Raw genomic sequence first — 72,089 nt, forward strand, 5'->3', positions numbered from 1 at the left:
TATGGGTTGAAAGTAGGAAGGGTGGTGACATCTTACACAGCCGCGACAGGGAGGCATGTCAGTGAATAGCTTGTCAGCTATGCCGGCAACAATGTCGGTACCAAGGACGGGGAACGAAGAGAGTCATTATTCTACTTGTTGAACGAGGCGAAACAATTGGCAAAGTTCCCGTCCATCGGTGGTTACCGGAATGTCATCAACAATAGTAACAAGGTCTTACCGACAGAGTTGTACATCGAGGTGTTTGCCCAAGCAGTGGATTATTACTGCTTATATCATATAGATCATAGAAAAGGTTTAAACAAACCAATGGAAGGAAAATATGATCATCAGATTAGACAGAACAATGGAAAGGAAAATGTGTTAAAACACATATTTCAGGAGTATTTCCTTCCCAAGGACAAACAGAGCATGATATCCATGACAGGATATAACGTAGAAAACCATTTAGGTTAGGAGAGAGGAAGTTCATGACATTACCCAAACAACGGTGTTTTGGATATTGATAAAGAAAAGGTAGCATTGGCTTCAACTGTTCTTATTGAAGATCGGAGTACCATAGACATGCTTCGAGATAGCATTGACATGGTCTTCAAGCAAAGGTCAGACTTTGGAAACACGAAGGATCCATCAGGAATGACTTGTAGAATAAGTCTTACAATTTCCTCATGGATGAACGGATAACCTTGCTGAAAAGGAATCTATAATGATAGGTCCTCCAGCCGGGGGGGGGGGGTGCTAGGCATGACATCATGTTACCGGGTCATCAAAGGATCAACAACATAACTCTTGGAAAGTTGTCCCAACCATCATATCTGACCGAGATTCATATCCAATTGGTGTCATGAAACCTCAGACTCAGGGGGTCCGAGAGGAAAAAGGTGCAACACAAATCATCGAAATGACATTGCAAGATCCTCGAGAAATGAACTATGGAAGCGGGTTTCTGAAGCAATAGTTCATCATTAAACCAAGGAGAGGACAAGGAGGTGTCTGGTGAACTCAACGACAATTCACCGAGATTCCCAAAAGATGGATTTCCACAATTAAGTGAACAAGGAGATAACATTTGTCAGATCAAATGATATAAGGAAGTATGCTCGAGGTAAACATACACAATTAACATTGGTAGAAAGGTGCGCCCGAAATATGGGTTGGGTTGCACGACCAATGTCAGAATGGTGATTCAATAAGCCATAGTCGTAGAATGAAACTATAGACCAATAACTTCAAAGCAAGAGGGTTGCTCGAAGTTTAGAATTTACACATCACAGACCATTTGTCGGTATTCCGGTTAGAAACATCACGGGACCAAGAAAAGAATGGTGATGTTAATAAGTATCACTGGTATCAAGAATTCTTAAGGGTGGTGAATTTCTCACAACATTGAGGACATAAGAGATGTTAATGTTCCAAGGTAAAGAAGAACAATTACTGGATAGCAAGGAACTCAAGGTATAACACCAAACACGAACAAGCTTGTGTTCGTGGGAAGGCAATAAAGGTCGATGATAACGCAGATCATCAAGGGCAAGGATGGTATTTCTTATCATGAACTCATTTGATGTCCTGGAAGGGCTCATAAGATTGATGATGATCTCGACACACTTTGTCGAGAGATTCCAAGATGTAATCGATCGGCGATGACATTAAGTCAAATGAATGGTGAAGCGAAAGGTTATTGAAACCATAGTTACGACACAAACTCGAACTCAAGCCAGTTATTTAAGGTGAAAGGGTATGACGAGGAAAATCGACGTAAGCTTAGCTATCATCGCAAATTGGTGCTCCGAGAATAAGGACCAGGTAGCACAGTTAGAATCGTCACGACTATGTTATAGCCAAACAGGCTAGGAATGGCGTGATCGGGTACAAACTCGTAGTTATAGAAGCTTACTGAAAAGTTGTTGAACCGTAGTGCGGACTCGGTTCAGTTATTGGTGCCTTTGAGTGTTTAATAACTCAGAGCCCGTGAAAAATTGGAATCAGTGGGAAGGTAGTACTTGATGAACTCATAAGAAGTTATGCAGTTCCATGATAATCTCGAGATACCAGGGGGGTAATACTCGACACAAGATCAAAGTAAAGGTTGGACTGGTGCATTGATCCATATAAGACAATTGTTTTAACTTGTCCGAGAAATGAAATCAAAGAAGAACAATCATGGTCGGAACCACGGTTGCAAGGGATCAATTCACAGATACCATATGTTAGCTATCAAGGAAATAGTTATTATTACAAGAAGCTTCCATGATAGGATATACATCGCGTCCATGGGCATGAACACAAAGTTCAAGGTCGACTCCCACTTCCTCAATGCATAACCTTTCATTCACCTCTCGCGCTCGATGAAGTTGCAGTGCTGAAATTTTATCTGGCGAAGCACCAGAAGAGTATGAATCGTGAAAACCTTCGGGTTCACACGGTTTAGAGAAGGCATATGTTCATCCCACAGGGGCTTCTTAGAAACATATACCACAATCTTTAGGAGTAATTAACTCAAACTCGATGGCAGAGCATGGTTGAGAAAAGCAGAGGATACAATTTACCAAAGGCATTATGTATCCGAGGAAAGGCTCACAAGGTTATTGATTATGAAGGGCGTTGTCAGATACATCCAACAAAGGATCTGGTGGTCCATAAGGGATCTAGTGTGAGCATCGGTACTCAACTAGAGGAAGCAGATATAGAAACAACTGACTAACTCAATTGTCAAATGCAAAGGAATTATGATTTCCAAATCAAGGGATCAGAAGCAATGCTCTGATTAGGGGTGGACAAGTTGAATAGCCTTAGGGTACAATCAAAGACAATTGGATTGGTCGAGAACCAATTCCAGTTAAAAGAATGGCAGGTTAGCCGGAAAAGTAATTTATAAGGATCAATGATGATTGCGTGTATTCGCAAACATATTGAGTCAACAGACTCAAAATGATAATGACAAGGAATGTCATTAAGACTACGAGACTTATGGGATTAACCATAATGCAAGCAAGCAAGAATTTCAAGAGCCAAAGGCTCCAGAGGATTTTAGGAAGATCGAATATTATTTTGAAGACTTTTGTGAAACACATGAACAACTGGGGATGAGCGGATACTCGGCAAGCGCGAGTAATTATCCGTAGGGGTATTCATGCAGCAAGGAACTGCAGGGCAGTAAGCGTAAAGAATTCTCGGAATAACGAAGAGTATTTCAGGACATCTTGTAATAACAAGAGCAACTGGGGATGACAATATGAACGATAGGTGTAAGTAGTTATCCAGAGGGATTTATCGATGGAAGTGAATTGCAAAAGCGATGGCACATAGTCTCGAGAGCACATCGTAGAGTATCTTCGGAATCTTCTGGTTAGCAGACGGTCATCTGAAGTGAGGGGCTCTCCGGGAGAAAGTACTTGCGAGAACCTAAAGTTAGTTTTGTTTTTAGCAAAATCGTTTAACCCGAATAGAAGAGAGTTCAGAATCCCAGAGTAAAGATCGAGGAGTAAAAGATCCTAATACCACCCAATGGCGACGTGGGCCCATGGGCCGCACAGCCATGTTAGTAAAAGTTTTGTAAAGTCTAGACCCGACTTCGGCCAAGGAGTTGGAAGGGGGATTCCTACAGGCAGTCGGCTCTGATACCAACTTGTGACGCCCCCGATTCAATCGTACACTAATCATGCACGCAAATGTGTACGATCAAGATCAGGGACTCACGGGAAGATATCACAACACAACTCTAAAACATAAATAAGTCATACAAGCATCATAATACAAGCCAGGGGCCTCGAGGGCTCGAATACAAGTGCTCGATCATAGACGAGTCAGCGGAAGCAACAATATCTGAGTACAGACATAAGTTAAACAAGTTTGCCTTAAGAAGGCTAGCACAAACTGGGATACAGATCGAAAGAGGCGCAGGCCTCCTGCCTGGGATCCTCCTAACTACTCCTGGTCGTCGTCAGCGGGCTGCACGTAGTAGTAGGCACCTCCGGTGTAGTAGGGGTCGTCGTCGACGGTGGCGTCTGGCTCCTGGACTCCAGCATCTGGTTGCGACAACCAGAAAGAAAGGAAAGGGGAAAAAGGGGGAGAAAGCAACCGTGAGTACTCATCCAAAGTACTCGCAAGCAAGGAACTACACTACATATGCATGGGTATATGTGTAAGGAGGCCATATCGGTGGACTGAACTGCAGAATGCCAGAATAAGAGGGGGATAGCTAATCCTGTCGAAGGCTACGCTTCTGGCAGCCTCCGTCTTGCAGCATGTAGAAGAGAGTAGATTGAAGTCCTCCAAGTAGCATCTCCAAGTAGCATCTCCAAGTAGCATCTCATAGCATAATCCTACCCGGCGATCCTCTCCTCGTCGCCCTGTAGAAAAGCGATCACCGGGTTGTCTGTGGAACTTGGAAGGGTGTGTTTTATTAAGTATCCAGTTCTAGTTGTCATAAGGTCAAGGTACAACTCCAACTTGTCCTGTTACCAAAGATCACGGCTATTTGAATAGATTAACTTCCCTGCAGGGGTGCACCAACTTACCCAGCACGCTTGATCCCATTTGGCCGGGCACACTTTCCTTGGTCATGCCCGGCCGCGGAAGATCAACACGTCGCAGCCCCACCTAGGCTCAACAGAGAGGCCAGCACGCCAGTCTAAACCTAAGCGCACAGGGGTCTGGGCCCATCGCCCATAGCACACCTGCACGTTGCGTACGCGGCCGAAAGCAGACCTAGCCTAGTGGCGTTCCAGTCCAATTCGGCGCGCGCCGCTCCGTCGCTGACGTCTGAAGTGCTTCGGCTGATACCACGACGTCGGGATACCCATAACTACTCCCGCGTAGATGGTTAGTGTGTATAGGCTCGTAGCCAACTCAGATCAAATACCAAGATCTCGTTAAGTGTGTTAAGTATCCGCGAACGCCGAACAGGGCCAGGCCCACCTCTCTCCTAGGCGGTCTCAACCTGCCCTGTCGCTCCGCCACAAAGATCCACACAGAGGGCCGTCGGGACAAAGGTCCTTTCAGCCCCCAATCCGTGAATCACTCGCGGGTACTCTTCGAGCTGACCCGACTTTAGTCACCATCTGTATAGTATGTATGTATGTATAATATATACCCGTGATCAACTCCCGGGTGATCACGGCCCAATAGTATAGCAAGGCAGACTGACAAGAATGTAGGGCCAATGATGATAAACTAGCATCCTATACTAAGCATTTAGGATTGCAGGTAAGGTATCAACAGATGTAGCAACAATGTCAGGCTATGCATCAGAATAGGATCAACGGAAAGCAGTAACAGGCTACACTACTCTAATGCAAGCAGTATAGAAGAGAATAGGCGATATCTGGTGATCAAGGGGGGGGGGGGCTTGCCTGGTTGCTCTGGCAAGAAGAAGGGGTCGTCAACACCATAGTCGAACGAGGCAGCAGCAGCGTCGGTCTCGTAGTCCATCGGAGAGAAAAGGGGGAAGAAACAATAAATATAATGCAAACATCAGCATGACAAAGCAAGACATGACAACGAGCGGTGTTAGGTGTGCCCTAACGCGGTAGTCGGTGATACCGACGAAAGGGGGAAACATTCGGGAAAGTATCCCTGGTGTTTCGCGTTTTCGGACAGATGGACCGGAGGTGAAATGTTGCAGGTTCACTATGTTAGGGACGCATGACGGACGAACGGGCTGCGTATCCGGAATCATCTCATCGTTCAGAGCAACTTTCATGTTGAAAATATTTTAATCCAAGTTACGGATTAAAAGATATGATTTTCTAAAGATTTTATTAATTTCTGGAATTTAATTAATTAATTATTTAATTCGAAAAATGAATTTATGACGTCAGCATGATGTCATGCTGACGTCAGCAGTCAACAGGGTTGACTTGGTCAACCTGACAGGTGGGTCCCGTTCGTCATACTCTGTTAGTTAATTAACAATAGTTAATTAGGTTAATTAGCCATTAGGTTAATTAATCAGGATTAATTAAATTAAGTATTTAATTAATTAATTAATTAATATTTTAATTATCATTTATTTTTATTTTTAACGTTCTGGGGGGGGGCTGCGGTCAGTGGCATGGCCGGTCCAGTCAGCAAGGCTGACCGGGTCAACAGGCCGGCCGGGCCCCTAGGGCCCACGGGTCAGTGACCCAGGGGTGGCCCCAGGTCGGCCACGTCGGCGGCCGGCGTTGGGGAGCTCCGGGGAGCGTTCCCGCGGCGGAGGGGCGCCGGACCTCGCCGGGATTCGCCGTCCGGCGGCCAAAATGGCCGCGGGTGGGTGCGTTCGAACGTGGAGAGGATGCCGCGTCCAACGGTGGCAGAGGCACGGCCGGACTTGGCCGGAAACGACGCCGGCGAGCGGCGGAGGCGGCGGTGGGATTCGGGACCGCGTCGGGATCGCGCTACGGGGCTAACGGGAAGGCCAGGGGGGCTGCGCGACGCGCTGAGCACAAGGGGCTCGGCCCCGTGACCATTTGGTCACCGGAGGGGCGCCGGCGACGAGATCCGCGACGGGGGCGCTCGGGTACGGAGGGGAACGAGGGGGAAGAGGAGGGGGGCCTCGACCGAGCGGAGGAGGCGCGAGGGGAGGGGGTACGTGGGGCGCGGTGAGCCGGCGCGAGCCGGAGCGCGACGTGCGCGGCGCCGGAGCGAGCTCCGGCCATGGCGACCGAGCGCGGGGGTCGACCCCTACGGCTACAGAGCGAAGCAGGGGAGGGAAGAGCTCACGGGGGGGACGCGTGGGGTCTCGGAAGCGGGCTCGGGGGCGGTCGGGGGCGTCCGGCGGGGAGGAGGTCGAGGCGGCGGCCGTCCGGTGATGCGGATCCGGCGAGGTGGGAGTCGGGGACGGTCCCGAGGCGACGAGGGGGGGTTCGGGCGTCCTGCGCGGCTGGTCGGGGAGGAGGGGAGGAGGACGAGCGCCGGTGGGGTGGGGCGACGGGATCGGGCGGATCCCGATCCAGATCGGCGGGGGAGGGAGGAGAAGGGGATCGGGGGGGGAATGGGGTGTCGGCTAGGGTTTCCGCCGACCGGGGGGGGGGGGGTTATGGGAGTGAGGGGGGTGGGCCGGGCCAGGGGCTGGCCGGCTGGGCCAGGTGGGCTTGGCCCAGTTTGGCCAGGGGGGGGGTTCCTCTCCTTTTATTTATTTTTCTTTTTTTAATTTATTTTCTCTTCTGTTTTATTTCATTTTAAAATATTCAGGCACTTTATAAAAATGTGTGCACCCCACCATAATTAACCTTGTAATTTTTGACAACCCCCGAACATTTTAGTTTAATTTTTTTGAAAAACTTTTATTGCCATCATAATTTTGAATTGAATTTCGAAACCGTTTTGATTTAACCTGAGATTAACTACAGTGACATAGGTGACGTGGCATCATTAGTGGGGATTACTGTAGCTTAATTACCCGAGCGTTACACATACTGGCAGGACAATCTTTAAACCATGAAGCCTTCTCACGGGTCAGACATTGAACAAATAATTCTTCTTTGAGACAGTGAAGAAGACACAAATCAATCTAGTGTCGGGTCTGAATTGGACTTGGCTGCTATAAGAAGGAAGGGTCCTTGGCCGGAATCTCCATCAGGATGCATACTTGGACCAGAAAATCCACCAAATCTCGTCGAAATTTCAATTTTCAACGAAACATCCAATGTCACCTTCGAGTTCGCCGGAGGTAGAAGAATACCCGTCGAGCTATCTAATGTCGGCTCATCACGCTTTGAAGGAAAACAAGATGGCATCCTACAATGCTCCACAGTTCGCCGGAACTTTGTCGGACAGTTTTACACTCGAGGTATGTGGACAAGCATGCTTGAAATCGTGTTTTTTGGTTCTCTGGCAACCTACAGTCCATTGCTTCAAATATGTCTGTAAGCTCTCTTCCTTCCCAACTCGCTTTGGCTGCTTGACTGCATCTCAATTTGATCTTATGTATTATTATTTTAGTATATACTTGGCCCATACTAATCTCTCTCTAGACTTATTTATTGAGACTAATTTACATTGATGAGATAACAATGTTTCTTACTGGAGAGATCCATGCCAAGCAACATATCCTCCGTGACAAAGATTAAAGGTTCTGAATTATAGTGGTATATGCATTAGAGATACATTCGTGTATATGACTGATAGTAACATTAGCAACTATTATAAATTGTTTTTTCTAGGGAATCGAGAATTCTGCAAGAGTTGCTTCCTACAATTTATCCATTTGGATTTGATATATAACTGAATTTTTTTTCCTATAAGGGGAGAAATGAGTTCCGATATAACTCTACTCATGACAGGCGTGTTACCTCCGTAGATGCATTTTTCGCATACATTCATGGTGATCTACAGGCCTAATAGTATATTGTACATTGCTGGACAGAACATGCAATACCTGAAAGGGATGTAGATTGGTGACCAGAACACGATATTGCAGCATATCATCTTAATTTTGTATTTGGTTAGCACACACTACACTACCAAGTAGCCCATAGTTCCAAACTCATATCTGTATAGTTGGTGATCATGTAGATGCTTGTCGGTATGCTAGGTGAGTACTCATGAGTGCTTGCAAGAGTGGATGAATTAGTGCAGATCTTTGATACATGCAGTTTTGGGAGGCACAACTTTTACATGTCACTCACATCCTAATTTAAAAGTAGTTTGTACTATTAATTTATTTGTCATGTGCTTCATGAAGTTTTTGGTAGTTCACTGTATCATTGGCACATACTATTTGACATGCGTTGTGGATCATCTCACCCGTAAGTAGTGAATGAGTCCGAGGTATTTGAGGAAATGATCTCGAATTGTTGTTTGATAATTTAGTTCCTGATTCTCATTTTTTCCATCTAAATCCTAAGGCCTACACTCTTGAGAACTCAACAGTACTATTTCATCGGAAGTACTCTGCAGACGACAATTACATGAATGATTCCAGAATGATTCAATATCCAGTGGACTCCCTTGACTTGGCCTGATGCATGCAAGGCTCAGATGCAACGTCGGGCAAACATCGTGCAAAATATGTCGTATGCATAGTAGCGCCCTATTTCATTGGTGACAACTCAGCAGTACTGTTGACTTGAGAGAGTATTGCTCCTTTGTGAATCTAGCTGCAGCAAGTAGCAATTTCAATTGATGCAAGCAAGTAGCAACCATGAAAAAGATGCTCCTGATTCTGTAGTATGTGTCGTATAGTACACTTTTTTTTTGCTGCAGTATCACAATACTACCTTCTTCATATTTTTATGTCAGTGTGACATAGACAGTTTGATCAGACTAAGCTTCCTGGTTACTTGTATACATAGTTCTCTGCCCGTATCTTGCTGGAAATCAAAAAATCAAGTACTCCCTCTGATCCAGTGCTAGATACATCCATTTGAGCGACAAGTGATATGGATCGGAGGGAGTAGTTTTTTTATTGAGAGCTGAGTGGAAACAGGGACTACAGGGACTAACCAGTCAAAAATACCTTAAAAACATGTTATTCTGAACAATGACCATGGATTGATCTACTCAGCCGGTCAGCATTACCGTAGATTTTAAGGAAACAGAAAACATGTATTTGAAGATCAAAAGAGCTAATGTCCCGTGCAAATTCAAGATTGAATGGTTTATTCAAGTTAATATATGACCAAAACACTGAGTTGGTGTGGAGCTGATATATATGGAGTTTGCTCGGAAACTGCTTCAGCTATCAAACATGGAAATTTCTCTGAGCAAGCTTTGTTTGATGTTGTTATCGATGAAGCTGCATAGGTGGGGTCTTAGACTCTCTATAATAAATGTTCTCTTTCAAATAATGCGAGCTTTATATTTTACCTGAGCTTCTTTTGGTTTACTCCTATTTAGGCTCTTGAGTGCAAGGTGGCGGAGGAGGATCTCATGGTAAAGCTTGGCAGCACGGAGGCGTCATGAGTAAAACATAGATTTATGTTGATCCCATGTAACCAAGTTCTGGTGTGATCATGTAGTTGTATTTTTTTCTTCCTAATTTGTGCAGATTGATGGAAGAGCTTTGTATAGAACTGAAGATTAGAATGAAAGGAAACATAAGAGATAATTCAGTAAGTTTCCCTAGGGAGGCAAAAATAGTTTGCTGGTTCATTCAGGAAATTAGCTGGCTGCTGTAATTATCATGCGATATGTTTTAGTAAGCATTTGTATCAAATGTTCTACTACACTTTTAGTCTGTCAAAAAGTATTGGCTCTTCCATCTTCAGTTTATGTCTCTTGAAAGCGTTTGGTCAATTGACGTAGTAGCTAACAACTTTGTTTGGCTGCCAATTGCTTTGCCATCCTTATGATGCCAGGAAAATGTTGTTGTGTACACTATGTTTGTCTGGTTTGAACCAATGTTTTAGTACTTGTTATTTGACTACATAGCATGGGAGGTTGTTTACCATGATATGGTCGAAGATCACAAGCAAACCTTGCTAAAACAAGCACATTGTGTGTGTGAGAGAGAAGGGGGGAGGGGGGTTGAGAACCGGATGTGAAGGAAGAAGAGTGATTTAATGGTAAATATATCGACAATACCGTATGATGTGCATGAGGATCTTAACAATATATGAAAGATATGATTGGTGTTGCATGATTAGAATATGTATGCCCCGTTGCAACACACGGGCATTGTCCTAGTAGTAGTAGATGCAGAATCGTTTCGGTCTACTTGACATGGAGGTGATGCCTATATTCATGATCATTGCCTTAGATATCATCATAACTTTGCGCTTTTCTATCAATTGCTCAGCAGTAATTTATTCACCCACCTTATTATTTGCTATCTTGAGAGAAGCCCCTAGTGAAACCTATGGCCCGCTGGTCTTTTTTCCATCATATATGTTTCCGATTTACTAATTTTGCAATCTTTTACTTTCCGATCTATAAACCAAAAGTATTTACTTTATCGTTTATCTATCTCTATCAGATTTCACTTTTGCAAGTAACCATGAAGGGATTGACAACACCTTTATCGCGTTGGGTGCAAGTTGTTTGATTGTTTGTGCAGGTATTCGGTGATTTGTGCGATGTCTCTGTAACATCCCAAATTTTCAATCTAGAATGTTATACATTAGATCATCTTTGCATATCATATTTTTATTGCATGTTGCTTGATCCTAGAAATTCTACGCAACTCAAGGACCCACGAAGAGAGTTGGGGATTTCGTTATTTTCATATTTGAGTTTTTCTCAAATTTTGAAAAGAGGATCTTTTGATTTTAATTACTTTATCTTCGTATATTTCTTTTATAAAAATAAAAGAGAGGGGATAAAATGACTTTCCCAAAATAAAGAAATATTGGAGATTTAATAATAAAATCAAATAATATTTTATTTCGGAGTTTTGTCGCTATTTTATTTGAATAAGAAAAATGTGTGTTTTTCAATATTGCATTTTAGGCCCAAATAAATGTTCATCTTGTCCGGATTATTTTTAGAGGACGGGCAAAATTTATTTTTGGATTTTTGGAGTCCGTTTAGTATTTCTTTTCTTTCTTTTTCTGCATGTCGATTTTTTTTTAAAAAGCCAACCGACCTAGCCGGGCCGTGCCCGACTAGGACTTCGCCCGGCCGGCCTTTTTAAGCGGAGGCCCGAACCGCCCCCAAACCCTAGCCCCGCCCGAGCCGACCTCGCCGCCGTCGCCTCCCCCCCCCCCCCGCCGCCGCCATCCACCGAAACCACCTCGCCGCCACTTCGCTGGACCCGACGGAGGTAGCCCCGCCGCCGCCGGCTGTTTTCCCTAGAAAATCGCCCGTTTTTTTAAACCGCGGGTTTTTTAGACCGGTTCGTCGGTTTGTTCCGGTTTAGTTTATTTAGCGGACGTTCGTTTTAACAAACGGTTTTACCCTTTAGCCGCGGAGAGCGATCGTTCGTTCGTGAGCCTGTTCGTCAGTTTTTCTTTTTCTCGGGTTTTTCGCGATTATTTTCGATCGTGATTTCTGCCCTGATTTTCGTTTTAGTATAACTTTTTGCTCGTTTATCGGAATCAGGCGATTCAAGCGCCTAGAGTTTCGTCTCGAAACCCTCTTTCTGTTTAACCAACTTAAATAAGTTTTTGCTATTGTAAAATTTGACTTAGGTCTAGATTAGTAAACGAAGCTTGTTTCTTTCGCCGTTTGAGTTTCGTTGCTTCATTTGATTTGATTCTTTTTGCAAACCGGAGTTCTTAAGTTGAACTTTCTGGTTAGATCTCTTATTTGAGTTTTACCCGTGCATTAGATGAGTGCTTATTGTATGCTCGTTTGTTTGCGATAAAGTACCCAGAGTGCGCAACGTGCTACTACGAGTCTCTAGGTTTCACGGATCATCAGCAAGGCAAGTAACACTTTGATCATATCTCTTTACTACCCAGTTTTATTGCATTAGATCAATCCTAAAACAATGGCATGGTTAGGATCTGATTAATATGTGGGTTTTGGGAAGTAGATGAGGTAGTACCAATTGTCCTGTTTATTATCAAACCTTTGGGAGTTACTTCTACATTTTCTTATATTGCTATGCTATGCTTGTAGACGTGGATTGGGTGAGTGTATCTATGACAGATGTGAGTTTTGTTAATTTAATGGTTAACTTAAGGTGGCAACTTTAATACACATCTGGGTGAATTGAGGCACCTGGGGAACCCAGGGTTGCCTGTATTGTTTGGAAATCCCGGGGTACCGTGTGATTCTCCTATGGACTGCCACCCAGGCTCAAAGGGATCATGAGATTTTTCATGCTAGGAACTTCCGTGTGCAGCCGCAAGCTACTATGGGCTCTAGCATAGTTGATTAAGTCGTGTGACCTCTTATAGTGGTAGACTAGCAGATGTAGGGGATGTAGGTGGTACTGTCTACCCATCGTAAGCTGCTAACGCTTCTGAAAGACTATGTATCGGTCATCCATCTCTCAAACAATATGTAGTGTGAGAATCCAACGGAGGAGATCGAGTCTTGCGGGGAAAAGTGCGCAGACCTCTGCAGAGTGTATAAACTAATCATGGTTAGCCGTGTCCCCGGTTATGGACGTTTTGACTATTTAGTACCTGGATTATCATGTGAATCTCATCATGTTACTTAATTTAATTTGTTGGGTTTAATGATGATGCTTAATTGGGATTTAGTTGGGTGAACCTTCTCAATGTTTAACAACCACCATGATAGTTAAATAAAATGTATTCCTTTGTTGTAGGGAAAAATTGGCTTTATGCAAAACTGTAACCATAGAGCTTTCCACCAGCCATATATGCATGTAGTGTTAGCCTTATTCTGTTCATTACTCTCTTTGTGTTACATTGCCAGCATATTCCATGTGCTGACCCATTTTCGGGCTGCAACGTTCATGTTGCAGACTTTTCAGACGACGAGTAAGGTGCCTTAGGTCGTGATCTTTCACTCAGTGATGCCGTTGGAGTTGATGGACTTGCTTTATCTTCCAAGCCTTCCGCTGTTATCGTATTTAGATGGCCTTAAGCCATATTTATTGTAATAAGTTCTCTTTTGAGACATTCGATGTAATAAGTGTGTGATTGCTACTTTGTTGTAAATCCTTCAAGTACTGTGCATGTCAGCATTACCGATCCAGCAATGACACTGATGCACAGAGATCAGACTGTTTGAGGTCTGGTCGCTACAAGATGGTATCAAAGCACACACTGGCTGTAGGACACGACCACTAAGCTAAAGCCCTAGATCACTACTCTCTTCCCATTTTTGACTCCTCTCCTTTTCTCCTCTTTAGGATGGCGGATGCAAGGAACAAGTTCGTGCAACCGGATGAAGATACGCCTTTTGGACGCCACTTGATGGAAGTCACTAGATACCTGAACATCGGAGTACCAAGCTTCACCGGGACCTACATCGCCACTTTGCCTGAAGAGGAGCATTGGATGATTCAAGTTCAAGTTCCAGGAAGGACTTTCATGCCAGTCACTCAGCCCATAGAGTTTTCCTTTGATGCACCAACCTGGAGTTTGGGAAAGAGCACGGCAGCCCACATCACCATGGGACGCATTGGAGAAGTTTAGCATAAGGATCTCAAGGATACTATTTACCAGATTTGTGGGTGCCGAGATGAGCAATGGAAGATGATTAGCACCAGGAAGGATAGATCTATTGCAGCTTTCATCCAGGAGTTAAACCAGCACATTTGTCGCTAGGAGAACCAGATGTGCGCAGGCATGATAGATCTGAAGAAGGCAATGACCAAGATCACCGAGCTGGAGGAAGAACTAAAGTCTACACGCGATGGATATGACGAGGAAATGAGGACACTCGTGGAGAAGAATGATGACCTGAAGAAGAAGCTAAAAGTATTCATGGGATACCCCGCATCAGGAGGAGAAGTCGACGATTCCATTTGCCCGGAGAACTACATCATCATCGACAACACTGATTCGGACCCTGACGATAGCGATGATGACTTTGTTGATGAAGCTGGAGAAGATATCATGGAGTCTTGGACCGATCAATTTTTCGAGCTGACCACCATAACAGTAGTAGTATTCCCCCATGTATATAGTATAGTCCAAGCACTTTTGTAACAATAGTTAGACCATTGTATGCCCTTGTTTGAATTGATTGAAGTGAAATTGATTGTGTTTGTCTCATGTGCATATGGGTAGTGTTTTCTATCTAGACCACATTCTATTCTACTTTCTCATCTTTTCTAAACCCTCAGATGCCTCCGAGACATGACAATGGATTTGCTTTCCCACCGGAGCTCACTCAGTTGATCCAGCAACAGAATGCATTGATGCAGATACTAATCTAGAATCAGAATCAGGGGAACAACAACAACAACAACAACAACAACCAACCAACCACCACCACCACCTGTTGATCACTTAGCCCGTTTCTTGAGGCTTAATCCGTCGGTGTTCTCTAGTAGCACCGAGACGATAGTTGCAAATGATTGGCTCCGCAAGATTGGAAGGGAGTTGACCACTGCAGGATGTACTGATGCAGAGAGAGGGCGTTTTGCCGCACATCAGCTTGATGGACCCGCAACATCATGATGGGAGAATTTCTCAGCCACTTACCCCATCGACACTGTCACCTAGGATCAGTTTCAGCAGGCTTTCCGTACTGCCCATGTTTCACCGGAGCTATGGCCGTGAAGAAGCGTGAGTTTCGCAACTTGCGCCAAGGAGGATGTATAGTTGGCCAGTATGTGGATGATTTTAGTAAGCTAGCACGTTATGCCCCAGATGACGTTGCTACAGATGCAGCTAAGAAGGAAAAGTTTCTGGAAGGACTGAATGATGAGTTGAGCATGCAGTTGATGGTGGCAACTTTCAACAACTACCAGGAGTTGGTAGATAGAGCTCTCATGATTGAAGTGAAGCAGCAGCATATTGATAGCCGCAAGAGGAAGTACGGACAAGGGAAGTACAATTCTGGAGCTCAGCAGAAGCCTCGTTTTACCCCAAACTCGGGAGGACATTTTCAGCATGCCCATGGAGGCCACAATCATAACGGAGGAAGTTCGCACAATCATAGTGGCACCAAGACTGGCAATCGGAATGTAGCAAGTGATACGTCTCCGTCGTATCTATAATTTTTTATTGTTCCATGCCAATATTCTTCAACTTTCATATATTTTTGGCAACTTTTTATATTATTTTTGGGACTAACATATTGATCCAGTGCCCAGTGCCAGTTCATGTCTGTTGCATGTTTTATGTTTCGCAGAAAACCAATATCAAACGGAATCCAAACGGGATAAAAACGGACGGAGAATTATTTTGGAATATTTGGGATTTTCCGGAGGAAGAATCAACGCGAAACAGTGCCCGAGGTGGCCACGAGACAGGGGGCGCGCCCACCCCCTAGGTGCGCCCTGGACTCTCGTGGGCCACCCGTAAGGCGGTTGATGCCCTTCTTTTGCCGCAAGAAAGCTAATTTTACGAGAAAAATCTGGGCGAAAGATTCACCCCAATCGGAGTTACGGATCTCCAGATATAAAGGAAATGGTGAAGGGGCAGAAACAGAGAACGCAGAAACAGAGAGATAGATCCAATCTTGGAGGGGCTCTCGCCCCTCCCAAGCCATGGGAGCCAAGGACCAGAGGGGAAACCCTTCTCCCATCTAGGGAGGAGGTCAAGGAAGAAGAAGAAGAAGGGGGCCTCTCTCCCCCTTTCTTCCGGTGGCGCCGGAGCGCTAACGGGGGCCATCATCATCACCGCGATCTTCACCAACACTGCCGTCATCTTCACCAACATCTCCATCACCGTCCCCCTTCTATATTCAGCGGTCCACTCTCCCGCATCCCGCTGTACCCTCTAATTGAACATGGTGCTTTATGCTTCATATTATTTTCCAATGATGTGTTGCCATCCTATGATGTCTGAGTAGATTTTCGTTGTCCTATCGGTGATTGATGAATTGCTATGATTGGTTTGAGTTGTGTTGACACCAGATTTTGGCACGGTCAAGAACTTATTTAAGATGGCTTCAAATGAAGAAGTGTTCTACATGAAAGAGTTCCGTATTGCTGATATGAACATCTTTGAAGTTTGGGCCATCGCCGCTTGGTTTCATCTCGAAGGTTGGAACTATGCTCGAAGTACTAAGATCTTATACTCAGAGTACAGTTTGGCCGATTAGGCCCCCAATAAGACCTCAAATGAAAAACTGATCTACACGAATTGTCTTCGTCTCATCGAAACGGTCGATTTTGAAATAAAAAATGTCTCAATCGGAGTTCGTATGCAAAAGTTACATCCGAAAACACGCGGCTGCGGTAGGATGGCCGGACACTCTAGGAATGACCATCCGGGTTTTGGATTTCTCCGAGGATGGCCGGACACTCCGGGGATGTTTGTCTGGGTTTTAGATTTTTCTGCCGCAGACTTCGGAAAACAGCCGAAAACTCCCTCAAGATGGCCTCTGACCAAAAAATGTTCAACATGAAAGTTGTTCGTCTCGTCAAAACCGTCAAGATTGCTTTTGGGGTCGTTACCATCCGTGGTTGTTTACTACCTCAAGGTTTAGCCAATTTAAACCGAACAGTTTTGGAAAGTTTGGACAAAACCAATCCGAATTTGACTAGGGTTTTCGACGTGAATCCAAGCCTTTCCTTGCATGGGAAGTCCAGCCGCCTCTTATATACGTAAGGGGTGACGGCCGATTGAACAACACACAATCGATCAATTCATCTACCACTTTTATCTTTTATCTTTTCTCCTTAACCCTAGTTCTTCTTCTTCCTCATTCTTCGTTTGTTCTTCTTCATTGTAGGGCAGCGAACCCCGAGGCCCTAGGGGCGATTAGGTCAACCTAGGGCAGCCCATAGCCTCCGTGCGCCTAGACGGGGTCCCTCCCGGGCGTGTGGGGTTTCGGGTCCTCAAAAGCACCCGCCGGATTACCTGCGTACCGCGCTTCCGGTCGGGTCTCCTTCGACGTGAGCTGCGGTGCATCACAATCGGTGTTGGAGGTACACGGTGACGTGTTCGTGTGCGAACACACTTTTTGGCGACTCTGCTGGCGACGAAGCCTTGAACGGTCTCCGGCCCATCCTTGCTATGAAGAGATCGTCATCTAGGGTTTGCAATCTGCAAAGGTAATATGAACACCCAATTCCCCTTTGTAGATGCAAATAATTCATATGTTGTTGCTAGATCATCTAATGAGCATAATGTATCGGCTAGCCCTAGCTTTATCAATCATGCATCTAATTATGTGCAAGGGCCGATGCAACAAAATCTCCATGATTCTACTTCATATAATTTTAGCAACATGCAACATATGTATCCCAACTCCCATGCATTGGCAACCCCACAAATTTATATGCCGATGAATAACATGACGAGTTCGGTTAATCAAGTTGAGACACCATATGTAGGAACTTTCAATGGTATGCAACAAAGTGTGTCAAGTTTTTATTCATCGGCAAATAACTTGTAGTGCCTTAATCCAAACGTGTCGGTGGATAGGGCAATTGGCCATGTTACTACTAGTTATTTGACCAATTACCCTCAAACATCATATGCTACATGTAATGCTACTAATTGTTTGGCACCATACGCAACTGTTGATGTCCATAATTCGGCTCTGCACCTTCATGGTCATGGCCGAATAAGTGAAACTTCTACAGGAGCACAAATGTCTTCACCTACTACCGTGGCATATCATGCCCCCCCTACACAATTACACAATTTCAGCAACATCTCAGTGCCTAAAGAGTCTAAAAGCATCGGGGGGCAACCATATCCAGACTGGGTGGTTGAGAACAAGCTTACATTTTCTTGGGATTTGTGCAACTCCATTCGACATGAACTAATAGAAGGCGGGAAGCCTCATGATTTTGCTGCAGTAAAAGCTAGAGTTGTGCAAATGACGCAGTCGCCTAGTGTTGTACCATCTAGTGTACCACCTAAACAATCGCAAAGTTTCTGCACCTCATTGCCGAAAGAGTCTCAAAGTATTGGGAGGTAATCTCATGACGAGTGGATGGAAATTGAGATGAAAAAGTTTAAAGCTCGCCAAGCTGAGATGTGGGCTAAAATTGACGAGAGCGAGAAGGCTTGCAAATTCAAAAAGATAAAGTTGTTGATTCAAGTAACAAAGAAAATTCGGTTATTAGAAAATACGAATCAAGTAGTATATATTTCAAATCCATCAAATCCAAAGAGGCAAGCATTATTGAGAAAGGGCATGGCAAGCATAGCAAAACAACAATGCTTGATTTTTCTGAAGTTAATGGAACCTACTTCCTGCCCTATGAGTTCCGTGCCATTGACAAGCCTCAAGGACAAGAACAAGTAGCCGAACAAAGTTCGGCTGACATGGATCTTCAAAACAATGATGCACGGAATCAAGAAGAAGATCATGACAAGGTGTTGGGGAGCCATCCAAAGACGGAGCAAGATGTTCTTCAAGTGGCACCACCATCATGCTCTCCCAACATATTTGAAGAGGTATGCATAGCGAGTAATTTACCTATTTTCAGATTTGGTTAGAACTTTATTATCGATGCATCTATTAGAAAAATCCTCATAAGTAATTTTGAAAGACCAATGAAGAAGGGTAATTTACTTGTTAGCAATAAAATTGTTACAGAACATATCGCTCAACCATTGCGCCATTTATAAAGACCGATAATGACTTATTGTTACAGCCAAAGCTTTCCGTGTTTCTTTGTCTAAAGTTCATATCTAGTTGGGTAGCTTTGCTTATTTTGTACTTGGCTTGCACTTGGTCTCAACTGAGACATGTATGTTCTAAATATCTTCGTGTCAGAAATTTAAAGCCAAGGTTAAAATCTTTTGGGAAAACTGATGCTAGTATAGTTTCCTATTTAAGGACATCGGAAAATGAATGCGAAAGAGAATTCATAGCCGAATGGGAAGATGCCAAATCTGAACCATTCGTTTTCTTAACTCCAAAGCCGTTCTCACAAAAAGATCAGCTAGAAAACAAAAGTTATACCTTCGATTCAAGCATGTGGGATCAAATATTTGATTTGTTGCTAAAAAATAATTACATAAGAATTCTTGATCACCATGTCAAGCCATCAATCCAAGGACGAATGTATTGTAAGTGGCATGATTCGTTCAAGCATAGTTTTGAGGATTGCAATATGTTTCGTCAAATAGTTAAATCGGACATTGATAAAGGACGATTGAAATTTGTTGAGACACCAAAAGATGACCAGTCTTTTCCGATTGGTCCCGATGGCAGAAAGTTTTTGCATCGGCTGCTTCAAGCCGATCCATTGAAAGAGAAGGTAAAAACTGCAGGTGATGGGATTAAGCTTTCAAATAAAGAAGTTGTTGAAGAGCATAATGAACATAATCTTGAGGGCGAGAATTCCATTGAAGCTACAATGGAGATGCTAAGGACTAGGGGCAGCAAGCAAATTCAATGATCGATGAAAGCAAACAAAAAGAAAACAAAGGCCGAAATAAGCGCAAGTGTAAGATATCAAAGATCACCTTTGCTGAACTATTGGATAAATATCAAAAGAAGAGTGAAGATAAGAATACTTATCGGCCGAATCATGCAAAGAAACCAAGATCACCCCCAAGGCGCGAATATAAGGATCGGTATTGGCAAAGTGAGAATTTGTATGCAACATATTCATATCCTTATTTTGGGCCGCCAATGCCAATGTCGTGGATGCCTCCCTATGCCCATGTAGATCCATATCTATCATGGGACAAGTATGATACAAGGGCACATTCTCCATCTTATTTTCGACCATCTCACCAATATTATGCAGCTCCGAGAAAAACAACATTTGAACAATCACATGTTAAAGACCGTTTCAATCATAAGGAATCGGTCCGAAGCTCAAGGAAGAAGAAAGAGGTAGTCAAACAAGTTTACCGCGTTAAAAGAGATAGTCGTAAGAGTGCTACTTCAGATTTGATCTCAAATAAAAAAGAGCCAATGAAAGTATTTACATTGGCTACTACAGGCAATGAGATGAAGCAATCAATTGTTAAGAGTCAAAGTGCCAAATCTAAAGAAAATAAGTTGAGAGTGCACAAGGTCAAAAAAGAATTGCCATTGGTCAAAATAGAATCACAGCCGAGATGCCCACTCAGCTTATCGTATTGGCAAAAGAAGGAATTACAAAATCTTAGTGCACAAGAGATGAGAAATAGGAACATGGCATGGGTTCCCAAGAGGATCAATCAAAAAAAAAACGATGTGCATGCTTCAATTGCAAGTACAATAAAAGTGAAGAAAGAGAAGGATGGAAGCAACAAACAATTAAGCCAAAGGTGTGCATCACAACATCAAAATCTTCCGTTAGCACATCATCCATTTTCTTCAACAATGCCATTGATGCCTTTGCCATGGAATTCATCCACATGTATGATCAGTTACCCTCCATGTACTTATTTTGATTCATGGATGCAACATAATTTTCTATATGATGAAAGAGTATTACCAAATCACTATACATTTGGTTAGTTACATTTTTGTTGCTAAGACAAAGGGGCCAAAATATTTTATTGCTATTTTATTTGTTTATTTCGGCTATACATGTTTTAATGGATGAATTCTACATGAACCTCATGGTAATGGCCGATACTTAACTATCATCCTAAGAAACTATCTGACCATGGCCGGTGTGGAATTCTAACATCGTCCTTAGTTCAATTGGAACTGAGACAAGGTACATGTTAAGTGATATTGGCCTTGTCTCTCTAGTACTATGGAGATTATATTTTGATGGTTCAATTTGTAGCAATGGCCAAAGTGTTGGTGTTGTTTATTTATCTCCATATGGAGCTAGTTTGTGAAGCCTCATGCTGTTTAAGATATTTTTGCACAATGATCAAAGACGAATATGCATTGTTATTTAGATTGGAGCTTTGCCTTGCTATAGGTGCTATATATATAGAGGCTTCTGGTGATTCGTTATTAGTAGTACAACAAATATCCAAGGGTTATCAATGTTTTGACGAATCACTTATAGTTTATATTGGGGTATGTCTAGATGCAAAATTTTACCTTGAGTTGCTTTAAAATTGTTCATATATTTAGACATGACAATTTGAAAGAGTTGGCACAACAAGCATTCGCCTACTATGTTAATAATGATGCATTGCATTTCTCTCAATAGCCGATGCTTCATCTTGTCAACATAGGTAAGGCCGAACCGTAGTCCACAGCTTCGGCCACTAATGAAATTTTTATGCAGGCGGAAGTAAGGATTGGAGAAAGTTTATTCTTGATTATCTACAAAATCCTAGCAAAAGGGTGAACAATATGGTTCGAAGGATGACATTGAGATATATGTTTATGTAACTTTATCATCAGATTGTTATATAAGTTGAGAAGTTTTCACCCAAGTTGAATCAAGAGGTTCTAACAAGCAATGGCTGATATATACTTATCATCCTAAGAACATACAAATGGCCTATGGAGTGTTGACATCGTCCTTAGAGCAAGATATGTGTAAATTATTTTTCGGCACACAAGCTTTGCCGAAAAACAGGGGGGCATGTGTTGACACCAGATTTTGGCACGGTCAAAAACTTATTTAAGATGGCTTCAAATGAAGAAGTGTTCTACGTGAAACAGTTCCGTATTGTTGATATGAACATCTTTGAAGTTTGGGCCATCGCTGCCCGGTTTCATCTCGAAGGCCGAAACTATGCTCGAAGTACTAAGATCTTATATTCAGAGTACAGTTTGGGCGATTAGGCCCCCAAGAAGACCTCAAATGAAAAACTGATCTACACGAATTGTCTTTGTCTCGTCGAAACGGTCGATTTTGATATAAAAAACGTCTCAATCGCAGTTTGTATGCAAAAGTTACAACCGCGCGGCTGCATCAGGATGGCCGGACACTCCGGGAATGACCGTTCGGGTTTTGGATTTCTCTGAGGATGGCCGGACACTCCGGCTATGTTTGTCTGGGTTTTGGATTTTTCTGCCACAGATTCGGAAAACAGCCGAAAACTCCCTCAAGATGGCCTCTGATCAAAAAATGTTCAACATGAAAGTTGTTCATCTCGTCAAAACCGTCAAGATTGCTTTTGGGGTCGTTTCCATCCGTGGTTATTTACTTCCTCAAACATGGCACACAAGGTTCAGTCAGTTTAAACCGAACAGTTTAGGTAAGTTCGGACAAACAATCTGAATTTGACTAGGGTTTTGGACGTGAATCCAAGCCTTTCCTTGCACGGGAAGTCCAGCCGCCTCTTATATACGTAAGGGGTGACGGCCGATTGAATAACACACAATCGATCAATTCATCTACCACTTTTATCTTTTATCTTTTCTCCTTAACCCTAGTTCTTCTTTTTCCTCGTTCTTCGTTCGTTCTTCTTCATTGCAGGGCAGCAAACCTCGAGGCCCTAGGGGTGATCAGGTCGACCTAGGGCAGCCCATAGCCGCCGCGCGCCCAGACGGGGTCCTCCCGGGCGTGTGGGGTTTCGGGTCCTCAAAAGCACCCACCGGATTGCCTGCATACCGCGCTTCCGGCCGGGTCTCCTTCGACGTGAGCTGCGGTGCATCACCCTCGGCGTTGGAGGTACACGGTGACGTGTTCGTGTGCGAACAAGTTGCATGTTTTATTATTGGTGCTGTCCTATTGTTCCCTCCGTGTCGCGCAAGCGTGAGGGATTCCCACTGTAGGGTTTGCAATATGTTTATGATTTTCTTATGGTGGGTGGCGTGAGTGACAGAAGCACATACCCGAGTAAGTAGGTTCTTGCGTATGGGATAAAGGGGACTTGATGCTTTGATGCTATGGTTGGGTTTTACCTTAATGAATCTTTAGTAGTTGCGGACGCTTGCTAGAGTTCCAGTCATAAGTGCATATGATCCAAGTAAAGAAAGTATGTTAGCTTATGCCTCTCCCACAAATAGAATTGCAATAGTGATTACGGTCTAGTAACATAGTCAATTGCTTAGGGACACTTTCATAACTCCTACCACCACTTTTCCACACTCGCTATATTTACTTTATTGCACCTTTATCTAAACAGCCCCTACTTTTTATTTATGTGTTCTTTATTATCTTGCAAACCTATCCTATCACACCTACAAAGTACCTCTAGTTTCATACTTGTTCTAGGTAAAGCGAACTTCAAGCGTGCGTAGAGTCGTATCAGTGGCCGATAGGACTTGAGAGAGTATTTGTTCTACCTTTAGCTCCTCGTTGGGTTCGACACTCTTACTTATCAAAAGAGCTACAACTATCCCGTATACTTGCGGGTTATCAAGACCTTTTTCTGGCGTCGTTGCCGGGGAGTCATAGCGTGGGGTGAATATTCTCGTGTGTGCTTGTTTGCTTTATCACTAAGTAATTTTTATTTGCTGTTCTTAGTTGTTCTCTATCTTTAGTTATGGATATGGAACATAACATACCAAAAAAATTAGATGTACTTGCTACTCTTGTAGATGGGGTAACTCCTAAAACCCTCGATTCTCATTATGTGAAAGATATTAGGTACTACTTTGATAAACCTGAGAAAACCCAATTTAACTTTATAATGGGAGACACGTTGGATCAACGTGAATACTTTAGGGATTATCGCTTGACACAAAAAGGGAAACTATTATGGGATCAATTTATTATGTTACGTTGGTATGCCCGGGATCTATGCTTGAGATATGATATTACTTGTTGCTCTAGGATGAAGGCTCCACACCTTCCCTTTTCATGCAAATTTAATGATAATATAACCTTAGCTTCTTATGCTAATGATATATATGATTACTATGATGTGGAACAAATAGAAGAATTTGTTGCTTTTATGGGTGCTTATGAGATTGAATCTATGTTTAAAGCGTTTGACGATTTTGATGATTCAGTTTATAGGCCTGAAAATCTTGTTATACTTAGATATTGCTATGAAAATTATGAATACAATTACTACATTAATGCATTTATTGAGAAAGTCTCCGCTGTCCAAGAAGAGACTAATATTTTGCAGGAAGCTATGGAAGAAGAAATTGATGAAACTGTGAGCTCATTAGATGAAAAAGATGACGAGGAGAGCGAAGAACAAAAGGAGGAAGAGCAAATTGATCACCCGTGCCCACCTTCTAATGAGAGTAACTCTTCAACTCATACATAGTTTAGTTCCCCTTCGTGCTCACTGAAGGATGATTCCTATGATGATTGCTATGATCCCGTTGATTCTCTTGAAATATCCATTTTTGATGATGCTTGCTATGCTTGTGGCCAAGATGCCAATATGAATTATGCTTATGGAGATGAACTTGCTATAGTTCCTTATGTTAAACATGAAATTGTTGCTATTGCACCCACGCATGATAGTCCTATTATATTTTTGAATTCTCCCGACTACACTATAGCGGAGAAGTTTGTGCTTATTAAGGATTATATTGATGGGTTGCCTTTTACCATTCCACATGATGATTTTGATGAATGTAATATGCATGTGCTTGCTGCTCCTACTTGCAATTATTATGAAAGAGGAACTACATCTTCGCCTCTTTATGTTTCCCATACTATGAAATTGCAAGAAACTGCTTATACTATGCATTGGCCTTTACTATGTGTGCATGAATTGTTCTTTTATGACATGCTGATGCATAGGAAGAGAGTTAGAATTCGTTATTGCATGATATATGTTACTTTGTGCTCACTACTAAATTACAAATCATTTTAAATTAAAATTGGCTTTGATATACCTTGGGATCCGGGTGGATCCATTACTTGAGCACTAAATGCCTAGCTTAATGGCTCTAAAGAAAGCGCTGCCTGGGAGACAACCCGGAAGTTTCAGAGAGTCATTTATTTCTGCTGAGTGCTTTTATATAGTTTAAAAACAAAAAAATAAAGAGGGGAACTCATAAACTTTTCAAAAAAGGAAAGTGAAAGTAAGAAAGACAAGCATTGTTGAAGTGGGAGCTAGCCTTGAACTTTGTTCATGCTCACGGAAACTTTGTGAATCTTGATTACAGAAACTTTTCATCAAAAATAATTATCCCCTTGTACAATTCCATTGTATTATAAAAATAATGTGCTAAGGTTTTCCTTTAGGATGTTTACAATGCTTGTTGGTTTGTACGGTGCAGGACAGAAACTTTGGCTGTAGTGCGCGATTTTACATTTTTAACTGGAACGTCAAATGGTTCTGATTCCTTTTGCAATCTCTTTCTATACAACTTGTTTATTGTTCCTAATTTTGGTAGAATATTTGGGTACCATAAGTATGGTGGATATTCAGATTGCTACAGACTATTCTGTTTTTGACAGATTCTGTGTTTGATGCATAGTTTGCTTATTTTGATGAATCTATCAATTTATATTAGTGGATTAAGCCATTGAAAAGTTATACTGCAGTAGACACAATGCAAAAACAAAATATGAATTGGTTTGCAACAGTACTTAGAGTGGTGATTTGCTTTATTATACTAACGGATCTTATCGAGTTTTCTGTTGAAGTTTTGTGTGGATGAAGTGTCTAAACAAGGACGTCTCGATATGAGGAAAAGGAAGAGAGGCAAGAGCTCAAGCTTGTGGATGCCCGAGGCACCCCAAGTAAATATTCAAGGAGACTCAAGCGTCTAAGCTTGGGGATCCCCCGGAAGGCATCCCCTCTTTCTTCAACAAGTATCGGTATGTTTTCGTATTCGTTTTGTTCATGCATTATGTGCAAGTCTTGGAGCGTCTTTTGCATTTAGTTTTCATTTTTCTTTTATGCACCATGCTGGTATGACATAGTCCTTGGTTGATTTATAGAATGCTCTTTGCACATCACTTATATCTTTTGAGTATGGCTTTATAGAATGCTTCACATGCTTCACTTATATCATTTGAAGTTTGGATTGCCTGTTTCTCTTCACATAGAAAACCGCCATTTGTAGAATGCTCTTTTGCTTCACTTATATTTGTTAGAGCGTGGGCATATATTTTGTAGAAAGAATTAAACTCTCTTGCTTCACTTATATCAATTTAGAGAGATGACAGGAATTGGTCATTCACATGGTTAGTCATAAAATCCTACATAAACTTGTAGATCGCTGAATATGATATGTTTGATTCCTTGCAATAGTTTTGCAATATAAAGCTGGTGATATTAGAGTCATGCTAGTGGGTGGTTGTGGATTGTAGAGACACTTGTGTTGAGGTTTGCAAGTCCCGTAGCATGCACGTATGATAATCATTGTGTGACAAATTTGAAGCATGGGGTGTTTCTTTGATTGTCTTCCTTATGAGTGGCGGTCGGGGACGAGCGATGGTCTTTTCCTACCAATCTATACCCCAAGGGGCATGTGTAGTAGTACTTTTCTTCGAGGGCTAATAAACTTTTGCAATAAGTATATGAGTTCTTTATGACTAATGTGAGTCCATGGATTATACGCACTTTTACCTTTCCATCATTGCTAGCCTCTTCAATACTGTGCATTTCCCGTTCTCACCTTGAGAGTTGGTGCAAACTTCGCCGGTGCATCCAAACCCCGTGATACGATATGCTCTATCACACATAAGCCTTATTATATCTTCCTCAAAACATCCACCATACCTACCTATCATGGCATTTCCATAGCCATTCCGAGATATATTGCCATGCAACTTCCATCATCATCATATACATGACTTGAGCATTTATTGTCATATTGCTTTGCATGATCGTAAGATAGCTAGCATGATGTTTTCATGGCTTGTCCATTTTTTGATGTCATTGCTACGCTAGGTCATTGAACATCCCGGTACACCGCCGGAAGCATTCATATAGAGTCATATCTTTGTTCTAGTATCGAGTTGTAATGTTGAGTTGTAAGTAAATAAAAGTGTGATGTTACTACCGAAAGAAAAAGGAAAGGCCAAAGAAGCCTAAATAAAAAAGGGGGTCGAAGAAGCCCACCGAAAGAAAAAAGAAAAAAAGCATAAAAAGAAAAGAAAAAAGGGGCAATGTTACTACCCTTTTTCCACACTTGTGCTTCAAAGTAGCACCATGTTCTTCATATAGATTGTCTCCTATGTTGTCACTATCATATACTAGTTGGAATTTTCATTATACAACTTGGCTTGTATATTCCAATGATGGGCTTCCTCAAATGCCCTAGGTCTTCATGAGAAAGCAAGTTGGATGCACACCCACTTAGTTTCTTTTGTTGAGCTTTCATACATTTATAGCTCTTAGTGCATATGTTGCATGGCAATCCCTACTCCTCACATTGACATCAATTGATGGGCATCTCCATAGCCCGTTGATTAGACGCGTCGATGTGAGACTTTCTCCCTTTTTGTCTTCTCCACATAACCTCCATAATTGTATTCTATTCCACCTATAGTGCTATATCCATGGCTTGCGCTCATGTATTGCGTGAGGGTTGAAAAAGCTCAAGTGCGTTAAAAAGTATGAACCAATTGCTCGGCTTGCCATCGGGGTTGTGCATGATGGGAGCATTTTGTGTGTCGAAAATGAAGCATGGCCAAACTATATGATTTTGTAGGGATAAGCTTGTTTTTGCCTTGTTGTTTTGAAGAGACATTATTGCTTTATTGGTACGCTCGAAGTATTATTGTTTTTTATGTCAAATGATAGACTATTGCTTTGAATCACTCATGTCTTAATATTCATGCCATGATTAGACATATGATCAAGATTATGCTAGGTAGCATTCCACATAAAAAATTATCTTTTTTATCATTTACCTACTCAAGGACGAGCAGGAATTAAGCTTGGGGATGCTGATACATCTCCGTAGTATCTATAATTTTTTATTGTTCCATGCCAATATTCTTTAACTTTAATATAATTTTGACAACTTCTTATATATTATTTTTGGGACTAACATATTGATCCAGTGCCCAGTGTCAGTTCCTGTCTGTTGCATGTTTTATGTTTCGCAGAAAACCAATATCAAACGGAATCCAAATGGGATAAAAACGGATGGAGAATTATTTTGGAATATTTGGGATTTTCCGGAGGAAGAATCAACGCGAAATAGTGCCCGAGGTGGCCACGAGACAGGGGGCGCGCCCACCCCCCTGGGCGCACCCTGGACTCTCGTGGGCCACCCGTAAGGCGGTTGATGCCCTTCTTTTGCCGCAAAAAAGCTAATTTTACGAGAAAAATCTGGGCGAAAGATTCACCACAATCGGAGTTATGGATCTCCAGATATAAAGGAAACGGTGAAGGGACAGAAACAGAGAACACAGAAACAGAGAGATAGATCCAATCTCAGAGGGGCTCCCGCCCCTCCCAAGCCATGGGAGCCAAGGACCAGAGGGGAAACCCTTCTCCCATCTAGGGAGGAGGTCAAGGAAGAAGAAGAAGAAGGGGGCCTCTCTCCCCCTTGCTTCCGGTGGCGCCGGAGCGCTGTCGGGGGCCATCATCATCACCGCGATCTTCACCAACACCGCTGTCATCTTCATCAACATCTCCATCACCTTCCCCCTTATATATTCAGTGCTCCACTCTCCCGCATCCCACGGTACCCTCTACTTGAACATGGTGCTTTATGCTTCATATTATTTTCCAATGATGTGTTGCCATCCTATGATGTCTGAGTAGATTTCCGTTGTCCTATCGGTAATTGATGAATTGCTATGATTGGTTTGAGTTGTATGTTTTATTATTGGTGCTATCCTATTGTGCCCTCCGCGTCATGCAAGCGTGAGGGATTCTCGCTGTAGGGTTTGCAATATGTTTATGATTTGCTTATGGTGGGTGGCGTGAGTGACAGAAGCACAGACCCGAGTAAGTAGGTTGTTTGCGTATGGGAGAAAGGGGACTGGATGCTTTAATGCTATGTCTGGGTTTTACCTTAATGAATCTTTAGTAGTTGCGGACGCTTGCTAGAGTTCCAATCATAAGTGCATATGATCCAAGTAGAGAAAGTATGTTAGCTTATGCCTCTCCCACAAATAGAATTGCAATAGTGATTACCGGTCTAGTAACATAGTCAATTGCTTAGGGACACTTTCATAACTCCTATCACCACTTTTCCACACTCGCTATATTTACTTTATTGCATCTTTATCTAAACAGCCCCTACTTTTTATTTGCGTGTTCTTTATTATCTTGCAAACCTATCCTATCACACCTACAAAGTACCTCTAGTTTCATACTTGTTGTAGGTAAAGCGAACGTCAAGCGTGCGTAGAGTCGTATCAGTGGCCGATAGGACTTGAGAGAGTATTTATTCTACCTTTAGCTCCTCGTTGGGTTCGACACTCTTACTTATCAAAAGAGGCTACAACTATCCCGTATACTTGCAGGTTATCAGGAAGCAGTGGTCGGAACCGTACCAACGCAGCAACCCCAGCCAAGAAGCATTTGAGCCACGTCACTTGCTACAAGTGCCAGAAGACTGGACATTATGCCAATGAATGTCCTGAAGCTAAGAATGGAAATGGCAATGGAAGCTCTGGGAAGAAGCCGAACCCTTTCAACAGGGGACAGGTGAACCACGTTAATGTGGAGGAGGTTGAAGCCCAGCCAGATGCAGTAATAGGTAAGCTTTGGGTTAAGTCGTTTACTGCAATCGTTCTTTTTGATACTGGTGCATCACATTCATACATATCAAGGGGATTTGTGGATAAATATAAACTGCCAACCCAAGCCCTTGGGTCACCCATGTTAGTAACCTTGCCAGGAGCAGAGTATATGGCTAGTCTATGGTGTGATCGGTTACCATTAAGGATTGGTAACTACGCGTTTCCCTCAGACCTAATAGTATTGGAGTCACAAGGACTGGATGTGATATTAGGCATGGATTGGTTATCGAAGTATGGAGGGAATATTGAATGCGCCAGTAAGTCAATTTTGCTTACCACCCCAGAAGGAAGAAGGATCAAGTATGTATCCCAGCATGTGCCGAAGAGGACTCAAGTGAATTCCTTATCAGAAGTTGTACAGAAGGAAGTACCAGTGGTGAAGGATTTCCCTGATGTATTTCCAGAAGAGTTGCTAGGCATAGCACCAGATAGAGACATTGAGTTTTTGATTGAGCTTTTGCCAGGCACTGGGCCAATATGCAAGAGACCGTACAGGATGCCTGCAAAGGGTTTAGAATAAATTAAGAAGCAGATTTAGGAGTTACTGTATAAAGGCTATATTCACCCAAGTTCATCACCTTGGGGATCACTAGTGCTTCTAGTGGAGAAGAAGGATGGATCATTAAGGATGGTTGTTGATTATCGAGGACTGAATGAAGTGACAATCAAGAACAAGTACCCACTGCAGATGATCAATGATCTGTTTGACCAGTTGCAAGGAGCTAAGGTATTTTCCAAGATCGATCTGCGATCAGGATACCACCAGCTGAAGATTCGAGAGCAGGATATACCTAAGACAACTTTTACCACAAGGTATAGGCTATATGAGTATACCGTTATGTCATTTGGTCTAACTAAGGCACCTGCTTATTTCATGAACATGATGAACAAGGTGTTTATGGAGTTTCTAGATAAGTTCGTCGTGGTGTTCATTGATGATATTTTGGTCTACTCGACGAATGAAGTGGAACATAAGGAGCATTTGCATTTGTTACTTGGAAAGCTTAGAGAACATCAGTTATATGCCAAGTTCAGCAAGTGTGAGTTTTGGTTGAAGGAAGTTGGATTCCTCAGACATGTGATATCCGGAGAAGGAATAGTAGTAGACCCCACCAAAGTTGTCACTGTGACAAATTGGGAAGCCCCCACGTCAGTTGGAGAGATCCGGAGTTTTCTTGGACTCGTAGGATACTACCGGAGGTTCATTGAGAATTTCTCGAAGATTGCAAAGCCCATGACGGAGTTTTTGAAGAAGGACACCAAGTTCAAATGGACTGAGGAATGTGAGTCTAGTTTTCAGGAGTTGAAGAAACGTTTGGTTACATCACCAGTGTTGATTCTGCCAGATCAGCGCAAGGATTATGAAGTTATTGCGGCGCTTCTCGTCAAGGACTTGGAGCAGTGCCTATGCAGGAAGGAAGAGTTGTTTCTTACACCTCACGACACCTTAAACCCCATGAGTTGAATTATGCTACACATGATTTGGAGTTAGCAGCCGTATTGCATGCGTTGAAGACATGGAGACATTTTCTCATCGGAAACCATTGTGAGGTGTACACGGATCACAAGAGTTTGAAGTACATTTCACACAGAAGGAGTTGAATCTCAGGCAAAGGAGATGGTTGGAACTCATTAAGGATTATGATATGAGGTTGCATTATCATCCAGGAAAGGCTAAAGTAGTAGCCGATGCGTTGAGCCGCAAGAGCCATGTCAACACCCTCATGACCGGAGAGTTACCAAAGGAGTTAGCCGAGGATCTTCGCGAGCTATGTTTGGAGATAGTTCCGAGAGACTATGTAGCAACTTTAGAGATTCATTCTACGTTGATGGATAAGATCAGAGAAGCTCAAAAGACCGACAAAGAGATTGTCGAGATAAAGAAGATAAGCAAAGGAAAAGCTAAGGGATCTCGTGAGGATGAGCACGATACCTTATGGTTTGAGGACCGCGTTTATGTGCCTAATGACCCGGAGATCAGGAAGTTGATTCTGCAGGAGGCCCATGATTCTCCATATTCGATTCACCCAGGAAATACCAAGATGTATTTGGATTTGAAGGACACTTTCTGGTGGACTGGAATGAAGAAGGATATTTAGGAGTATGTAGCAGTTTGTGATGTATGTCAGAGAGTAAAGGCAGAGCATTAGAAGCCAGTAGGATTGCTACATCCATTGCTGATACCCGAATGGAAGTGGGATAAGTTAGGCATGGATTTCATGACGGGATTGCCCAGGACACGTTCGGGCTATGACTCGATATGGGTTGTAGTCGATCGTTTGACGAAGGTAGCTCATTTCATCCCAGTAAAGACCACTTACACCAGTGCTAAGTTGGACAAGATATACATGACCAGGATCGTATGTCTGCATGGAGTTCCGAGGACCATTGTATCAGATAGAGGAACCCAGTTTACCTCAAAGTTCTGGAATCAGTTGCACGAAACTTTGGGTACCAGGCTAGAGTTTAGTACAACCTTTCATCCACAGACAGATGGACAGACCGAGAGAGTCAATCAGATTCTGGAGAACATGTTAAGAGCTTGTGCACTAGATTATGGATCTAGTTGGGACGACAATTTGCCATATGTAGAGTTCTCTTACAACAACAATTATCAATCCAGTTTGAAGATGGCCCCTTTTGAAGCTTTGTACAGAAGGAGGTGCAGGACACCATTGTTGTGGGACGAAGTTTGAGACCGTCAGTTGTTTGGACCAGATTTGATTAAGGAGTCTGAAGAGAAGGTTAAGCTGATTCGCGATAGGCTCAAGGTAGCCCAGTCCAGGCAGAAGAGCTATGCGGATTCTAAACGCAAGGAGAAAGTTTACGAAGTCGGAGACAGAGTTTATCTTCGTGTGTCCCCACTTTGAGGAATTAAGCGTTTTGGAGTTAAGGGAAAGTTAGCACCACATGTTGTGGGACCATATTGAAATTGAGGGAAAGTTACGAATGGGAGAAGCTGATTACATATTGAAATTGCCTGAAGGATTGTCAGGAGTTCACGATGTGTTCCACGTTTCCTAGTTGAAGAAATGCCATGCAGAGATGGCCGATATTCCTCTGAGATACAGTGCCACTGGAAACGATTCAGTTGGATAGCGATTTGACCTATGAGGAAAATCCGGTCAAGATTCTTGAGTTTGCTAGCAGAGTCACACGCAGCAAGGTTATCAAGTTCTGCAAAGTTCAGTGGAGCCACCATACCGAGGATCAAGCCACCTGGGAGTGAGAGGAAGACCTACGGAAGGACCACCCTCACCTATTTTCTATCCAACCCGAATCTCGAGGGCGAGATTCATCTTAAGGGGGGTAGGTTTGTAACATCCCAAATTTTCAATTTGGAATGTTATACATTAGATCATCTTTGCATATCATATTTTTATTGCATTTTGGCTTCATCCTAGAAATTCTACGCAACTCAAGGACCCACGGAGAGAGTTGGGGATTTCTTTATTTTCATATTTGAGTTTTTCTCAAATTTTGAAAAGGGGATCTTTTGATTTTAATTATTTTATCTTTGTATATTTCTTTTATAAAAATAAAAGAGAGGGAATAAAATGACTTTCCCAAAATAAAGAAATATTGGAGATTTAATAATAAAATCAAATAAGATATTATTTCGGAGTTTTGTCACTATTTTATTTGAATTAGGAAAAATGTGCGTTTTTCAAAATTGCATTTTAGGCCCAAATAAATATTCATCTTGTCCGGCTTATTTTTAGAGGACGGGGATTATTTAAAAAAAAGTCAACCGACCTAGCCGGTCCGTGCCTGAATAGGACTTCGCCTGGCCGGCCTTTTTAAGCGGAGGCCCGAGCCGCCACCAAACCCTAGCACTACCCCAGTCGACCCTGCCGCCGCCACCGCCGACCCCGCCGCCGTCGCCTCGCCCCGCCGCCAACGCCGCCGTCTGCCGCCACCACCTCGCTGCCACCCCACCGGACCCGCCGGAGGTAGCCGCACCGCCGCCGGCGGTTTTCTCTAGAAAACCGCCCGGTTTTTTTAAACCGTGGTTTATTTTTTTAGATCGGTTCGTCGGTTTTTCTCGGTTTAGTTTATTTAGCGGACGTTCGTTTGTACGTTTGTTTTAATGAACGGTTTTCACTGTTTAGCCGCAGATAGCGAACGTTCGTTCGTTAGCCTATTCGCCAGTTTTCTTTTTCTCGGGTTTTTCGCGATTATTTTCGATCGCGATTTCTGCCCTGATTTTCGTTTTAGTATAACTTTTCGCTCGTTTATCGGAATCAGGCGATTCAAGTGCCTAGAGTTTCATATCGAAACCCTCTTTCTGTTTAAGCAACTTAAATAAGTTTTTGCTACTGTAAAATTTGACTTAGGTCCAGATTAGTAAATGAAGCTTGTTTCTTTTGCCGTTTGAGTTCTGTTGCTTCGTTTGATTTGATTCTTTTTGCAAACCGAAGTTCTTAAGTTGAACTTTCTGATTAGATCTCTTATTTGAGTTTTACCCGTGCATTAGATGAGTGCTTATTGTATGCTTGTTTGTTTGCGATAGAGTACCCAGAGTGCGCAGCGTGCTACTACGAGTCTCTAGGTTTCACGGATCATCAGCAAGGCAAGTAATACTTTGATCATATCTCTTTACTACCTAGTTTTATTGCATTAGGTCAATCCTCAAACAATTGCATGGTTAGGATCTGATTAATATGTGGGTTTTGGGAAGTAGATGAGGTAGTACCTATTGTCCTGTTTATTATCAAACCTTTGGGAGTTACTTCTACGTTTGCTTATATTGATATGTTATGCTTGTAGATGAGGATTGGGTGAGTGTATCCATGACAGATGTGAGTTTTGTTAATTTAATGGTTAACTTAAGGTGGCAACTTTAATACACATCTGGATGGATTGAGGCACCTGAGGAACCCAGTGTTGCCTGTATTTTTTGGAAATCCCGGGGTACCGTGTGATTCTCCTATGGACTGCCACCCAGGCTCAAAGGGATCATGAGATTTTTCATGCTAGAAACTTCCGTGTGCAGCCGCAAGCTACTATGGGCTCTAGCATAGCTGACTAAGTCGTGTGACCTCTTATAGTGGTAGACTAGCAGATGTAGGGGGTGTAGGTGGTACTGTCTACCCATCGTAAGGTGCTAATGCTTCTGAAATACTATGTCTTGGTCATCCTTCTCTCAAACAACATGTAGTGCGCGAATCCAACGGAGGAGATCGAGTCTTGCAGGGAAAAGTGTGCAAACCTCTGTAGAGTGTATAAACTAATCATGGTTAGTCGTGTCCCCGGTTATGGACGTTTTGAGTATCTAGTACCTGGATTACCATGTGAATCTAATCATGTTACTTAATTTAATTTGTTGGGTTTAATGATGATGCTTAATTGGGATTGAGTTGGGTGAACCTTCTCAATGTTTAACAACCACCATGATAGTTAAATAAAATGTATTCCTTTGTTGTAGGGAAAAATTGGCTTTATGCAAAACTGTAACCATAGAGCTTTCCACCAGCCATATATGCATGTAGTGTTAGCCTTATTATTTTCATTACTCTCTATGTGTTACATTGCTAGCATATTCCATGTACTGGCCCGTTTCCGGGATGCAACGTTTATGTTGCAGTCTTTTCAGACGACAAGTAAGGTGCCTTAGGTCGTGATCTTTCACTCAGTGATGCTGTTGGAGTTGATGGACTCGCTTTATCTTCCAAGCCTTCCTCTATTATCGTATTTAGATGGCCTTAAGCCATATTTATTGTAATAAGTTCTCTTTTGAGACATTCGATGTAACAAGTGTGTGATTGCTACTTTGTTATAAATCCTTCAAGTACTATGCGTGTCAGCATTACCGATCCAGGGATGACATTGATGCACAGAGATCAGACTGTTTGAGGTCTGGTCGCTACAGTCTCCTACTGGATTGATACCTTGGTTCTCAAACTGAAGGAAATACTTATCTCTAATTTGATGCATCACCATTTCCTCTTCAAGGGAAAAACCAACGAAAGCTCACGAAGTAGCAGCAAGAATTTCTGGCACCGTTGCCGAGGAAATCTATGCCAAGTCATGATATACCAAGTACCCATCACAAACTCTCATCTCTTGCATTACATTATTCACCATTTTCCTCTCGTTTTCCTCTCTCCCACTTCTAAAACGATTTTCGAAAAGATTTGCCATTTCTTCGGCCCTCTTCCGTTCGACTTCTTTGTTCGCTTTTGGTTTGCTCGTTTGCTAGATTGGTTTGTTGCATAATGTTTGAATCCGGGGAGGTTATCATTGAAAATCTTGAGGAAAAATGTGGATCTTGTTCTTTGGATCATGAAACTGAAATTCCTCCTAATTACAAAGCAAAAACTTTTCGTGTGGGTGATGGTAATTTTATTTAAAAAAGTGTTAGTAAAGAATTCTTTGATTGTACTGGATCTATGCCTATTAATAAAAGATCTATTCTTCTCGATACAAATTGTTATGTGGATGCCATTGTTATGCTTGTTGAGAAACTAGAAAGAAAATTTTGTGCACATTCATCCTGCTTTGCAAAAAGTGTTTTACGAACTTCCCAACATTAATCATCCTATAGCTAAAAAGATTGTTACTATCATTCTTATGCATGAATTTGATTTTATAATACAAGAAGCTAGGTATATTTTTGCTTTCTATAAAAAAGATGTTGAACACCCTCCAATTGAAGATATCCACCATGACAAGTAAACTATGCGTAGTTTGGAATCTAGGGATTATCAATCTTAAAGTGAAAACCTTAGGAGGAGAGTTCCCTATTCAGAAATCTCCAAGTCTTTGTACCTTGAGGACTATGAGGAATTTGATTGTATTTCAAGGGGTATTCATGTAGGATTCAATAGGGATTGGTTGAATAAGATGATGAAGGAACCCGTTAGTAACAAGATTCGTGTTCTTTATGATGATGATCTCGATTATGGGTTTATGAATGTCAAAATAACTAATCAAACTCTTTCTCATGATTTGAGTTCATCTACTACAAGGGAAATAAAGTAAAGGATAGATTTTTGAAGACTAGTTTTGGAGGATTTGATGAGAATACAATTGCATACCAAACATGACAATACCTAGATCTATTCGTGTTTTATGCCTAGCTAAGGGCGTTAAACAATAGCGCTTGTTGGGAGGCAACCCAATTTTATTTTTTGTTTTATTGCTTTTTGTTCCTGTTTTGCAATAAATAATTCATCTATCCTCTGGTTAGATGTGGTTTTGTGTTTTAACTAGTGTTTGTGCCAAGTAAGACCTTTGGGATAGCTTCCGGTGATAGTTGTTTTGATTTTGCTGAGAAACATAAACATTTGCGCCCAGGAAAATAATTTTTGGAATTCACAGAAGCGTGCTTTTGATCTGATTCTTTTCGCACTAGATTGGTACACAAATTTCCCAGGCTGTCCTAATTTTTAAGAATTATTGGAGTTACATAAGTATTTGAGAGTTATAGATTACTACAGACTCTTCTGTTTTTGAGAGATTCAGTTTTCTATGTGTTGTTTGCTTAGTTTGATGAATCTATGGGTAGTATGGGGGGTATGAACCATGGAAAAGTTGGAATATAGTAGATATTACGCCAATATAAATAAATAATGAGTTCACAATAGTAACAGAAGTGGTGATTTATTTTCTATACTACCGTAGCTTATGAGATTTTCTGTTGAGGTTTGTGTTGTGAAGTTTCCAAGTTTTGGGTAAGGATTTGATGGACTATGGAACAAGGAGTGGGAAGAGCCTAATCTTGGGGATGCCCAAGGCACCCCAAGGCAATATTCAAGGACAACCAAGAGCGTAAGCTTGGGGATGCCCCAGAAGGCATCCCCTCTTTCGTCTTCGTCTATCAGTAACTTTACTTGAGGCTATATTTTTATTCACCACATGATATGTGTTTTGCTTGGAGTTTCTTGTATGATTTGAGTCTTTGCTTTTTATTTTGCCACAATCATCCTTGCTGTACACACCTTTTGAGAGGGACATGCATGAATCGTGATTTATTAGAATACTCTATGTGCTTCACTTATATCTTTTGAGCTAGGCAATTTTGCTCTAGTGCTTCACTTATATCTCTTTAGAGCACGGCGGCGGTTCTATTTTATAGAAATTGATGAAATATCATGCTTCACTTATATTATTTTTAGAGTCTTTGAACAACATGGTAATTTTCTTTGGTTATAAATTTAGTCCTAATATGATAGGCATTCAAGAGGGATATAATAAAAACTTCCATAGAAAGTGCATTGAATAATATGAGAAGTTTGATTCCTTATGATTGTTTTGAGATATGAAGATGGTGATATTAGAGTCATGCTAGTGAGTACTTGTTAATTTGACCAATACTTGTGTTAAAGTTTGTGATTCCCGTAGCATGCACGTATGGTGAACCATTATGTGATGAAGTCGGAGCATGAGATATTTTTCTATTGTCTTCCTTATGAGTGGTGGTCGGGGACGAGCGATGGTCCTTTCCTACCAATCTATCCCCCTAGGAGCATGTGTGTAGTACTTCATTTTGATAACTAATAGATTTTTGCAATAAGTATGTGAGTTCTTTATGACTAATGTTGAGTCCATGGATTATACACACTCTCACCCTTCCACCATTGCTAGCCTCTCTAGTACCACACAACTTTCACCGGTACCATACACTCACCATAACTCTTCCTCAAAACAGCCACCATACCTACCTATTATGGCATTTCGATAGCCATTCCGAGATATATTGCCATGCAACTTTTCAGCGTTCCGTTTATTATGACACGCATCATCATTATCATATTGCTTTACATGATCATGTAGTTGACACCATATTTGTGGCAAAGCCACCGTTCATAATGCTTTCATACATGTCACTCTTGATTCATTGCACATCCTGCTACACCGCTGGAGGAATTCATATAGAGTCTTATTTTGTTCTAAGTATCGAGTTATAATTCTTGAGTTGTAATTAAATAAAAGTGTGATGATCTACATTATTAGAGCATTGTCCCATGCGAGGAAAGGATTATAGATACTATGATTCCCCCACAAGTCGGGATGAGACTCTGGACGAATAAAGAGAGGAAAGGAGGCCAAAAAAAATGAGAAAGGGCCAAATAAAAAAAGTGAGAGAAAAGATAGAAGGGACAATGTTACTATCCTTTTACCACATTTGTGCTTCAAAGTAGCACCATGACCTTCATGATAGAGAGTCTCCTATATTGTCACTTTCATATACTAGTGGGAAATTTTCATTATAAAACTTGGCTTGTATATTCCAATGATGGGCTTCCGCAAATTTCCCTAGGTCTTCGTGAGGAAGCGAGTTGGATGCACACCCGCTTAGTTTTCTTTTGAGCTTTCATAAACTTATAGCTCTAGTGCATACGTTGCATGGAAATCCCTACTCACTCACATTGATATCTATTAATGGGCATCTCCATAGCCTGTTGATACACCTAGTTGATGTGAGACTATCTCCCTCTTTTTGTATTCTCCACAACCACCATATTCTATTCCACTTATAGTGCTATGTCCATGGCTCAAGCTCATGTATTGCGTGAAAGTTGAAAAAGTTTGAGAACATCAAAAGTCTGAAACAATTGCTTGTCTTGTCATCGGGGTTATGCATGATTTGAATATTTTGTGTGATGCAGATGGAGCATAGCCAGACAATATGATTTTCCAGGGATAAGCTTTCTTTGGCGATGTTATTTTGAGAAGACATAATTTCCTTGTTAGTATGCTTGAAGTATTACTGATTTTTATGTCAATATTAAACTTCTATTTTGAATCTGATGGATCTGAACATTAATGCCACAATAAAGAAAATTACATGGATAAATATGTTAGTAGCATTCCACACCAAAAGTTCTATTTTTATCATTTACCTACTCGAGGACGAGCAGGAATTAAGCGTGGGGATGCTTGATACATCTCCAATGAATCTATAGTTTTTCATTGTTCCATGCTATTATATTATCTGTTTTGGATGTTTTATATGCATTAATATGCTATTTTATATTATTTTGGGGACTAACCTATTAACCTAGAGCCCAGTGCCAATTCCTGTTTTTTCCTTGTTTTTGAGTTTCACGGAAAAGGAACGGAATGAAACTTTCGTGGTGATTTTTCTTGGAACAGAAGAGAACTAGGACACTTGGAGATGAAGTCGGAGGAGCCACGAGGTAGCCATAAGGACGGAGGGCATGCCTAGGGGGGTAGGGCGCGCCCGCCACCCTTGTGGGGCCCCCCCGTGACCCTCGTGACCTAATTCTTTCGCCTATATATTCCCAAATATCCCCAAACCACCAAATGCATCCACGAAAACACTTTGCCACTGTTGCAACCTTCTGTACCCGTGAGATCCCATCTAGGGACATTTTCAGTCACCCTATCGGAGGGGGATTCGATAATGGAGGGCTTCTACATCAACTCTATTGCCCTTTCGATGAAGCGTGTGTAGTTTACCATAGACCTACGGGTCCATAGCTAGTAGCTAGATGGCTTCTTCTCTCTATTTTATTCTCAATTCCATGTTCTCCTCGATGTTCTTGGAGATCTATTCGATGTAATACTTTGTTGCAGTGTGTTTGCCGAGATCCAATGAATTGTGGATTTATGATCAGCTTATCTATGAATGTTATCTGAATCTTCTCTGAATTCTTTTATGCACGATTTGATATCTTTGTAATTCTCTTTGAACTATCGGTTTGGTTTGGCCAACTAGATTGATTTTTCTTGCAATGGGAGAAGTGCTTAACTTTGGGTTCAATCTTACGGTGTCCTTTCCCAGTGATAGTAGGGGCAGCAAGGCACGTATCGTATTATTGCCATCGAGGATAAAACGATGGGGTTTCCATCATATTGCTTGAGTTAATTCCTCTACATCATGGCATCTTACTTCATGCATTATTATGTTCCTCATGAACTTAATACTCTAGATGCAGGAAGGAGTCGGTCGATGTGTGGAGAAATAATAGTAGATGCAGAATCATTTCGGTCTACTTGACACGGACGTGATGCCTATATTCATGATCATTGCCTTAGATATCGTCATAACTTTGCTCTTTTCTATCAATTTCTCGGCAATAATTTGTTCACCCACCGTATTATTTGCTATCTTGAGAGAATCCTCTAGTGAAACCTATGGCTCCTGGGTCTATTTTCCATCATATAAGTTTCCGATTTACTATTTTTGCAATCTTTTACTTCTGATTTATAAACCAAAAATACAAAAAATATTTACTTTATCATTTATCTATCACTATCAGATCTCACTTTTGCAAGTAACCATGAAGGGATTGACAACCCCTTTATCGCGTTGGGTGCAAGTTGTTTGATTGTTTGTGCATGTATTCGGTGATTTGTGCGTTGTCTCCTACTGGATTGATACCTTGGTTCTCATACTGAGGGAAATACTTACCTCTACTTTGCTGCATCACCCTTTCCTCTTCAAGGGAAAAACCAACGCAAGCTCAAGAATTAGCAAAGCCTCCAAGAGATTGTGGAGTTGAACCAAGGAGTTTGTAAGGGCAAGGATATCTCCTACTTCATGAAGATGTACCCGAGTGAGGCTAGTCCTTCATGGGCATAAACCATGATGGAATATGTCGTGGGAACACGATCACCTATGGGGCCATGGCCCCTTGTGGTTCGTCAAGGGGGAGATCACATTGCACAAAGAGCGGAGGCCATGGAGCAGCACGGCGACGGTGACACTAGCAATTTTTACCCCGGTTCGGGCCCCTAGGAAGTGCAAAACCCTACTCCTGCTTTGGTGGATTGGATGGAAGAACACAATGAACACGCAAAGTTCAAGCCCGCCAAGGTGGCCTCTGGGAGAGCTACTACGCGCGTACAAGTGTGCAAGGGTCCGAATACCTTTCTAGGTAGACGTGGACTTCCTTTTATAGCCCAAGGGGTAACCACAATGGTAAAACAATCTTTATCTGTTGATTAGATAGCTAACGGTGCTATCATACCTAACTATGGCAGTTAGGACAAGGTGCATTAAATGCACTGCTAGGTGTCATGCTGAGGGTGAAGCTCAGCAAGCCTGCCATTTCGCTTATTCATCTTCTGCTTATCTATGCGACACGCCTCTGGACGGGTGTTATACGAGGATAATCTGGCTTCCAACAGGCTGCCATGTGCTTAGTGGAAGCCACTTAATCATCTGGAGGCTTGACACTGCATTGACAAGTGATCTGCGTTGTGGTGCGGTGGAGCGGTGGTACCTTGGCGGTGGTTCTTGCCCTTGGCGTCGCCGGCAAGCCTGCTGGGGCAATCTTGGACTTGTCCTTGGGGCGGCCTTGATCGAGCCGGACTCTCCTGCCTGGCAAGGGAGGCCCTCACAAGGTGACGCTCTATTGTCTTGTATGTTGACTTGGTCTTCTTGATCTGCTCCTTGCTCTCACAAAGAGCAGTTTCTCGGGCTTGGCCTTGCTTTGCATGTTTGGGGTAGCCATTGCTTCATCAAGCCCTGGCTCCCAGGGAGGAGGCTCTTCATCTGTGCACAAGTCAGGGGGAATAAACACCCCTGTTTGTGTAGCCCAACAGAAGCCCCCGGGCCTGAGCCATACGTGTCGCTGAGCACCTTGGGTTAGGCCCCAAACAGTGCATATACACGTGTTGAAGAAACACTGCTCACACAGTTGTTGTTATGATGACTAGTCAAACCAACATCCACTCCACATAATTACCGCAAATTGTGGGGTCATGGAGCAGTAGCATTTACTGGGTAATGTGCTTGCAAAAACCGTAACTTTTCAAGGAAAGATAGCGAAGAGCCAGCCCCCGCGCCTATTCCCAATAAAAAGGCAACACGAAGGGGTGTTGTTTTGTCTGGGTGTATTGAGTTCTTGCTCGGGAGCGCTGAGTGCTACAGTACACACTAGCTGCTAACGAGATCGAGCGTGAGTGTTTTTCTGCCCTTTTTGTTTTCCCTCTACGTTGCGCATGGGCCTCCTTTTATATGCTAAAGGGGTCTCCGACAGGTGGCAACGTAGACAAGGGTAAAAATGGAAAAGGAATTGCGGTTGGTACAACTACCTGTACAGTGTATCATACCTAACCCTGACGGCAGGGGACAAAGACATTAAATGCCCGTCTACATCGCCCAAATAGTGCAAAAAGGGACCGTCAGGGACGCCACCGCTTGCCACGATGAAATCTTGTCAGCGTCGCTTGCCACCCCGCACCGCTGGCCGCACTGCCTCTTGCCACGCGTTCCTAGAAAGGTCCCAGGGCGACACGTTGGTGGATGTGCTAGAGCGCGGGTACAGAGTGGTAGTTTGCCGCGGCAAGCGCCTTGCCGCGGTCGTTGTCTTGTCGCGTCCGGAAGCTTGTCGCTCACCAGGCCTCGCCGGGACGCGTGGCGCATCGCGGCAAGTTCCATGAGATGCCTTGGTTGGCCTTCCCGGCAAGCTCCTCTTGCCGGGGCCTTGTCTCCTTGACCTGAATACTTTGTTCTTGAGTGGCTCCAAAGTAACCACGGAGGACCTTGGCGGTCACCCGGCAAGCCTTGCCGCGGGGTGCTGCAACTGCCCGTGCACAAGTTCGGGATACTAGGGTACCCCCTAGTACACCGACAGGAGCCCCCGGGCCTGGGCCACACACGGTGCCGAGCGCTGTTGGGCCAGGCCCAAAACAGGGCACGGGCACGCGCGGCCTGGGTTACGCCATATTTCACTCTGTATCCACCGCGCCCCCCTCGAACAGCACGCGTCGAATGCGGCGTTGTGGGAGAGATCGTGGGTGGTTTCTTTATTCGGAAAGACGGAACGTCTGCCCCCTCCCTCTTTATAAGCAAGGGAAACAGGGCAGTTCGCCCATCTTGCCGGTTGCTATTCGAATCTCAAAAACCTCCGCCGCTCCCCCTTTCTTCCCAAAGCTGAGAGAGAGCAGCGCTCCGCCCCCCATCGCCACCTGCACCACCAACGCCTTCGATCTCTCTCACCACCGCCGCCATGGCTCCGAAAGCCAGGAAGGTTGTGAAGTCGGCCGAGGCGCAGCGGCTCGCGGCGCTGCGAAAGGAGCGGGCAATCTTCCCCCCTCAGCTCGCCGCGAAGGAGCTGAGGGAGTATTACTACCACTTCTGGTCGACGGAGACGCGAGCACATCCGCGCACGAAGGTACTCTCAGCTGCCGCTTCGGAACTGGCTCTGAATGGATATCCCTTCTTCGCGTTGTTCTTCTACTGCGGGCTCTGCCCGCCTTTCTCTGAGTTTTTCTGTGACATTATGAACACCTACGGGTTCCGCCTCCTTGACTTCACCCCTAACGCCGTTCTGACCATGGCAGTTTTCGCACATCTCTGCGAAAACTTTGTCGGAGTCTATCCAAATGTAGCTCTTTTTCGCCACTTCTTTATGCCCCGAGTTGAGAGAGGGGAGCCTTTATCCAGTAGAATCGCCTGGATCTCGAGAACTGGTAAGAATGAAGCTTATCTGGAGGGAGAGCTCTGCAGCAAGTGGGAAGAATGGAGAGCAGACTGGTGCTGGATTGTCGAGGAGAACCCGCAGCCATTTACCGCCCAGCGCCAATCCCCAGTAGCGCGCGGCAACGATTGGAGCAACGTGGCCCCGGAAGACAGTAGGCTGAAGATTGCCATCACCCGGATCCTAGGCCTCAGGCTTGCCGGGCTCACCGTAGGCGCCGTTGGCGTAGATTTTCTTCGCTGTCGCATCACCCCCCTGCAGGAGAGGAGGAGACCCGCCTGGGAGTTCCAGAATGCGGCGGATATCATGAGGCTGCGCCCGGGCCTCAACTTCAACTTCACTGTCCTGGAACTGGACGCGATGCTCCTGGAACTGTTCAAGCGTGATCCTCAACATCCCAAAGCGTTTATGTTGCCGAGGAGCGTCGTTCCGCTGTGTAACAACTCCTCGCTCGACCGCATCCGTGCAATGATGCCGCTGTGCGATTCGCATGGAATTGTCCCAACTTGGCAAGAGCCTGCAGACGACGTCGTGCAGGAGTTCTTTGACGGCTTGGTAGAAGTGCCGGTCCGCCCCGATGAACAGAAGAGCCTTACTCGCGACACCACCGATGCGGAGATGCAGCGCATCGCCACTAGGCTGGAAGAGGCGGCGACAGCCGCTGCCGCGGGCGAGTTTGGATTCACCGTGGAGGAGGCAGAGGCAGTAGAGGCGGCAAGCCTTGCCGAGCGAGAGGAGCTTGCCGGCGAGGGAGAGCTTGTCGGGCCTGAAGCTGAGTTGAGCGAGCCCGCTGAGGGCGCGAGCGATTCGTTGAAGATCGACTCCTCCTCTTTCTCACCTTCAGACAGCTCGCCGCAAGCGGAGTCCCCAGCTCCACCAAGAAGGCGTCTCCGCAAGGCCGTGGATGTAGCGGGGTGGCAGACGGGTCAACAGCCGCGGCGCCGCGTGATGCGCTCCATCGTGGCAAGCACTGTTGCCGCGGGAGCACCTCATGCCGTTGCGGCAACTGGAGCGGGGCCCTCCCGGACCACCGCTTCTGCTCCCGCCAAGCGGCTAAGGGAACCTACTCCTCCGCCTTGTCGCGCTGAAGGTGGGCCGGACTTCGACCTCTCCGCGCTCAGCTCCGACGAGGAAGAGGAAGAGTAAGATTCTTTGTTGTACTTGTAGTTCTTCAATTCTTGCTGTTTTGTCTTGTATCTGATTTGCTTTACTCCGAACCCATTCTTTTTCAGGACTCTGGCCCAGAGAGCGGCGAAGAGAGCCAAGGTCCCGGTGATTGTCATCGAGGACGAACCCACCGCGACAGCAGGGGGTGTGTCCGAGAGCACCTTGCCGGACCCGGCAACTATTCCCCAAAGCAGCCCCCAGCGCAACCCCCAGCGTAAGTATATGGTTTACTTCCTGCTGTTAGACGCGCATGGGTGCTCTTTCTTTGTTGACATCTGACTATTGGTTTGCGTAGGAGCAGAGCAGTCTCACCGGGAGTGCCCGGAAGCCGCTCCCGACATGCCCTCTGCTTCGACTACACCGCCAAGGGAGGATTCCCCGGCAAGGGAGCGTTCTTCGGCAAGGGAGAATTTTCCGGTAAGGGAGAAGTCTCCGACAAGGGACAGTTCTCCGGGAAGGGACAGCGCCAGCGACCCCCCGGTGGCGGAGACCACGACTGTAGATCCTAGTACAGGTAATCCTCTTGCTTGAATACTTCCCTTGGGTTCTTCTTCTAATTTTCTTTTTGAATATTTGCTTGACTTTTCTCCCTTTTCCGGTCGTCAGGTCCATCTGCCACGGAGCCGATGGAAACCGAGGTTGCTGGCGAGGAGAACGCTCGCGGCAATACCGACGACGCCGCTGTCACCGAAGAAGAAGCCGACGCTGATGATCCCGCCGGCGGAGAGGCCGCCAAGGCTGCGGCCGCAGAAGCTGGCGAGGGGTCCGGCGATCGCACTGACGGCCCCGAGGCCGCAGGAGCGTCAGGCGCTACGCCAACCGCCGATCCCTCCGCCGCTGCTGCAGTGTCAGGCTCCGAAGAGCCCCAGCCCGGCGCCTATTTGAAGGCCGGCGATGGCGTCTTCATCAAGCTCCCCTGGGCGTCGAGCTCCAGGGTGCCGATCGAAGGAGAAATCTTTGATGAAGAGTTTCTCGCCTCCGCTGGGCTGACGCTGGTCGATGCGCCGAGCAGCAGCAGCGGCGAGCCTGAGGAGGAGCAGCTGCTGCGGAAGCTATTGTCGCTCTACCGCGCCCGACAGGCCAAGCTGGTATCCTGAGAAGCGCTTGTCGTGAAGGGGGGAGTGGACATCGAGAAGCGCGCGGAAGAGCTCCGGGGCCTCAACCAGGAAGCTCTCCGGTCCCTGGCAAAGGAGCGGGAGCAACTCGTCGAGGAGCAGAAAGCCTTCCTCCTCGAGAAGGCTGAAGTTGAAGAGCAACAGCGGCTTGCTGCCGTGAAGCTGTCTGCGCAGGAAGGCGAGTTGGCGCAGCGGAAGGTTAACCTTGACAGCCACGAGGAGGAGCTTTCCACGCACGAGCAAACATTCGGCGGGGCTCTCAAGGAAGCAGAGGATGCTGCCGCAGCTGCCGAGGCCGCCAAGAAGGAGCTGGAGACGAAAGTGGCGCAGCTGGAGGCCGATGTCAAGGTGAGTGGCGAGGAGCTTGCTACGCTCAAGCGTGAGCGCGAGAAGGACGCCTACACCCATGGCAAGCTGCAGGGTCGTCTCGCCGAGAGGAGCAAGGAGCTTAGTGCTGCCAAGGACTCCAACGCAGATCTTGAATTGAAGCTGACTACTTTGACCAAGACGCTGGACGGCGCCAGGGAGCAGGAGGTGGCCTTGAAGGAGAAGATCAAGGCCGACGAGGCGCTGCTGGAGAGTGCTGCTGCCGCCCAGAACGCTTTTAGGGAGAATGTGGAGCACTGGACCGAGGGTCTCGTGGATGTTGCCGCAGCCATCGACAGGGAGCTGGCGCAGCTGGGGATGGAGGATCTCGGGTATTCCTGCGATGAGCACCTCCAACCCAGCGCCAAGCTCAGCTTGTTCTTCAAAGGCGTGGCGACGGCCCTCCAGCGACTCCGGGAGAAGATCCGAAAGCAGCTGGCCGACGAGTCGCGCAAGATCTGCGCGGGAGCTCTTCAAAAGGTGCTGGTGAAGGTGGCCTTCCGCAACCCAGGCCTCAACCTCACCAACGTCCTCAGGACCTTGCCGCCGGATGCTGATCTGGAAGCACTCAAGACCCTTGTCGCACCCATTGTGGACAAGGTGAGCGGGATCAAGAGGGTTGAGGGCGATCACGTAGATTAGGCCGCCCGTTTTCTCTTTTTCTTGTCGCTGCTGGTCATGTTATGAGAGCAATCTGTTAGAGCTGCGACAAGCTATCTTGTAATATGACTCTATTTTGGGTAGCGATTGCTATGTTATTTTCTTTACTTGATTCCTTCCTTTGTATGTTTTTGCCCTATGCTTTTAGGGAACTTGTCGGCGTAGGCACCTTAGCCGCGAGCGCTGAGTGCGGGACGTCAGCAGCCTGCTGGCGGTGCCACTACCGACAAGAAACCTTGTCGCAACTAGTCGCAGCTCACTTAAGTTGTTGAGCGGCCTCGAAACAAAGTAAGAGCGCAACTAGCTACGAGTTGGTTCCTCCACGCGGAGGTTTTCCATACAAAGCACGGTCGTTCGAGGAAGATAACTTAAAAATTTTAAAACTGATTGCTCAAACTTTAGCAACTTAGCTTTTCTGTTGTTTGCTTCCCGGTAAGGCGAAACTTCCTCGAACGACACTTGGTCCACACCATTATCTTCTCCTTTCCCCCCGGAAAACTTGTGGGCGAGGGAACCTTCCTTTCTTGAGAAAGAGAAAGAAGAGAAAATAAAGATATGGAGCCTTATGGCTCGTTATTGCTTACCGGGGGTAGGCGCTACACAAAGTGTCAGATAACGCATGCAAAAAAAAGTAGAAAGCATGAAATTGACAAGATGTGCAGAGCACATGAGCTTTACTTATGCACGGGGTCTGCGCCCGGCTTCGTACAAAGGATTACATACAACATCGACAAGACTTGTACAAAAGGTGGTTGCCGGAACAGGTTCCGGCAACCGCGCCTTACGGGTAAAACTTACGAAGATGCTCAATGTTCCAGGAGTTGCTCACCGGAATGCCATCTTCGGTCTGAAGGCAGACAGCGCCAGGCCTAGTGACTCGTTTCACCCGGTAAGGGCCTTCCCACTTCGGCATCAACTTGTTGGAATTCTTGGCAGACTGAACGCGTCGAAGAACAAGGTCGCCTTCCTTGAGACTTCTGGCATTAACTTTGCGGCTATGTTAGCGGCACAAAGCTTGCTGGTATCGAGCAGCTCGTACAGCGGCCTGAAGACGGTCCTCCTCAAGGAGCAGCGCGTCATCTTGTTGCAACTGCTCTTGCTCAAGCTCATAATAAGCGAGCACTCGAGGTGACCCATATACGAGTTCCGTGGGGAGAACTGCCTCTGCTCCATAGACTAGAGCGAAAGGTGTCTGGCCAGTGGCTCGACTTGGCGTCGTCCTGATCGACCAAAGAACCACCGACAGCTCCTCAATCCAGTTCTTTCCGCACTTGCGCAGCCTGTCGGAAGTCCTGGTCTTGAGCCCGTGCAGCACTTCAGCATTCGCCCTCTCCGCTTGACCGTTACTTCTCGGATGAGCAACAGAAGCGAAGCAGACCTTGGCGCCAAGATCTTGGACGTACTGCATGAAGGTGCGGCTCATGAATTGCGTGCCGTTGTCGGTGATGATCCTGTCAGGGATCCCGAAGCGGCAAACAATCGACCTGAAGAACTTGACTGCTGACTGTGCTGTCAACTTCCTCACTGCTTCCACTTCTGGCCACTTTGTGAACTTGTCGATTGCAACGTACAAGTACTCAAAGCCCCCGACAGCTCGGGGAAAGGGGCCGAGGATGTCGAGCCCCCCGACCGAAAATGGTCAGGATAAAGGGATCTTCTGGAGAGCTTGAGCTGGCTGGTGTATCTGCTTGGAATGGAACTGGCACGCTTCACACTTGGTCACTTGTGCAGTTGCATCCTGGAGGGCTGTCGGCCAAAAGAAACCTTGCCGGAACGCTTTGCCGGCAAGTGCTCTTGCGCCAATGTGGTGACCACATATGCCTCCATGTATCTCTGCCAACAGCTTTTGTCCGTCTTCCCGGTGAATACACTTCAATTTCACGCCGTTGAGTCTTCTTCTGTACAGTGTGTTGTCGACAAACTGGTACATACTTGACTGCCGGGATACTCTTTCCGCTTCTTCTTGCTCTTCGGGAAGTTATCCTGTCTGAAGGAAGCGGACAATCTGCTGTGCCCATGCTGGAGCCTGCGGCTCGACAACAAAGACTAAAGGCACATCTGCTGCTGCGGGAACATCCGCTTCTACGGCAAGAACCTGGGGCTCAGCCGGAGCTTGACGTTCCCCGGCAAGCTTGCCGGAGCAAAACTTGTCGGGAGCATCTGCTTCAACGGAACAAACCCTAGGGCTTGCCGGAGCAGACTGTTCCTCAGCACCCTTGGTGTTGATCTTGAGGACCTTCTTGGCGGCGGCTTCGGGGAGCTCTGCCGGAAAATAGTCACCAGAAATCAACTTCCTCTTCTTGCTCTGTCCAGTTGATGGCGTTACAGACGGTTGAGTCAGTTTGAGCACAAAGATCCCTGGTTCCACAGGTAACTTAAGTGTGGCGCACTTTGACAGGCCATCGGCAATGTCGTTCTGAGCTCTTGGAACATGTTCCATCTGTAGGCCGTCAAAGTGCTCTTCTAGCTTTCTCACTTCATCAACGTAAGCTTCCATCAACGGACTCTGATAATTCTTGTTCACTTGGAGGACGACAAGCTGTGAGTCACCCCTGACAATGAGCTTCTTGATTCCAAGGTCTGCTGCGATCCTGAGACCGGCAAGCAAACCTTCATACTCTGCGGTATTGTTTGTTGCTTGCTCCTTGGGAAAGTGCACCTGGACTACGTACTTGAGGTGCTCTCCGGTGGGTGCAACAAGTAGCACGCCCGCACCGGCGCCTTGCAGCGAGAAGGCACCATCAAAGTACATCAGCCACTCTTTGCTTGCTTCCTTGACGGGGATGCTCGTTTCTGGAATTTCTTCATCTTGTGTTGGCGTCCATTCTGCTATGAACTCCGCCAATGCTCTGCTTTGGATAGTTGAAGTGCTCTCAAACTTGAGGCCAAAGCTTGACAGTTCCAGTGCCCACTCGACAATCCTGCCTGTTGCTTCTGGATTTTGCAGTATCCTTTTCAGCGGAAAACGAGTGACGACTGTGATCTCATGTGCTTGGAAGTAATGGTGCAGCTTTCTCGAGGCCATGAGAAGGCCGAAAAGCAATTTCTGCACACCAGAGTACCTTGACCTAGCCCTTGCAGAAGGGAACTGACAAAGTAAACTGGGCGCTGCACCATTCTTTTCTGCATCTTCTCACGCGCCTGTGCAGATCCATCTTTGTCGGGACCAGAGCTTGCCGGTGAAGTCCTCTGCTTGTCGCTGGATGCATGTGCCGTGGTTGCTGGCTCATCATCCGCCTCCCTCTCCGCTACTAACGCAGCACTAACCACTTGATTGGTTGCCGCTATATATAGCAGCAACTTCTCTTGTGGCTTAGGTGCGACAAGTGTTGGAGTGGAGGACAGGTATCTCTTTAAGTCCTGCAGTGCAGCCTCCGCTTCCGGAGTCCATTTCATTGGACCTGCCTTTTTCAATATTTTGAAAACTGGCAGGGCGCGCTCAGCAGACCTAGAGATAAACCTGCTGAAAGCAGCTACGCAACCGGCAAGTCTTCGTACATCCTTGACGCGCTTTGGTGCTTCAATCTGCTCAATGGCCTTGATCTTGTCGGGATTGGCTTCAATTCCCCGCTGAGACATGAAGAACCCGAGAAGCTTGCCGGAGGGGACTCGAAACACAAACTTCTCGGGGTTAAGCTTGAGGTTGATCTTGCGCAGATTTGTAAAGGTTTCGTCTAAATCTTGAATCAGAGTCGCCTTGTCCTTGCTCTTGACCACTATGTCATCCATGTAGGCTTCCACATTTCTGTGCATTTTTTGCTCAAAAGCGTCATGGACTACCCTTGCAAATGTTGAACCAGCATTCTTTAAACCGAAAGGCATCCGTACGAAACAGTATATGCCACATGGGGTGATGAATGCAGTCTTCTCCTCATCCTCTTCTGCCATGAAGATCTGATGGTATCCTAAGTATGCATCAAGAAATGAAAGCAAGTCACATCCGGCCATGGAGTCAACAATCTGGTCAATGCGCGGTAAGGGAAATGGGTCTTTGAGACAAGCTTTATTGACATCGGTAAAGTCGATACAAAGCCTCCATTTCCCGTTTGCCTTGCGCACGACTACAGGGTTGGCCAACCACGTAGGATGGAGCACTCCTCTGACAAGGCCTGCTGCTTCCAATTTCTTGATTTCTTCTGCGATAAATTCTTGGCGTTCCACTGCCTGTTTCCTGACTTTCTGCTTGACGGGCCGCGCATGAGGACAGACGGCAAGATGGTGCTCAATTACTTTCCTGGGAACACCGGGGATGTCAGACGGTTGCCACACAAATACGTCGACGTTCGCCCGCAGGAAAGCAACAAGCGCGCTTTCCTATTTAGGGTCGAGAGTAGCACTGATGGTGAAGGTACCACCAGTGCCATCCTCCTTGGCGGACACCTTCTTGGTCTCTGGTGGAGCTGCCATTGTCTTCTTACACTTGCCGGTGGAGCTCGATGGTGCGTCCTCGACGGTAGCGCAGCACTCCGAAGAGGTGCGCTTGCCGGAGTGGGCATCAGAACTCTTGCCGGACTTGGTCTTCTTCTTCGCCTCGGGAGCTTCAACGGCAAGTGACTTGCGATCTGTTGCGGCTGCTGCTTCCCGGTAGATCTTGTCAGCGCAGATAAGAGCATCCTTCTTGTCGCCAGGGACAGAGATTACACTTATCGGGCCTGGCATCTTCAGCATGTTGTATGCATAGTGAGAGGCTACCATGAATTTGGCGAATGCTGGACGGCCGAGTATCCCATTGTAAGGCAATGGAAAGTCAGCAATGTCAAAAGTGACCCTCTCAGTTCTGAAGTTCAACTCGCTGCCAAATTTCACCAGCAACGTGATCTTTCCCTTCGGCTTGCTCCTTCTCGGATTGATTCCTTGGAATGTGCCGGTCTCTTCGAGCTCGCCATCAGGGATCTGGAGTTTCTGGAGTACCGCGGAGGAGATCATGTTCAAGCCGGCCCCGCCGTCAACTAGCATCTTAGTGACCTTGAGGTTGCGGATAGTTGGTGAAACCAACATCGGCAAGCACCCGACCGCAGTTATGCGATCAGTGTGGTCCTCAATATCAAAGATGATAGGCCTGCTGAACCATTTCAGAGGCTTGCGTGACTCGACGGGTGGTTCTGCCGCATTGACTTCCCGCACCCACTGCTTGAGCTGGCGGTGTGAAGTATGCAGAGAAGCACCGCCATCAACGCACAGGACCTCTGTGGCTTTCTGGAACTCCCGCTCATCGGTCTCGTCATCATCCATATCTTCATCGTCGTCGTCATCTTCATCCTTGTCGCGGCCGCGGGGAGGTCTGTCTCCTTGCCGCTGCTTGGCCTTGCCGCGGCGTCCTCCTCGGCCGGGGCGTTTCTTGCCGGCTCCTCCAGCACCTTCCTGGGCCTTCTCCTTGTCGCGTCGCTCGTATTCAGCCTTTTGCTGCTCGACAAGCTGCTCGACCTTCTTGCAGCTCTGGAGGTCATGGCCCTTGGTGCGGTGGATCTTACAGTACTGCTTGTTGGTGCTGTCCTGCTTGTCGGCGACCGCCACAGCCTGGTAGTTGGTGCCTGCGGCAATCTCCTCGCCGGAGCTACCAGCTTTGGCTTTCTTGGCGCCACCTCCGTTGCCGGACTGCTCAACGACTAGCACATCTCTGCCTTTCTTCTTCCTGTTGTTCCGCCGCCGGTTTTTCTTTGCCGGGGCAGCCTCCTCACTATCAGATCCTCCTGCTTCTGTATTCTCTCCGGGAAGTTTCATCCCTTCCTCAGCACGTGCACACTTGTCGGCCAGGGCATATAGCTCACTGACGTCTCTGATCTTGCACATCGCCATCTCCTCCCGCATCCTGCGGTTTCGCACGTTCTGATGGAATGCGCTGATTACCGCGGCAGGGTGGACATCTGGGATGTTGTGCTGTACACGGCTGAATCTCTGAATGTACTTGCGCAGGGGCTCTCCTTCCTTCTGAGCGAGCAGATGAAGGTCGCTCTCTTGGCCATGAGGCTTGTGGCTGCCTGTAAAGGCGTCGACAAACTGATGGCATAGGTCTGCCCAGGAGGATATGGAGTTGTCCGGCAAGTGCATGAGCAAGGATCTGACATTGGGCTTGAGCACCAGCGGGAAGTAGTTGGCCAGGATCTTGTCGTCCCGCCCCCCGGCAGCTTGCACCGCGATGGTGTAGATGCTGAGGAACTCCGACGGATGCGACTTGCTGTTGTACTTCTCTGGCACGTCTAGCTTGAAATTCTTCGTGCTGGGCCACTGGACTTGCCGCAGCTCACGAGTGAACGCAGGGAAACCTACCGCGTACGGCAAGTCGCTTGGTTCCCCTAGTGCATGCATGTCGATAGAGGGCCCAGCGCGCTGGTCTGATTGACGCCGCGCTTCTCTTCGGCGCTCGGTGCGAGTACGAGCGTCTTCTTGCTGTCGTTTGTGAAGAACTTGGCGCTGATCATGACGAGCTCGTGGATCTGATGATGCGGTGGAGTCGCTGTCGAGGTGGATCCGGCGAGTCGGCGATCTTGGCCTTCGGGGTGGAGAGTGCATGGTGGTTGCACCCCCACCGGTCTCGTCGCCATTGATTCATGCCTGGCAGTCCTGCCGCGGCATTGATGTACTCGGATGCCGCGGAGTGTCGCCGTTGGCGAAGCCGATGAGAGTCTGAATGGTGGCCCTCCATCCATCGATCTTGTCTACCCTTGGAGGGTAATCCAGGAGAAGTTGAGCTCGCGCCAAAGCTTCTGCTGGAGTGGTGGGCGGCAGTGGCGAACGGCGCGAGGAGCGGAATATGCTTGGACTTCTAACTATGTTAGAAGGAGCAGTATCCCGTCCAGGCGACCGTGTCTCGCTCGTGCCAGCATGTTGGCGTGCATGCTGGTCTTGAGGACCCCGAGATCCACCAGCTCGATCTTGGTCCAACAAACGTATGGCACTACGAATACCATGACGTTGTCGGTCCTGCGCCTCCTGAGATGGGCGCGGTGCATGTACAGACGCCGAGGTCTGCGCAGCATTGTCCTTGGACCTGGCAGCACCGTGAGCTCCCTCGTCGATGTCCGTTCTTTCGCCGGCGTCTACCCCACCACCCGTTTGCTCCGGTGGTGGTGGGATTGACGTGGACGGAACAGCTGCCGCCGAAGCCTTCTTCTTCGGTGGCATGTCGATGAAGAAGATGAAGATCTAGCTCGTGTGAACGCCGGATCAGGTTCACACAACCTCGACGCCCCCTACCTGGCGCGCCAAAGATGTCGGGGAAACTGATCCACGAACACCTATGGGACCGGCGGACCGAGCCCCTTTCGGTTCGGCGAGGGGCGGCGATCGCACGAAGAGCGGATCGAGGCAAAGCACACGAGCAGTTTACCCAGCTTCGGAGCTCTCTGGAGAGATAACACTCCTACTGCTGCATGTCTGGGTGTATTGTGTTCTTGCTCGGCAGCGCTGAGTGCTACAGTACACACTAGCTGCTAACGAGACCGAGCGTGAGTGTTTTTCTGCCCTTTTTCTTTTCCCTCTACGTTGCGCATGGGCCTCCTTTTATATGCTAAAGGGGTCTCCGACAGGTGGCAACATAGACAAGGGTAAAAATGGAAAAGGAATTGCGGTTGGTACAACTACCTGTACAGTGTATCATACCTAACCCTGACGGCAGGGGACAAAGGCATTAAATGCCCGTCTACGTTGCCCAAATAGTGCAAAAAGGGACCGTTAGGGATGCCACCGCTTGCCACGATGGCAATCTTGTCAGCGTCGCTTGCCACCGCGCACCGTTGGCTGCACAACCTCTTGCCACACGTGCTTGGAAAGGTCCCAGGGCGACACGTTGGTGGATGTGCTGGAGCGCGGGTACAGATTGGTAGTTTGCCGCGGCAAGCGCCTTGCCGCGGTCGTTGTCTTGTCGCATCCGGAAGCTTGTCGCTCACCGGGCCTCGCCGGGACGCGTGGCGCGTCGTGGCAAGTTCCTTGAGATGCCTTGGTTGCCCTTCCCGGCAACTCCTCTTGCCGGGGCCTTGTCTCCTTTGCCTGAATACATTGTTCTTGAGTGGCACCAAAGTAACCACGGAGGACCTTGGCGGTCACCCGGCAAGCCTTGCCGCGGGGTGCTGCAACTGCCCGTGCACAAGTTCGGGATACTAGGGTACCCCTACTCTAGTACACCGACATGTTTATTCGTGTCTCTCTCTCTCCCTTCATCTTCTTCCTCAAGCCAAGCAACTGCTCCCATCGCCAACATCCGCCTCCAAAGCTCTGCTAGATCTTTCGCCCATCCCGCGAGCCCCTTCGTGTAGTAGGATGGGACGAAAGATGGGCGGAAAGAAGGGGAAGCAGGCGGCCACCACAAAAGATGCAGCGGTAGAGGGGAGGAAGAAAAGGGCGGCCGAACTGGACAATAAGCGACAGGAAGACGTGGTTTCCTTCCTGTCGAATCTGGATGGTCCTACCTTAATGATGAGGTATGCCTATATGTGGGGAAGGGAAGTTCTGAAAGGGCATGGAGCGCTCGTGGTCCTGCTGGAGGGGGCCAAGACTCCATCAAATTCATACTGCCTTTTCTGCGTGTACTTCCTCTGCGGCCTCACCCCCCTTTTCTCATTTCATCTGTGCCATCATGATGGTGTATGGCTTCCATCTTTTGGACTTCATGCCCAATACAATGGCGTGCATGGCAATATTCGCCAATCTGTGTGAGAATTTTGTTGGAGTCTCCCCCAATGTGGACCTGTTCAGGAACTTCTTCATCCCACGGATCGAAGACAAGTCAAACCGCTCGGGAAACATAAGCTGTATTTTTTGGAGCAAAAAGGGTGACTGGGATTATCTCCCCAGCCAGCAGCACAGCAGGTGGGAGGAATGGAGGGCGGATTGGTGTTGGATCTAGGACAAGGACGCCACTGACTTCTGGGCGGCACGGACTGAATGCGTCACTCGCGGCAGCGACTGGAGTAAGTTGGGCCTCTGTCACGACATGCTTCGCCCAACGCTGAATAGGATCTCCCGCCTCAAAGGTGCTAGGCTAACTGTCGAGCAAGTGGGGACCGACTTCTTTTGATGCTGCATTGCACCGCGATAGAGAAGGGACATGTTTTCCTGGGCATATGGAAACCCGGTCGATAGGATGAGGTTGTATCTAGGCCCCTCCAACAACTTGTTGATATATGGCAAGGGCTGGCTGTGCGAATAGCTGTTCGGCAACCTTGGGACATTCCACTTGCCGGCAGGGGTTGTCCCTCTGCATCTTAACTCTGCTCGGGATCGAATTCTGAAATGGATGCCCGACTGCAATGTTTACAGAGTTGCGGCTGATTGGCAACTTCCTGAACTGGATGTAGAGATAGAGTGGGTCTCCAGTTTGGAAGAAAGGGCTTCCAGGGTGGAGAATGATCTTATCAAGCGCACTTCCAAAGCAGAAGCAACGTTCATTTCAAAGCGGATTTCAGAGGACATAACTCTTCGGGCTGCCGGAGGGACAAGGCCCAAAGATGAGGAGGATGTGGAGGATGTTGAAGGTGAGGGTTGTTCTGATGAAGGGAGCGAGGAGCATGATGCGGAGAAAGTTGCCAGGATTGACCCTGCGGCGTTGGAACAGAGGCCCAAGAGGAGGGCGGGGCTGAGGAGGCAGAGTAGCCCAGGGTCAAGGAAGAATGGCTTGCAATGGGTCCTCAAGCCCAGGGCCAGATCCAGGTCAATGCCTTTGCAGGCGGGCTAGCCAAGTAATAGCGGCCCCTGCCTCTTCGTCAGCCACAAAGAGGGTGAAGAAGATCACCTCTAAGGGTGACAAGTTAGAGGTGGTACGTCGCCAATCCACTCGCCTGTCAGAGGCCAAGACCCCACCCACCAAGCGACGTGCGGTCTCTGTAGTTAATCCTAGCCCCCAGTCAAGCCCAGCTTCTTCACGAAGCTCGATCCCACTAGAGACCTCGGCCCCACCGATGATCTCAAAGCTGTCGGGAAGTTACGCTCTTCCAACTCTAAAGAGGGGCAGAGCGACCCCACCACCTACGGCGTATGAGCTAGGCTCCATGCTCGTGGTCCCAAAGCAAGGAGAACAACTGAGCTTCTTGCCGAGGCATTATGCACTTGATAGTTTGCTAATTAAATCTTGTTTTGTTGACTTGGCAGAGATGAAGAACCCCTTTCCCAGCGGGACAAACGAACCAAGCACGAGGAGGTGTTGGGTTCTTTGGTGAGCACGGGTTTGGCCGCGGATAGGACAGGGGATCCCGTGCCCAGCCCCCAGCCCGGCCCTCGACACGAAGGCATGGGGCAGATTTCGCCCGCCCGGAGAGATGCGGAGGAACATGCTTCATCCCCCGCTAAGGGAGAAAGAGAGATTCAGCAGGGTGGGGGTCCACCAAGAGGGGTCCACCCCAACCAATGTCCAAGAAGAGGTGATGCGGAGCATCCCACATTCATCCCCATGTACACTCCGACTACTCTTCAAGCCCCAAGAGGACATATGAAGAGACCTCGAATATACACCATTGGACACAAGGTGAACTCGCTCCTCTCCGAACCTTCACTTTCTACATGTGAGACATGGCTACTACCTCATGCATGGATCTTGCATATAATCAGGTACGACCGAGACGACCATGGAGAATCCAAGGACCAAGGACAAGCATGGAAGAGAAGAAGGAAGAGAACCTGGCCGCTCCAGAACGAGCGCTACAACCGGTCAACAACCGCCCGGGCGGTACAGCCGGTCGACTACCGCCCAACTACTGGCCACCATTCTGTGATCGTGCGGTGCAAGGCCGGTACTGCACCGGATGTACCGCTAATCACCCAATGACCGGTACTACCGCCCCGACAACCGGCACAACCGCTGGCCCCTCCGACATCCATCTCCAGAAGCCAACGCCTGACCTCCTACCGGTAGTATCGCCTCCCACAACCGGTACTTCCGCCCGGCATGAGCTACCAGCGGTACAACCGCCCCCTGTACCGGTACAACCGGCCTGTCTGCGCACAGTGTATTGGGTCTAGCCCGTGTACCCCTTCGCCCTCACTTACCCCTTCATGGCTCTAGACTATATATACTCCTCCACCTCCTCCTAGTTAAGGTAGCATTGGATTAGCTCATATTTGTGAGAGAGCCTTTGCTCATCCACTTGGATACTTCTCCTCGGAGTTCAGGACCTCTTCGGAGAAGATCCCCCAAGCGGATTCAAGACCCGTTTCTAGGGAAGACCATCAAGACCTCCGTTAGGAGATGAACTGTCCTTTGTATCCTTACCTTTGTTGATTGTGGATCATATGTATCTCTTTGTGTTCAGTGATCTAGCACTCGTGTGATCTATTCTTTGTCGGTTTCGTGATTCTCTCTCGTCCTCCCCGTGATTTCCCCTTTGTGCTTCCACCTGTTCTTCGTGTTTCTCCCGTGGGATCCCTCCAAACGTGAAAGATCATCCTCCTAGGGTTCTGCCCTACATCATCTTGGTATCATGAGCCACGTTGATCACGTTTTTGGAGCCCCTACCCCGTGTTTTCTAGCTTGATTTTGTTGTTTTCGTCCTAAATCCGAAAATCCCCACCAAAAATAGCCCCCCAAATTATTTGTGATTTGTTGGTTTGATGATGTTTTGTTGATTTTGATCCGTGGATTTGCTTTCTTTCAAGTGTATCTAGCATTCCCCCAAGTTTCCCCTCTTCTCATCCACGAAATCCATCCAATTTTGCCCCCGAAATCATCCATTTCCGCCCCAAAATCGCGCCCCGAGTCGATCTGCCAAAAATCCCGACACGAGCGGTACTTCCGCCCCTCCGAGTGGTACTACCGCTGAGTACCATGAGCGGTACTACCGCCCATCCGAGCGGTACAACTGCCCCTCCCAGTTTCAGCATTCCGAGTTTCACCGTTTTGCCCATAACTAATTCATTCGGAGTCCGTTTTTGACGTTCTTTAACTCGTTTTGAAGCTATTGACATCCCCCATCCCACAAAAATACCACCAACACAATTAGACTCCATAAAATGTTCCAAAATTTGGCAAGTTTGCCTAAGCCTTCCACCATATCATCCGCATAGCCACCACCGACTTCCGCAACCAAACCCATTTTTTCCCCTTAGCATTAGTGGTTGCTTGAGTAGTGATTCGAGTCTCCTAAGGTGTTTCGGCTACTTAGGGACAATCGCTTCTTCATCAACCACCACCACCACTTCCGCATAGGCGTGCCCACCATACACTTCCGCCAATCCCAACTTAACCCAATTTTGTTTGAGTTGTGGCTTGTGTCTCCTAAGGTGTTTCGGCTACTTAGGGACGGCAACTTCAACTCCGACACGTGTATAGCCCATCACTCCACTTCCGCATTGACAAGTGCAAACCACCACCGCTTTCCGCCACCACCATTTTGACATTTGACGTTTGAGATTTTGAGTTCGCGGTTTTTCCGTTTCCTAAGGTGTTTCGGCTACTTAGGGACGAGACTCCATCATCTTGGTATCTACATCAAGAACACCGCCACTCATCATCGCCACGGACGGTAACCTCCATATCATCTTGGTATCGTGGTATCCTCCATTGTATATTACCCTTGCCATTGCATTGATAACCTCTAGCCCATTTTGCGTTACTTGCCTATCGAGACTAGCCATTTGAGTATTGCCGGCAACGTTACTTGTGCACATTGGTGATCATACTTCCCATAGCATACATACCATATCATATTGGTATCATATCTTGTGCCACAAGTTTGTTCCCTCATATACACAATTGCTATCTTGGTTTGTGCATTGTGCAAAAGTGGCCATATAAAAAAAAGAAATAAAGCTTTTAAGCAAAAGAAAGAGAGCAAAGAAGCTTGTAAGCAAGTGCCATAGCATCATACCACATTGCATATAGGATTGTCATATACGATCATCTTGGATCGTCTTGAGAGAAACACCGGGAATCATACATACATAGCATACTTGGGATAGAAGTTTATCCATTTTGCATCTTATAGGTTGTGCACAAGTGTTGTATCCGCCTATAGAGCAATCGTGCTAGCGTCTCTCTTGAGTTGTGCAACACGAGCGTTTTCCGTGGATTCCACATTTTGTGCTCATTCCTTGGTCGCACGACCCCATTTATCTATTCGTGTGTGTGTGTTTCCGTGTGCCACTTTGCTATTGGTCTACTTGTTTCGGTTGCGAATTTGTGAATCTCTTTCAACATTATTGACTCTTGCTAACATCTTGCATTAAATTTTTGTGCCACTATCCTCACCGAGCTCCTCCATAAGCTTTACTTGTGTAGGTGTGAGAACCGACAAGGATTGGTACCAATAGTGCTATTTCATTGTCCGCATTTGAGTGAACTTGATTCATTTTCAACATCGGTCAAGGTACATTGGTATAAGTTCTTCTCTTTCTCCCACTCATATTTTCTCGAGTCTTGTGATGGATAGGCAAGGCATTTCCTCTTCGGTCCTCGACAACAACGACGGCGTGAACAATTACATCACGAAAGCGTCTATCTTCGATCTACAACGACAAGTGCAAGGCACACAATCAAGATTGCGAGAGCGCATCGAGAACATCTCCATCGACATTCATCACTCCGAAGCAAGGAGAAGGGACTACTTCGACAAGAAGCTTGCCGCACATAAAGAGGAGCAAGATGCAAGGATGGAGGAGATTAGAGCCTTGATCAAGTCTACTTCCCCTTCGTCATCTTCAAGGCGGCGACGACCAAGTCGATCATCTTCGGAGCACAAACAAGATGCAAGCGCAAGTCGTCCAAGTCAACATCTACATGGCGACCACCATCACATTCGTGATCAACATCGTCAAGAAGGGCAAGTCACCTACAAGCATCATGTGCACGACGACGACAAACGCCAAGGAGCTCAAGCACGACAACGACATCATCATCATGAAGATGCTCCAGAAGCACAAGTGCACAAGGCCCAACAAGCGCTACTTAACGCCAAGTCCAAGCTTCATAAGCACAAGAGAAGACCGCGAGACGACCACCACCAAGACGGTGTTACGGCTACAACAACCACTTTGGCATCTTCGCCAAGTGCTATCAAGGCATCTTCGCCTTTGGACGTACGGCATCTTCGCCTACTTCCCACGAGTACGCCTACAACGACTTCATCAAGTCCAAGGCGACCAACTACAAGCGAGGGCGACACTTCCATCTTCGGAAGCCCCTCAAGGAAGATGTCCGAGCATGGGAAACTCCCTTCGGTCATGGAGACGAGCTATGAGGTGCCACATCATATGGACCTCCAACACAAAGATGGCGACAAGACGGTCGAGCAAGGGCCATCCCCTTCGACTACGACGACAAGCGCGAACCTCTTCAACAACATGAAGATGGTGCCCATATTGGACTCATCCTCCGAGTCAAGCTACGCAACCGCGCATGGAGACATTTGCACCAACATCTCTCCAACACCCACATATGAAGAGATGCCCCATTTGTCATGTGAGGAGAGCCACCACCCCATGAGAGAGATGAGTGACTCCACCATACGTGACATTGAGAGCATTTCCTATGAGAGGATGAGTGTGACCACCACTAGCCCCACACATGAGAGCATGCCACACATCCTATGTGAGGTTGAGCGCCATTTGAGTGAATGCACCAACCATATGAGTGAGAGCATCCTTGAGGGAGTGAGTGAGCCACAACACTTAGAGAGTGAGGTAGTTGACACGGCATATGAGGCCATTTCGCTTTCTAACAACTTAACCTCTACCTCTCTTGTGTTTTCTTCCTTGGTGCTAGGACCCATATATGATGACGCGCCGATTCGCGATGACTACGTCCTCCCTTTGGACACGACGATGGCCATGGTGGATGATGATGCACCCCCCACATGGTTCCATCAAGATGACGATGACCATGACTTGATCGTCAACACCTCACCTACAACACATGAGCGACGCTCCAAAGGTAACATAGGTGATGGTGCTTCTCTAGTCCCACTAGTGGACATTCTTGAGATTGATTGCTTGCATGATGTTGACCCACCTATTACCATGCTTCATGCTAGTGAAACTTCTTCATGCCTTGACTTACCTATTTATGATGAATATGATGATGAGCATGTTGAGTTGCCTAGTTGTGATGCTATGCTTCATAGGATATCTTGTGAAAATTCTATTGGTCACTTCATGTTTGATAATCCGCTTGACTTGTCATATGCTATGTATGAGATCAACCATATGTCTTATTTGCAATCTCTTCATAGTGATTATGCATATGCCATTAAAATAAACCCAATTTGCACATACGGCATAGATGACAAGCCCATGGTTATTGGCATTTGTTTCTCTTGTGACGATATTGATATGCTCCCTTTGCATCATTTATCTAATATGCCATGCCATGACCACCTATCTTCGAATATACATTGTTTTGGATGTTGTCAATATTCTCCATGTGATGTTACCACTATTGCTCATGAAGAGACCCCCATAGTTTCCTCATACCCATTAGGAGATTTTGATCCATCCTATGATTTGCATGATTTCCATGATTGCGTGCATCATATGCATAAGATTAATAATAATGCTCTCGATATTTCTCATGATGCATTACATCCATTGAGTCTCCATTATGACATACATCATAACAAACCTCTCATGATGAATGACATGTTTCTATATCACGCATCTCATTTATTTGAGCATTGGCTATTTTGTGCTAACCGACACATGCACGTGCGCATCATGATGGATGATGTGTACATATACCATGCACACACAATTTTCTCTTTGTCTTTGTTTTGTGTAGGTACTTATGAACACTCGTCAACCTCACAATCCCATGAGTTGACGAAATGAGCTCTTGAGAGCAACGATGACTTGGGATCCCGTGGACTATCCTTACCACCGTTCCCTTCGCGCAAGGACTACGCGCATCTCTTCTACTTGGCTCTCACACGGCTATGGGATATTTACCACTTGTCACCTTATGCTCATTTTCCCGTGTTCACTTTGCATGTTATACTTGCTTCTATGCATTTGCCATGCAATTGTGACCCTTGCTTGCATCTACCCATGATTCACCATTATGATACTTCTATGTGTATTTGCACGCTTGGTGGAGATCCTTGTTGCTATTGCCATGTTTATCATGTGCCTCATACTATTGTTGATTCTTGTGTTGGGAAAGTCATGATGTTACATAGCTATTTACATAGGACTTCTTGCCAACACCATGAACCTACTTTCCTCATATCTTGCTTTCATGCTTGTGCTATGACATGTGAATTATTCATGCGCACTATTTGCACACATGACATGCCTGCCATGATTCCTCCTAGTATGTTGCCTCTTCGCACTACTAGCTTGCTTGACTTGATTGATATGATTGCTTGCTATGTTGCATCACCCATGTTCCACTATTACTTGCTTTCTTGGGTTGATGACATATATGCTCATGCCTCTCACATGATATATCTTGATCATTGTCTCTTGTGTCCATTAGTTGCCTCTTTCATATCCACTTGTATTGAGTGCAACCATACTATGCTTATTGATTTCGGAGACTTTGACACCTTACTTGTGATGCATACTTCGTTCCTTGAGCCTCTTGTATTTGGTTGTTCTTACATCATAAGCCTTCATACTATGAAATGCTCCCTTGTCCATTCTTATGATGAGCATGATGCATACACTTGTTTGGTATCTTACCACACGAATGATTGGTTTTTCACTTCCGCTAACCTCATTTGTTTTTCCAAGTGTTTGTCATGTTCTTTCGTTTTGAAGGATCCACAAGGCAGTACGATCACGAGACATTTTGGTTATGAGAAGGCATACTCGATGCGCAACTACATCATCTTTGAGACACTCCTACAGGTGACCTCTTTCACTTTGAGCCATCCTCAATTACGCATATTGGATGGGTCACTCTTTCATTGTTGTTTCCTTCTTGTTGTCTACATGATACATCTCGTGAACGGAGGAGCGACATTGGAGATTGGCTACATGGACCTTCACATTGAGGAGCGCTCGCACTTCTTGGATGCACCTTCAAAACTCCACTCATGCCTCGACATCGAGCTTTGGTACACCAACACCTCCATATTTGTTGATTGTGCTCATACATGTCATGCTCGATGGACATATCATACTCACCACAAGTTTGCACCCTATGCATGGATTGACTCACATTATAATTGCCTTGTTGCATCTTGTATTCCCATGTCATCCATGATATATGACCTTGTGCATTTCCTTAGCAAATTTGTTGTGATCTACCTTGATGGCATATTCATACATCATGACCATATTGTCGACCATCAATTGCATGATAATATCCACATGTTGAGCATCCATTGCCATGTTCATGCATTTGATAAACCATCCCATTATGACATCATTTTGCATCGTGGTTGCATTGCTCATATTCATAACACATTTGTGCACACAATGATTGCATTTCCTCCCATGAATTCTTTGCATCTCATTCTAGATCATCTTGATAAGCTTCATGCGCTTTGTCACGACCAATCTTTCCGCACGGACTCATTCTTACATGATGGACACTTTGTGTGCGCTAACCATTGTATTTCCGAGTGTTGCTTGTGTTTGCTCTTTTTGCATGTCTATCACTCCGGCGACACTTTGGACCACTTGGATTGCGCAATGTCTTCAAATTCGTCCAACTACAAGTCCGTCCACGACAACCGTTTCCATGGTGATGAGGATCGCGATCCGAGGTCAGATCTTTCACAAGGGGGGGGGGGGAGATGATGCGGAGCATCCCATGTTCATCCCCATGTACACTCCGACTACTCTTCAAGCCCCAAGAGGACATATGAAGAGACCTCGAATATACACAATTGGACACAAGGTGAACTCGCTCCTCTCCGAACCTTCACTTTCTACATGTGAGACATGGCTACTACCTCATGCATGGATGTTGCATATACTCAGGTACGACCGAGACGACCATGGAGAAACCAAGAACCAAGGCCAAGCATGGAAGAGAAGAAGGAAGAGAACCTGACCGCTCCAGAACGAGTGGTACAACCGGTCAACAACCGCCCGGGCGGTACAGCCGGTCGACTACCGCCCAACTACTGGCCACCATTCTGTGATCGTGTGGTGCAAGGCCGGTACTGCACCGGATGTACCGCTAATTACCCAATGACCGGTACTACCGCCCCGACAACCGGCACAACCGCTGGCCCCTCTGACTTCCATCTCTAGAAGCCAGCGCCTGACCTCCTACCGGTAGTACTGCCTCCCACAACCGGTACTTCCGCCCGGCATGAGCTACCAGCGGTACAACCGCCCCCTGGACCGGTACAACCGGCCTGTCTGCGCATAGTGTATTGGGTCTAGCCCGTGTACCCCTTCGCCCTCACTTACCCCTTCGTGGCTCTAGACTATATATACTCCTCCACCTCCTCCTAGTTAAGGTAGCATTGGATTAGCTCATATTTGTGAGAGAGCCTTTGCTCATCCACTTGGATACTTCTCCTCGGAGTTCAGGACCTCTTCGGAGAAGATCCCCCAAGCGGATTCAAGACCCCTGATGAACTGTCCTTTGTATCCTTACCTTTGTTGATTGTGGATCATATGTATCTCTTTGTGTTCAGTGATCTAGCACTCCTGTGATCTATTCTTTGTCGGTTTCGTGATTCTCTCTCGTCCTCCCCGTGATTTCCCCTTTGTGCTTCCGCGTGTTCTTCGTGTTTCTCCCGTGGGATCCCTCCAAACGTGAAAGATCATCCTCCTAGGGTTCTGCCCTACATCAAGAGGGATCACCGACAAGGGCCTCCACCGAGGGGTCTGCTCATGCTGAGGTCACAACCACCGAGGGAGCGGACACAACCGCACACTAGCAACTGACGTTTCCAGGGAGGGGCGCACTCCTCCACAATAAACACCACCGGGTAATCCAATTGTATTTGTTTCCACCTCCTTCGATTACTTTGCTTCTTAGTTTTTGACTTAGCAGTATCTGGTTTCTTATCATTCTATCTGTTGATGTTACTTGTACCTCCATTGATTGAAGAACCCGAGCTCTTGGAAGAGGTGGCCAGCATTGGGAAGAGTGCTGCTAAGGAAGCAACCAAGATTGCTTCCGCGAAGGTCACAAACAATCTGTCGGGGATATCCAGGAGTCCCCAAACAAGATAGAGAAGACCCCTGTCAGCACTTTGGGCCTAGGCATAGTCGTTGAGGAGAAGGTTCCTCTCCAATCCATGGGCCCTCTCCCCATGAACCATCCTCTAGTTGTAGCTTCGCAACCTTCCCCAAGCAAGTTGGCTATGGTCCTAGCCCAATTTGGATCCTCTACCTCGAGCTCATCTATATCAACAGGCGCAACCTTCGATGAAGAAATCAGACACATCCTCGCGCCGCTGTCTCTAGGAGTTGAAGAAGATGGTGATCCCACTAATGGCGCCAAAGATTTGGCATTCCTGGAATCCATCATGGCGGGGCTCAAGGCACAGGGAGTCAAGGAGCAGCGTGACTCTGCCGCTCTTATGGATAAGAAGCTGGCGGACAAGGGCAATGAACTACAATAATGGTACAAGAAGCAACCCCACTCCATCATGCGGCAAGAGGAGGTGCTGAACATGTCCAAGGAAGACATCACTGCCTGGGAGGTTCGCTTGGCAGAGCGCGAAGCGTTTCTCAACACTAAGGAGAAGGACATCTCCGACCGGGAAAGGAATCTCGAAGTCACCCTCTGCGGCAATGATGAGGAGTTGGAGGCCCTTGTACAGCAACAAACGAAGGAGCTGGTAGATGGCCAAAAATCCACCCTCAACGCCCCCACCCTCGAGTCCACAACCCAGCTAAGGTTGCCGACGATCTAGCTGCCGCATCCGCTGCCAAGAGTGATCTTGAAAACCAAGTGAGCAAACTAACGTAGGACCTTGCTGGGAGCAGTAAGGTGATCCTGACCCTCAAGGAGGAAGCACAGAAGGCAGAGGCCAATCAGAAGAGCGTGCAGTCACAACTTTCCTCCAAGAGCCAACATCTTGATACTACCAATAGCACCATTTCTAACATGAAGTCCAGGCTTGCCTCTCTTGAATAGGAAATTGAATCCACCTGCTGCCATGCGAAGCTGTTGATGAAGGACCTGACCAATGCCAAAACCCTCCAAAAATATGCAGAGGACAAGGTTGAGAACTAGATTCATCAGCATGACCTCTGGATCAAGAGCATGAACAATATTGCTAAATGCCTCATTGCTTAGATTGCAAAAATGGACATGAAGAGCTGGGCCTTCTCTGCCGGCAAGCATGAAGTTCCAAGTGTCAAACTGACGCTTTTCTTTGAAGGTTTGGTCGAGGGGTTGAGGATGTACAAGGAAGACAAGGCCGCCTGCTTTGTTGATGAATCCCGGAAGCTTGCTCGCGACGCTCTCTTCCTGGTCTTGAGCAGCGTCGCCTTCTTCCACCCAGACCTCAATCTCTCAGATGGCTTCAAGAAGCTGTCGCCAGGTGTTGACACTTCTGCTGCTGTGGAGAAGGCCGCGCCCCTTGCTGACAAGGTTCTCTCCGTCCCAAGGATTCCTGAAGGATATCGGTCCCAACCTTGAGCTATTCATTCTGCCGTGTCACCCTATAATAAGACACAATATGTATCTCATTTTTAGGCTCTGTACTGTTCTCTCCTTAATGCTCGTCGAACTGATGTTTATATGCTAAAGCGTGCTATCCCTCTTGTGTTTTATCCATTGGTATTCGTATAGTTAGTTTCCTTGCGTACTTTGGTTGCCCACCAACAGCATACCGTCGCAATTGCTTTGAGGAACGGATCCTTAGCTGGCAAGGACACGCTACCAGCGAGTTTTTCCTTAACGGTCCATGATGCTGCCACCCACTTCGTTGAGCAGGCTCGAAACAAAAGCGAGGGCGCAGACAAATATAGTAAGGTGCCATCATATGAAGGACTTGCCATATGAAACCTTGATTTTCCGAGGGATATGCAAGTGCAAGCGCTGAAGAAAAGTTAACAAGCAGGCCAACTTAGCTTTTGTCTATGCTCCCCTCCTACCTGGGTGTACATTTGTTCACACGTAACATCTTCTCTTCCACCCGTGGTTGCCCCTCCTATTTGTGTCTCCTGGGGAGACCGTGCTCGCATATCCATTTTCAGTCTATAAATATGAAAAAGGGAAGGAGCACAAGGGAGGGACTAGGCAATCCATTAGTTACGTACCCAACCCCGGCATGTGCTGGGGGAGTGAGCAAAAAATGTTTGCAACTAATGATATATGGTGGAAAAGTAGAAGAATCGGCCCCTCCCTCCTCTTCCTTCACTTCCGATGATCTCTCGACAGCTGGCGTGAAGAACACGCTGGCGCAAATGGCCTTCCCGTGGTTCGCTTAATGGGGGTCCCAGCCAATAGATTCACAGCAGCGCTCACTCAGGATTTACCCTTGGTAGGATAAATGCAGGACCAAGCTACATGCGGGCTTATTGGTGCTGGCGGCATCACCACAGCATGCCCCAATCATTGGTGAGCGACAAGGAAGGGGGAAGAAAATTATGCACCCTTTTCTCATCCGCCTCCCAAACAACATCCTTTGGGATCGGACGGGCTCGACAGGGGGCCGCAAGAAGGGGCGGCGCAACTGGACATCTTGCTCCTTCTTCTGGCCGTGGGTAGCAGGGCGGCCACACCATCCATGCCAACCATGGCATCCGCAGTGCCATCGTCCCTCGTCCTCGTCGTCGCCGCTGGTGCGGCGGAGGCAAGCGATGGAATCTAGAAGGCACGAGGCTAGGTAATAGCATCGTTCTTTTTCTCTTTAAAGCCACTGACAAAGAGAGTGACGATGAAGATAATGACAAAGCTCGGCGCGCTATGCATAACCTTGGGTTCACGCAAGCGATTCCCCCTACCTGGTGCACCAAAGATGTCGTGGGAGAACACGATCACTTATGGTGCCATCGGCCCCTTGTGGTTCGGCAAGGGGGAGACCCTGTTGCACAAAGAGCGGGGGCCTTGGAGCAGCATGACGACGATTACACTAGTGATTTTTACCCAGGTTCGGGTCGCTTTGAAGCGTATAACCCTACTCCTGCTTAGGTGGATTGGACGGAAGAGCACAATGAACATGCACTACTCAAGCCCGGTGAGGTGGCCTCGTGGAGAGCTGCCATGCATGTACAAGTGTGCAAGGGTCTGAGTCCCTTTCTAGGTAGCCCTGGACCTCCTTTTATATCCGAAGGGGTAACCACAATGGAAAAATAGTCTTTATCTATTTTATTGATTATATAGCTAACAGTGCTATCATACCTAACTATGGTAGTTAGGACAAGGTGCATTAAAATGCACTGCTAGGTGTCATGCTGAGGGTGAAGCTCGGCAAGCCTACTGTGACGCCCCCGATTCAATCGTACACTAATCATGCACGCAAATGTGTACGATCAAGATCAGGGACTCACGGGAAGATATCACAACACAACTCTACAAATAAAATAAGTCATACAAGCATCATAATACAAGCCAGGGGCCTCGAGGGCTCGAATACAAGTGCTCGATCATAGACGAGTCAGCGGAAGCAACAATATCTGAGTACAGACATAAGTTAAACAAGTTGCCATAAGATGGCTAGCACAAACTGGGATACAGATCGAAAGAGGCGCAGGCCTCCTGCCTGGGATCCTCTTAACTACTCCTGGTCGTCGTCAGCGGGCTGCACGTAGTAGTAGGCACCTCCGGGGTGGTAGTCGTCGTCGACGGTGGCGTCTGGCTCCTGGACTCCAGCATCTGGTTGCGACAACCAGAAAGAAAGGGAAGGGAAAAAAAGGGGGAAGAAAGCAACCGTGAGTACTCATCCAAAGTACTCGCAAGCAAGGAACTACACTACATATGCATGGGTATATGTGTAAAGGGCCATATCAGTGGACTGAACTGCGGAATGCCAGAATAAGAGGGGGATAGCTAGTCTTATCGAAGACTACGCTTCTGGTCACCTTCGTCTTGCAACAGGCAGAAGAGGGTAGGTCGAAGTCCTCCAAGTAGCATCTCCAAGTAACATCTCCAAATAGCATCTCATAGCATAATCCTACCCGGCGATCCCCTCCTCATATCCCTGAGGTAGAGCGACCACCGGTTGTATCTGGCACTTGGAAGGGTGTGTTTTATTAAGTATCCGGTTCTAGTTGCCATAAGGTCAAGGTACAACTCCAAGTCGTCCTGTTACCGAAGATCACGGCTATTCGAATAGATTAAACTTCCCTGCAGGGGTGCACCACATAACCCAACACGCTCGATCCCATTTGGCCGGACACACTTTCCTGGGTCATGCCCGGCCTCGGAAGATCAACACGTCGCAGCCCCACCTAGGCAAAACAGAGAGGCTAGCACGCCGGTCTAAACCTAAGCGCGCAGGGGTCTGGGCCCATCGCCTTGAGCACACCTGCACGTTGCGTGGGCGGCCGAAAGCAGACCTAGCCTAGTGGCGTTCCAGTCCAATTCGGCGCGCGCCGCTCCGTCGCTGACGTCTGAAGTGCTTCGGCTGATACCACGACGTCGGGATACCCATAACTACTCCCACGTAGATGGTTAGTGCGTATAGGCTCGTAGCCGACTCAGATCAAATACCAAGATCTCGTTAAGCGTGTTAAGTATCCGCGAACGCCGAACAGGGCCAGGCCCACCTGTCTCCTAGGTGGTCTCAACCTGCCCTGTCGCTCCGCCACAAAGTAACAGTCGAGGGCCGTCGGGAACCCAGGCCCACCTCTACCGGGATGGAGCCACCTGTCCTTTCAGCCCCCTCGTCAGAATCACTTGCGGGTACTCAATGAGCTAACCCGACTTTAGTCACCATCTGTATAGTATGTATGTATGTATAGTATATACCCGTGATCACCTCCCAAGTGATCACGGCCCGATAGTATAGCAAGGCATACTGACGAGAATGTAGGGCCAATGATGATAAACTAGCATCCTATACTAAGCATTTAGGATTGCAGGTAAGGTATTAACAGATGTAGCGACAATGTCAGGCTATGCATCAGAATAGGATTAACGAAAGCAGTAACATGCTACACTACTCTCATGCAAGCAGTATAGAGGAGAATAGGCGATATCTGGTGATCAAGGGGGGGGCTTGCCTGGTTGCTCAGACAAGGAGGGGTCGTCAACACCGTAGTCGATCACAGGGGGTACCGGCATCGTCACGGGGTCTATCGGAGAGAAGAGGGGGGAGAAACAATAAATACATAGCAAGCAAGTGCATAACAGTACAACAAGCAGAGCTAGACGTGTTCTAACGCGGTATGAGGTGATACCGGTGAAGGGGGGAAACATCCGGGAAAGTATCCCCGGTGTTCCGTGTTTCCGGGCAGATGAACCGGTGGTGAAATGTTGTAGGTTCACTATGCTAGGGATGCGTGGCAGACGAACGGGCTGCATTTCCGGGTTCGTCTCGTCGTTCTGAGCAACTTTCATGTTGAAAATATTTTAATCCGAGTTACGGATTAAAAGATATGAATTTTAAAAGATTTTAACAATTTTGGAATTTAATTATTTATTTAATTAATTCGAAAAAATGTATTTATGACGTCAGCGTGATGTCATGCTGACGT

The sequence above is a fragment of the Triticum aestivum genome, chromosome 7B, assembly GCF_018294505.1.
Source record: "Triticum aestivum cultivar Chinese Spring chromosome 7B, IWGSC CS RefSeq v2.1, whole genome shotgun sequence".
NCBI classification, from domain to species: Eukaryota; Viridiplantae; Streptophyta; class Magnoliopsida; order Poales; family Poaceae; genus Triticum; species Triticum aestivum.